This window comes from Barbus barbus (assembly GCF_936440315.1).
Source record: "Barbus barbus genome assembly, chromosome: 48".
NCBI lineage: Eukaryota > Metazoa > Chordata > Actinopteri > Cypriniformes > Cyprinidae > Barbus > Barbus barbus.
Genome location: NC_136726.1, coordinates 8,439,072 through 8,511,160, shown reverse-complemented (window position 1 = coordinate 8,511,160; position 72,089 = coordinate 8,439,072). Strand labels below are relative to the sequence as shown.

The window sequence follows — 72,089 nt, the reverse complement described above, 5'->3', positions numbered from 1 at the left end:
TTTATATCAAATTAATTTTCTTGTTACATTTTATTATCTTTAATATTTTTCCCAATTTTTTTTTTTTAGATGTTTGTATTACCTGCCATCATGGGAAATACTAAATAGATCTTCTCGTAATGGAAATTTCAACTGACAGCAGTCACTTGATGATCACCTGAGAATAAAGTAAATGTGGTCAGGTTAGCTTACATTTGTCCAGAAAGATTACAATATATTTTGATCAGTTGATTATTGGCTGCTCTCAACATTCATACAGAATAAATATGCAATATGTAAGAATCATTAAAAAAATTCTAATGATTAATCTGTCAACATTTATCTATATATAATGTGTGTACATACAAGTGTTTTTATATTAACTGTTACATTGTACTGTTATAGTAAATATTCAAATATTATCTATAATTCAAGCACTGAGTTGACTGTGTTGACTCTGCTATATAAAGACATTTTATTTCAAAATGTGAGAATTATTTAATATCTCAGTTGTGACATGTGACAGCAATGATTAAATGGGAAGCAGTTTTAGGCTTTTGATTAAATGTTCTGCTTCCCAGATTTTTCAAATGTTAAAGGTTTTCAATCTGAAATCAAATATTTTACATCAAAATACAAAATAAGTTTTCTGCTAAGAAATTTTAGGAGAAACATCTGAGACAATGTTGATATTTAAATGAAACATTACTAAGACTTTGATTCAGCCTTCACTTTTAATTTTTTTCCAAAAAGCATAATTCAGAAATTGTCTGTTTCAGGACTCACCTGTTTACCGTTTTTGCGCTTGACTTCATGCACTTGTATGAAATCCTAATGGCACGCTGTGTTTCAGGGAAATGGCAGTGAAGACTTACCGTCCTGGTGAAATCCAGTGCAGGTGAGTCACCTCGTCTTCCTCAAATAACTTCTGAGCTAAACGTCACTGTGTGGTTCAGAGTCACATAAGTGTGATGGGTGGATCCCTTTGAGCTCAGAAATGTTGTGATTGCTGTTTGTCCACATTTGTGAATGGAACGATTCTCATCATGCGTCGACAGAACATAATGACAGGAGTTAATTTCTAGGGAATAACCTGCCGTTGCATCACAAACTTCCAACAAAAAAGAGACATTGTAACTTTCTGTAATGCTGCTCAAAAATGTGAATCACCATATTTTTCCTTTTTGATTTTCTTGTTTATTTTGAGCAGATTCAAACATTTAAGGTTGGGTCATGAAGTGTTTTTGCATTGTAAACTTTAGGCTTCTTCAGATATGTATTAATAGAAACTGTGAGGGGTGGTAGTGTTATTTTAAGTGTATTAAGAGCAGGTGTGGTTCTCAGTGAGACTGCTTTGCTCTCTCTTGTGTGTAGGCCGGCTGGGTTTGGTGTCAGACTCAGGTATGCTAGATATGCTTATGGAGAAGTTCTGTGCACGTCGCAGGTATGCATGGAATCGTGGGAACTTTGCAGACTTTAATCACTTGTTTACATTCCTCGTTTAAAGGGCACATGAAGGACAAAAGGCAACATCATGTTGAGTCACTGAAAACCGTTAGAACGGGATAGTTTTGAGGTTTTGGTGCCAAAAAGGGCCAAATAACCACAACTTTAAATAATGGAAAAGAACAGAAATGCGTTTACATTGAAAAAGATACATTTTATGATCTTTTTATTTGTCATAATTCCACAAATTCCTTAAAAAAACAAATTATATTTTAAGATATATGAAAATAGAAAACTTTTCAATTGAAATTATATTTCACAATAATAATATTTAATCAATTGAGCATAAGAAGCTTTAAAAAAAAAAAAAAAAAAAAAAACTGTTACCACTCCAAACTTTTGAACAGTAATAACTTAATAAATCAGTCAATTTAATATGTAAAACAAATTATTAAGTAAAAAAAAAAAGGTAACCCCCCCCCAAAAAAAAAAAAAATTTCAGAATTACATCATCTAGAAATGTATCAAAATATTTTTCAGAATTACATAACTAAAAGTATATATATATAATGTGCAGTAACAGTTACTGCTATGATGACATTAGAACTGTACATATTAATGTCATACTGTCTTGTGATACTGGAATGATATAGTATATCACTATATATCAATATGACAATTGTAATATACAGTGTAATAGTATGACAGCACTATAACATTAGTAGTATGTACTGGTATGATCACACCATGATTTACACCTGAAAAAATGATAACCTAAGTAAACCTAAATACATTAATTTATAACAACAATCCCATATTTTATGGGTTAAATCAAGTAGCTCTTTACAGGAACGATTGCAAGTCACCACTTTAATGATGGCAACTTTACAGTGTAAGGTAAGTATTATAGTTGAATGATGTACACTGGTATGATAGCATTATGCACAGTACTGTGATAGTGTTTAATGGTTTGATGATATTACTATTGTAAGATAGTATTATAATGGGATGTACAGTCGTAATATGATAGTCTTATCTGAAAGTCTGAAGCATCTAAGACCTTTGTTTTGTTTCTCTCTTCCTCGGTCTCCATCTCTCTCACTATCTCACACCAGTGGCGGACTGGCCATCTGGAGCACCGGGAGTTTTCCCGGTGAGCCGCTGTACAATGTGGGCCGGCCCTTTGCGTAATATAAAAAAATAGATATAAAAAATGGATTGTAGTAAATGTACGTATATCCTTCCATCGGCCCAGAAATGGCCCAGGCCGCACTGCCCACTTCATACAAAAATTCTAATTAATATAGCGTGCTCCGGCTCAGTGCAGTGGCTCAAAAGCGCTCGTCAATGTCAGAATGTTTGAAACAGACAATCGAAGTGTAGAAGGTGGGATTTACTGTTTACAAACGCTGAGCTGCATGCGACTTGAATGCGAGCTGAGGTAAGATGTAAGCAGCTAAACATGACGAGACAGTATTTACCAACCGTTTAGTTAAACAGCAGACATTAATTTTCAGGAATGCAAACTCCTGGCCTTTTCAAATTTCTCAGATTTGAATGCCGTTATTCAAATCGTCACAATGTTTGCTACATAAAGCAGTTTTCAGCAGACATAGATAAGAGTTAATGTAAATCTGCTTTCTTCCATGATTTCACGTGTCTAAGAAAATGTTTAAAAATCTATAAAAATCCTTCTCAGTCTTACTTTAGAACATTGTAAATCTGAAGACTTTTGCTTTCGAGTGCTGTGCATAGAAAAGTGATTTATATTATAGGCCTAATAAAAATATAATTTGTTTATTAATTCACATGCATTAGCCTAGTTTATATACACACTGGTGGTTAAAAGTTTGAAATAATTAAGGCTTTTTATTTATTTATTTATATGAAAGAAGATTGAATTTATTTGATAAAAAATTCAGTAAAACAATAGCCTAATATTATGAAATATTACACTTAAAATAGTGGTTTTCTATTTAGGATGTTTTAAAATGTAATTTATTTCTGTGATCAAAGCTGAAATTTTCATCATCATTACTCCAATCTTCAGTGTTCCTTCAGAAATCATTCTAATGCTGCCTAATTTGCTGCTTAATTATCAGTTATTATTTGTGATTGATTATTAATAATGGTTTTATTATTGGTATAATGGTTCTCAGTTAAAGAACAACATTTATTTGAAATAAGTACTTTGTAATAAGTGTAAATAATATCTTTACTGTCACTTAAATCAATTTAATCAAAATCCCTTTTTGTATTCTATAATCTTTGATTTAATGCAACATTGTTGATTAAAAATATTCATTTATATTTTTAATCTTACCCAAGACTGAATGGGATCACATTTTCCACAAAAATATGAAGCAGCACAACAGTTTTCAACATTCATAATAATCAGAAATGTTTCTTGTTTGTCTCCCTTATCTAACACACCTGATTCCACTCATCAACTCGTTAGTAGAGACTGCAAGAACTAAATTAGGTGTGTCTGATTAGGGAGACATACAAAATGTGCAGGCCAGGGGGTCCTCTAGGACAGGTTTGGGTTCTATGGCATCACTTGAAGAACCTTTTGAAGCACCTTTATTTTTAAGAGTGTATGCCACTCATTTATGGTGTGGTGCGGACCAGCTTTGGTGGGCCGCTCTGTGCCAAAAAGTCCAGGCCACTTTTTGGCCCCAGTCCACCCCTGTCTCACACACACCTCCCCGATCAATAGTTCCTCACATCTCAATGTCACCTCTGCCATCTCATATGCTCAGTCATGACTCATGACAGCTCCTGCTGTTGTGTATATGACTGATGCGTGATTGCAGTACGCAGTAGTAATTGTGAGGGAATGAGACGCGCGTAACGCGTGAGAATATTCGCACCTCGGCGGGCAGTAAGGTGTTTTGATGGATGCGAGGTTATCCCGAAGAACATTTGCCATCTCTCGGACAGAAAACCAATAGAAAAGCGTTTTCTCTACGTAATGAATCCCCTCCTCCTCCTCCACCTCCTCCGACATAACGGAGCGATGCTGGCGTTCAGGCTTCAATCGAACCGCGTCTAATCGTAACGCGGCTTCGGCACGATGGAGACGGAGTCCCTGGCGTGATTTAAAGGGGGAAGCCCTCAGCACAAAACGATAGATACACAATGCACTCCTCCTGTAGCGAATACGATGCCTTGCTCTGGACGTTTGGACTCCTAATATCATCTCGCTGAGCGATGATGCTCGCGTTACGGCTCGCATTTGCTCATCGTCCGCTTTTTTCGCGAAAGAAGCAGCAGAACGGATGCTTGACCACTGCGAAACTGCCTTCTCGCTTCAAGCCTCTTCTGATTATCGGCAAGGGACACATTATCATAACCACGAGGGCCAGGGAGACACGATTAAAGTTTCAACGATGTAAATCGAGGTAGGTTAGCCCTTGGAGACGTGCATTTCATTACTGCTTCTTCTCGCTTTCATTCCACCAATTATTGGCTTAATAGGTGTTTGCTGATATTTTGGTAATGCATCACTAAATCACGAGCTGACTTGGTGATGCTTTAATCAGAAGACACCACTTCATCCAATAGCTCCTCTAGGCCTGGGAAATACAAGACATGTCTTCCATTTTCATATGTAGTAGCCTATATTACAGTGCGCATCTGATCTGAATTTTTTGTAATTCCTGACGAGTGAGGAAATCTGGCTGTAAGTGGGTTGGAGCTTGGAGAAGAGCGTCAAAATGACACGAAATGGTTCCATCGCCATTTCTCGCATGTATTTTGGCTTTCGTGTTGCCTGAATGTGTTCCGTTTGATTAAGTTCCCCGCTGAACTTCTGATGGTGGCATGGATGAACTTTGATTCTGTAGGTCCATTGTAGGTCTTTGGGCACGTGGTCAACACAACAAATCCAAATGAGGTTGACGTGAGACGTGCCTGATTCAAATCAGTTCAATGAACCAATAATTGTTCATTTATCGTTTTCAGTCTGGAAGACGTGGACACATCACGCACTGCAGGTTAGCCTACATGACCTGAATTTCCCTTCAGCTAGCAAGAGTAACCTATTACTACATGATATGAAGACAGCAGAGGAGGAGCTGGGATGAGCTTGGGAGTAAAATATGGTGTTTTACATATAGGATCAGTCAGAGTGCGCTAAATGTGTAGTCTCGGTGTGATTGTTATTATTCATCATTTATATAGCTTTCAAAATATAATACAAATTTGTTTTAAAAATCTTTAAGACTTAGCTAACTGCACTATAGCACGAATGGCAATATACCATGAGAACCTCTGGAAAATACATAAATTTGTTTAAAAAGTCGGTAGCACTTCATGGTGAACTTAAGCAATGTTAACAAAAGGAAACAATGTGAAGTCTTCATATTTGTTTCTTTTTGTAACATTGCTTAAGTACATTAGTTAACATGAACTAAACATGAATAATGAAATCTGAAGCATTAAATTAATGTTAATTTCAACATTTAGTTATTATATTGCTAAATGTTAATGTATAAAGTATATTTTAATATTAGATAATATTATATTATGCTGACTGTATTTTTTAAGACGTATCTAAAATATGCATTATGTGATAACATATGTGACCCTGGACCACAAAACCAGTCATGAGGGTCACATTTTTGAAATTGAGATTTATACATAATCTGAAAACTGAATACATAAGCTTTGCATTGATGTATGGTTTGTTAGGATCGGACAATACAACGATTACACAAATATTTGAAAATCTGGAATCTGAGGGTGCAAAAAAATCTAAATTTTGAGAAAATTGCCTTTAAAGGTGTCCAAATTAAGTTTTTAGCAATGCATATTACAAATCAAAAAGGTTTTATATATTTGCAGTAGGAAATTTACCAAATATCTTCATGGAACATGATCTTTACTTGATATGCTAATGATTTTTTGCATGAAAGAAAAATGGATAATTTTGCCCCATACAATGTATTGTTGGCTATTGCTACAAATATACCTGTGCTACTTATGACTGGTTTTGTGGTCCAGGGTCACATATACTTAATTTTATTTACGTCAAAAGTATTATTTAATATGATTCTACGTGATTAGAGTTACATTAGGATAAATAAACCAACTTAATTTTTAAGGGACAGATCAGGTAGTAGTGTAACTCCTTAAGATAAGAAATGCAAGTTTTTACTTTTTAATTCACATTTCAGTTATATTCAATTGACATTTATTTCTATAGGGCTTTTGGCTAAGTATTGTTTCAAAGCAGCTTTTCAGAAAGTGCATGTTTTAAAATCAAGAGTAGAAAACTGTTATCAGAGGTGACTGTCAAGGTAATGTCTATATAGCAGACTGTATAGTTATCATGCATATAATACAATCATGCAGTTAGTTAATATATTATTATTGTTACAACCCTTCTTTGATTGTTAAACGTCTAGGGACTCAGAAGGGGAACATTAGACCAGTTCAGAGCAATGTCAGAATTCAGTCTGTGTGTGTGAGTGATAGTAACCAACACCAGAGAGAGTAAATCAAGTAAACTTGTTTTATTATTAAAGACTGTAACAGGTATTTGCAAAACTATAATTTGTTTTGCAAATACCTCACGTCATCACATACCCCCCCTCACGTCATCAGGCCCAATCAACTCGTCCCGAATCATTGACAAGCAAGTCGACCAACCTGCAAAAGTGAAAGTAGAAGAAAGAAAAATAAAAAACGAGAGGGCGACAAAAAAAAGAAAACCCAGAAAAGAGAAGAATACAAAAACAGAAAAATGCTCAAAACAACAACAACTCGACGTCACATATAGAGACGTAACATTATGCATATATTATAAATTTAAGCACTTTTTATAGTGTATAGATTTCCTGTGAATTTTGCTATTTATTTTTAGATTAATGTCCATTAATAAATATTATATTATGGTTAACAGATCAGTAGCTCAAGTCTTGGCTACAAAAAGCTATTAAATATTTCCATCTTTATTTTTCACCAAAAAAAAAAAAAAATACAGATCAATAAACACACATTGACCTCTTGCATGCCCCAGTAGTTTTCACAATAGAAACTTTCCATTAAATAATCTACAATAGGCTTTTCAGCTAAATATTAACATTCAAATAATTATTGAAAAAAAATGGACAACAGCAAAAAACTACCAGGCAACATACAAAAATAACATTACATACCAAAAACAAAACAACAACGACAAAAAAAGTAAAACAGTTTCAAAACAGTTGAAAGAAGCGAAAAAAAACATTAATTATTCATTATTTTTATCATTATTATTATTATTATTACACTCTAAAACTTGCTGGGTAAAATATGGACAAACCCAGCGATTGGGCTGTTTTCAACAAACAGTTCTGGACAGTAACCCAACCGCTGGGTCAAAGCAACCCAATAGCTGGGTTTGTCCATATTTTACCCAGCGCTGGGTTGTATTTAATCCAGCATTTTTTAGAATGTATTATTATTATTATTATTATTAAAAATAATGATAATTTCAGACAGTTAACCACTACTAGTGAAAACGCATGGACTTTCGACTTTGTGAACTTCCTCTGATTAACTGTTGATAATTTAAATTAAATTTGTTATCAAATTTAATATTGACATAGTTCTAGGCATAATCATTTGTTAAGCATTAAATTGAATGATGGTTCTTAACTCTGAGAAAATCCTTTTTTTTTTTTTTTTTTTTTTTTTCCTTTTATTACTTTTTCATTTACATGAGTGGCAAACAGCAGCTTTTGCCTAAACAAAATTTTTAAAACGAACCCTCACGTCTTCCTTTCTCCTCTACCTTGTCCCACTTCCGTCTATTCAGACTTCTTGTCTCACTGACCTGTGTACGCTGTGCCTTATTTGGCTTAATATGATTTGTCTTTTGTACTAGATTCACCTCGTCCCCAGCCTGAGGTAATACCTCTTGTAAAACCGCTAGAGTTTGAGACACCAGCGTTTGTCAGGCGGTCTCAGTGAATGAAGTTTTCATCACAGCGCTTCAGTGATTGAAGCCGGTGGTAAACGAGCGCTACGGCCCATTCTATTTATTGATGCCCGTCCATACCGAGGTTGACAGCTTCATCGCACCTTGACACAAAAAAGGGCAACCGTAGGCAGTCTGAGCTTTGTGTAATGCTTACCCTGCTGAAAATCAAGCTGTTTGTACAATAATAACCTTTTTTCTCTTTTTTTTTTTTTTACTCGTGCCGAGGTTGTTATTAAATGTGAATGAAGCACTCAGCTCACACATGCATACCATATATAGGACAGTTTGAATTCTGGGAATTCAAAGGACCAGCCTTCGCTAAAAGAATATGTCTTGTCCTGTTTGAGGGACCCCTTTTAAAGGGGTCAAAGAAAGTATCAACGAATCATCTTTAGCTCTCTGTAGCTCCTTTTGTTTGTATGATCCCATACAGCAAAAATTATTTATTTTCAAAATTTACAACAAAATGCCCCAAAATATTTTCTATCAATATATTGGTTGTTTGCATGTATTTTGTAAATAAAAATATGTATATTTTAAATCATTTAAAAAAAAAAATTATTAATAATATTATAATATTATTTAATAATATTTTGAATATTTTGCTCTTTTAAAGAGAACCCTCATTTGTTCTCTATAACATGTGAACATATAACACATTTGAATCAAAATCAGCAAAAAGTGACTTTACAATGTTCCCAAAAAAATACAATATATGACAAAAATAACATTTATTAAATCATTATAAATCTAGTTTTGATCTCTAATCAGTTATTTTGTCTACAATACGGAAGAAAAGATCTGTCGCTACTTCGGTTTCATTGTGACTTTCATACCTCACAGAAGGGGCAAGATTAGCAACTTAAATATCATCTTTCGTACATATCATATGATTTTAAAAAACATAGATTATAGCGCACAATTCCTACTGGCTACTTAATGTTTTTGTTATTTTTGGAACCTGACAGTGTTTGACACTATGGGCTGTTAAAAGGATACTTAAATATATAAAAAAAAATAAAAATAAAAAATTCTATAATCATGATTTTCATCCTTTACACCCTCTAAATGGAGATTCGTTTCCTCTCCAGGTTTATACCAATACATCTGTTAAATGAAGTATGTAGCTTTGCTGAATCGTAGCTTTAACAGTTTCTTTGCTTGATTTAAGTCACAGGTCACTGGTTAAACTGTAAAGTTAAGCGAGTATTTGATTTCATAACAGATCCAATATCTCCCTTCATTGATTTTATTGCATAAACGACAATTTCAGCACTCCACACGGATAACTGTGTCACAACTGAACTAGATGTGCATGCGTTCATAAACGCATGGTGATGAATTTAAATTTTAACACACACACACACAGTAGTTGCTAATAGGTCTTTATATTAATTAGCACTTTTTATTAAAATGTGTTTAAAAAGAGTATTTTTATCTGCTTTTCTTCTCAGGTCTGGTGTGAGTGAAGTCGCCTCCGTCTAGAACAAACTAGAGCTCACGTTTGAGAGAGTTGAAAGAGGACGTCCATTCAGTGTTTGCTGCGCACCACACCATGAGCCAGCCAGAGTGAGTGTGCAAACTAATCCTATACCTGCTTTATACTGATGTGGAGTGTAGTGTGAGAACACTGATGTGTGTATCGTGCACAGGAGAGTGTGTTAAATTGTGTTTGTGTGTGTGTTTATTCTACACTAATTATGGATTAAGCAATGTATTGTTTAGACATTTCTGTGCACCTTTATTTCGTTTGAATACTTTTTGGAGTGAAGATTTGTTTGTTACATTTTGTCAACAAGCCTGGTCCTACCAAAAATAGGTCACAAATTCAGTATCAATAAATTGGTACTATATATTGTGTTTACTGCTGTATATATCATATCATAATCACAAATCATCATAATATGGCTATTTAATATGTATCATAATCATAAATATATTAATCAAAAATAGCTATTTTCAAATGTTTTTTTTTTAATTCTCTTATGCTTCCCAAGGCATTTATTTGATTAAAAATACAGTAAAAACATGTTACATCGTTTTCTATTGTAATTAATTTTAAAGTGGAATTTATTCCTCTGATGCAAAGCTGAATTTTCAGCATCATTACTCCAGTCTTCAGTGTCTCATGTTCCTTCAGAAATCACTCTAATATGCTGATTGGCTGCTCGAGAAACATTACGGTCAATGTTGAAAACAGTTGTGCTGCTTAATATTTTTGTGGATGCGTTTTTTCAGGATTCTTTGATGAATTGAAAAAAGCAGCATTTATTTGAAATGGTGAGACTTGGAAAAATTCAAGTCTGATCAATTTAATGCATCCTTGACAAATAATTATTAAAGAAGTATTGCTGAAGTATTCACAAAAAAACAGTATTGACGACCACAAACATTTTAATGGTTGTGTAAATGCATATGTATCAAGGATGTAAAGGTACAATGATTGCTGGACAATTTTCAAGCCTTTAATATGATTAAACGGGACAGGAAAAATACTTTCAAATTGGTTTCCCAAACAGACTCCTATCTGCCATTGGTCAGATAAACTGATAGCACCGCCCCCCAGATTCACACAAATGATTAGTTACCATTGCAGGGTGTTGGGCTGGTCAGGATGCAAGATGTGACTAAATTAGGACTGGGAAGTATTTAACAATAAAAAAAATGACGTGACCTACAGACAGACATTAAGACATTTTTCTTGACAAGGTCAGTCCAGCATATGAATGTTCTTAATTGACTCGTCATCTTCAGCAGCAGGAGCCACAGTGCATCTCACTCGAGATCCATGTGTTTGCTCTGCAGCAGGAGTGTGATATCGTAATTTATAGCCACACACTGTTCTGCAGTCAGGTGCTCAGCATGCCCTCAGACTCGTGTGAAGAATGCGAGATCCTATCTGCCCTTTCCACATCCTTCCATCCCACAACTGTTCCAGGATCAGCAGCACAGTTGCTGACTTGGCCTTCTTAGATGAAGTCTTCATGGCTTAACTTTTGCTTTACATTCTCTCTAGCTCAGAATGAGGCTCGCCTTGATGCGAACGAAAATAAGTCTGTTAGGTATATATCTATTCTGTATATTGCATTGTCATGTAGCTGGTGTTGGATCACTCAGTCTCTGAAATGCTAAGTTCACTGTGGACTTTGAATTATGCAGAAAAATTATGCAGTACAATATATGAACAAGGGAAATGTCATTCATATGGTATTTGTACGTAATATGCATACATATTTGTATATTCGAATAGGCACTGAAACTATAAACTAAATAATCTAAAATGTAAATTTGTACTAACAACAGAGACATATAGATGTTTATGAAACTTTTGATGTAAATGATATTGCATAGAACTTGACCGCATCTAAAATGTAAACCCTTTTACATATGCATAACTTTAGCGACGTACAAATGTTTACAAATCCTTTAATGTTCATGATGTTGATAACCGCACGATAGCATCATATCAGCAGTGCCAAAACCGTAAACCTTTCATGTGTGTACAACTTTACAGATGTAAACAATGTTAACAAATCATTTGATTTTATTTATATTTGTACATTAGTATTATATCAATGTTGTAAACGTAAACCCTTTTATGTACGTACAACTTTACAGTCATGCAATAGTCGTACAATAGCATCAGTTCGACACGTCTAAAACGTAAACCCTTTTATTTACAGCTTTTCAAACAAACAAATGTTTACAAATCCATTGACGAGGATGTTTCTGATAAAGCATTGTCAACAGTGATTAAAACAGAAACCCTTTTATTTACAACTTGACAAAAACAATTTACAAATCCTTTGACATTTATTGTGTATTATGTTCATGATATTTTTGAAAACCATTTACAAATGCATACACTTAAATGTTTAAAAATCCTTTAATGTACAATAGCAATGCATTTACAGCACCTAAAACTTAAACACTTTTGTATATAACTTTTAGAGATTCATAAAATATATTAAAATATAGATGTATAATATTTACAAATTATTTAATGTTGACGTTGACAAACAGCATAGTATTTACAGAGCCTAGAATGTAAACTCTCATGTACAATTTTAAAGAAGCACAAATTATTTCATGTTGGTGAACTTCAAATTGACACATCTAAAATGTAAACCCTTTTATGTACAGCTTTTCAAACATACACACGTTTACAAATCCTTTGAGGATTTTGTTGTTAAACATGCAATAGCATTGTGTCAACAGTGCTAAAACAGAAACCCTTTTCATGTACAACTTTACAAAAATAATTTACAAATCCTTTTATGTTTATTGTGTATTATGTTTGACATTTTTGCTAAAACCATTTACATGAATAAATTTAAATGTTTAAAAATCCTTTATACAATGGCATTGCATTGACAGCACCTAAACGTAAACTATTTTATGTCTGTACAATTTTGCAGAAACTTTTGATGTTGATATTGTTGATTAGCATATCGACAGTGTCTAAAATGTAAACACTTTTGTATAGCTTTTAAAAATCTTCAAATATTTACAAATGATTTGATGTTGATGTTATTGACAAACAGCATGGTATTTACAGAGCCTAAAATGTTAACTCAGTCATCTACAATTTTAAAGATGCACAAATGTTTGCAAATCATGTGATGTTGTTGATAATCATACATTAGTATCATATCAACACTTAAAACAGAATCTCTTTTATGTACATACAACTTTTACAAATGTTTACAAATCTTTTGTTGTAGATGAACATGAAACGGCATTGCATTTATAACTTTAGAGATGTACAAATGTTTACAAATCATTTGATGTTGTTGACAAACATATTTATAGAGCCTAAAATGTAAACACTTTGAGTTGCAAAACCAACTTTAAAGATGCACAAATGTTTACAATTCATTACATGTTGATAAACGTACAATGTCATTGTATCAACACATCTAAAACATAAACCCTTTTGTTTATTTACAACTTTACAAACATACAAATGTTTACAAATCCTTTGTGGATGTTGTTGATAAACGTGCAATAGCATTGTGTCAACAGTCCTTAAAACATAAACCCTTTTATATACCCTAACTTTACAAAAATAATTTGCAAGTCCTTTGATGTTTATTGTGTATTATGTTGATGAACTTGTTACCAAACATACTGTATCAACCTGTTGACAACCCTTTACATATGCACAAATTTAGATGTTTAAAAAAATACATTCATGTGCAAAAGCATTGCATCAACAATATCACATAAAATGTAAACCCTTTTATGTACAATTTTACAGAAACATTTGCAAAGGTTTATGTTGATAAATATACAATAACATTGTATCACAGCATTTAAAACACAAGCCCGCAGTACAAATACTTCCAAATCCTTTAAAGGTCCCATGACATGCTGTTTTTTGGATGCTTTTATATAGGCCTAAGTGGTCCCTAGTACTTTATCTGAAGTCTTGTTCCCGAAATTCAGCCTTGGTGCAGAATTTCAGCCACTACGAGCCAGTCCCACAATGAGCTTTCCTTAGGACGAGCCATTTCTGTGTCTGTAGCTTTAAATGCTAATGATGAGGAGAGAGGTGGGCTTATTTCATTTAATTTAATTATTTAATATTTAATTTAAATTATTTTATCATTTAATTAAATTAAATAAGGTTTGCCCTTTTTTTCAACCCTGTTACCGAAATTTGGGGCATATCTAAATATATTTTAACACTGATTTGTTTTCATTTTATTTTATTTTTCTAGAAACTTTATTTAATCAGTCAGTTAATTAATTAATTATAGAAAATACACATGAATGTGTAACAGGGTTGAAAATATATCCTTAATTAAGCTGTTACTCAAAAGGCTCTAGTAATTTGGGACAAAACGCTGATTTAGATGCCAATGATATTAGAATTCCAATAAATTAAAGAAAAACATATTTGGTTGATTTTTTTATTTTTATTTTTTTTCTTAGAAATAATGTTGGTAACAGGGTTGAACATGATTTGTATAAAAAGGAAAAAATAGAATGATATTATTTGTCTGTGTGTGAGATACAATTCAGATCATGTTACTACTTGGAAGTTTTTGTAACAGGGTTGAACACGAGTTGTGTCAAAATGTAAAAAACTAAATATAAAAATAGAATGATATTATTTGTCTGGGTGTGAGAAACTGTTTAGATCATGTTACTACTAGATGTAACATGGTCCCTAGTACTTTATCTGAAGTCTCGTTCCCGAAATTCAGCCTTGGTGCAGAATTTCAGCCACTACGACCCAGTCCCACAATGAGCTTTCCTTAGCACGAGCCATTTCTGTGTCTGTAGCTTTAAATGCTAATGATGAGGAGAGAGGCGGGGCAAGGTGGAGGTGGGTGTGTGGCCTGCAGCTTGCAACCACGGTACCATGTGCTAATGTTGACAGTGGATGTATGGCAATGGCTCGTAGACACGCAGTCCTTCAAGCTTTTCAGTTTGACCCAGAATCTGATCCGGATGGAGAAGCACCGGATGAAGAAGCTGCAACTCAGCGGCTACAGTAGGACATATCCGAATGGTTAGCTTAAAATATTGTGTCTGGATACGGTCAGTGTTTCCCACACATAGACTTTACCTGGGCGGGCCGCAACAATATCCACCCCCGCTGCCATCAGCTCCCGCGTCTCACACACACGAGCGCGATTTTAGCACAATATTTAGTAACTTTCAGACCCTTTAGGCGGCTTTTTTCCCATAACGGGTACATACTAACAAACCTAGCAACTTAAAAAAAAAAAAACCTTATCATTCAGTTGGAAGATGTCTCCAGTACTGCCCCGTGAGCACGAGGTCTGACTCTCCCGGTGCAGTGTCGCCTCTCTCGGCATCTGTTCTGAGCAGCTAGCGGCAGAGAAGCAACGCTTTCAGTTTGCCTTAAAGCAGCAGACTCATCAATGAATAATTTACAAAACAGCGTTTCCAAGCACTTGACGACTTTGGGGAAGTCGTGGCCTAATGGTTAGAGAGTCGGACTTGTAATCCGAAGGTTGTGGGTTCGAGTCTCCGGCCGGCAGGGATTGTAGGTGGGGGGAGTGAATGTCCAGCGCTCTCTCCACCCTCAATACCACGACTGAGGTGCCCTTGAGCAAGGCACCGAACCCCCAACTGCTCCCCGGGCGCCGCAGCATAAATGGCTGCCCACTGCTCCGGGTGTGTGTTCACGGTGTGTGTGTGTTCACTGCTGTGTGTGTGCACGTTGGATGGGTTAAATGCAGAGCACGAATTCCGAGTATGGGTCACCATACTTGGCTGAATGTCACTTCACTTCACTTCACTTCACTTACTGACTGTTTGGACTTTTAAATATTAACATAATTTGTCTGTTAATACGCGCAGTTTATTACTCGGACGCAAAACAGTGCTTCGCTCGTTTGCAAGCCATGATGTCTCTCGCTCGCCTCGCACGGTCGTAGCTCATTTTCTCATGGACGGGCAAAGCAGAGAAAGTGGAGGTAACCTTTCCCCTTATGACGACATAAGGGGAAGATTCCAGATTGGGCCATCTGAGCTTTCATTTTCTCAAAGGCGAAGCAGGATACCCAGGGCTCGGTTTACACCTATCGCCATTTCTAGCCACTGGGGGACCATAGTCAGGCTACGGGAACTCATATTAATGTTAAAAAACCTCATAAAGTGAAATTTTCATGCCATGGGACCTTTAATGTTCATAATATTGACATGTCTGTGCAAATTATTAAAAATGTATGTGTGCTTGAAACATAATTTACATACAAATACCTTTGAATACCAATGAGATAACGTTGATTGAATGGACTGTACTTCTATTCCTCACGGCCTTGTTTCTGTTCATGTCAAATTAAATATGGTGAGGGAATGTTAAACAAGAATCAGCTCTGAAGTACAACCAATACTAGCACTGGTGTCAGTTTGTATATTGTTTTATGAAGAAGTGCTCGGTGTGTGGCCCTCACAGGAAGCTCCTGTATTCTGATGGCAGTGGTTTGGGTGTCCAGGGAGCGAAGGAGAGGGAGGTTTGGGAGGTTGGTAGTGAATGCAGAGTGGATTACTTCAGCTGCCGTCTTTGTTCATCAGAGCTGCACTTGTGTACTGTGCATTCAGAGGGAGTCTGATACACGGGAGTAAGCAGCAGAGAATAACATGATACATTTGACTCAATTACACACCACAGGATAGATTGCAAGTATACTGCTAAACTCCTTATATTAAATCAAACCAAAAACCACCATGTGGATATTATTTACACATGCAGCATGTATTGCTGATCTTGTGTTGTGAGAAATAGATATACAAATACTTAAAGCAAGGAAAGTCAACAACGCCAAGATCTTAAGATGGTTATTTCACAGCTGATTGTTCAGGAGCATCAATACAGAAAACTTTTTTAGAATCTGAATGACGAAAGTCTTTTTCTTCACTGTTTTGACATATTTTCTAAGATAAAGCTGGGATAAGAGAATATTCAAACCAGTTTTTTTAATAGCAGCAACCTTTATTTTGTTTCACACCATGGAAAAAAAATTTATTTGCTACTTTCTACTGCTTGTCAACTGCTTGTTGGGATGTGGTGCTAGTGGGAGGGATATTTTAGGGATATATTATTTTATATAGCATTTGATTGGATATATATATATTTGTTGTTGTTTTTTGGGGTACACAGAGCCCTAAAAACTAACCAGTATGGACTAAAACCTGCAAAATTAAAAGTTTGACACTTACAAATTTTGATTAAAAAAAATAACTGCACAAACATTCCTCAAAAGTCCTTATTTTTTTCCGATAGATTAAAGAAATAATATTTGGCTGATATACACTACCAGTCAAAAGTTTTTGAACAGTAAGATTTTTTTGTTTTTTTTAAGGCTCTTCTGCTCACCAAGCCTGCATTTATTTGATCCAAAGTACAGCAAAACAGTAAAATTTTTAAATATATTTACACTTTGAAATTATCTTTTTCTATTTTAATATATTTTAAAATGTAATTTATTCCTGTGATTTCAAAGCTGAATTTTTAGCATCATTACACCAGTCACATAATCCTTCAGAAATCATTCTAATATTCTGATTTGCTGCTTAAAAAACATTTTATTAATATTATGTTGAAAACAGCTGAGAATAATTTTTTCAGGTTTCTTTGATGAATAGAAAGTTCAGAAGAACAGCATTTATCTGAAATGGAAATCTTTTGTAACATGATAAATGTCTTAATCATCACTTTTGATCAATTTAAAGCATCCTTGCTAAATAAAAGTATTAATTTCTATCATTTCTTTCTATAATAGTACTCAGCTGTTTTAAATATTGATGATGATAATAATAATAATAAATGTTTCTTGAACAGCAAACCAGTATATTATAATGATTTCTGAAGGATCATTTGACACTGAAGACTGGCGTAATGATGCTGAAAATTTAGCTTTGATCACAGAAATAAATTAGATTTTAAAATCTATTCAGATTTTAAATAGTAAAATTATTTCATAATATTACTGTTTTTGCTGTATTTTGGATCAAATAAATGCTTTGTGAGCAGAAGATAATTATTTAAAAAAACATAAAAAATCTTACTGTTCAAAAACATTTTTAGACTGGTAGTGTATATGATTTTTTTTATGTTGGTAAAATGTTGAACACAATTTGTCAAAATGTAAAAAATGTACTAGTATTATTTGTCTTTGTGTCATAAAGGATTCAGATTATGTTAATACTTAGATGTTTTCAATTTGTTACATTTTTGTAATGAGTGATGGTTATATGGTAACAGGGTTGCACATAGTGTAGGACACAGTTTAACATATTTTTAATTCTAAATGTTTTTGTTAATAAAAAAATACATAATTGAAGATGGATGTTTAAAAATACATATCTGATGATTTTTACTACAATTAATAATATTAGTTCTTGTGTGATACTTTTGTTTTTGCAATGAGAGCAATTGTGCAATTACAGGGTCACACATAAACTGGGGGACACCGTTTAACATAAATTTGAAGTGTTTTGGTGATTAAAATTATTATTTTAATAATCTGATACAACATTGAAAAGCCTTTGTCTACATTACAGTACATTTGTCTTACTGGAAAGACGTGAATGACTGATGCATGACTAAGAAATAACATATATTTTAAAACTTGGCCACCCTTCCAGGTGTTGTTTTGTTGAATTTATTTTTATTATTTATTTATTTATTTATTTAGTCAGTCAGATATATTAAGGGTGCATAACACTTGCTTTTTGAATCCTCATCAGTAGATATTATAAAAGTAGCATAACCATATTCAGCCTGTAAATGTATCATATCATGTAGCTGCAGTGAAGTAAATGATGTTGATCCATAGTGTCATTCTACAGTCGTGACACAGATTTTCTTCAGTATTTTCTGACCGTGTTCTGAGTGTTTTGATCATCATCTGGTCATGTTGTTATTGTTTGTACGTGTCCTTCTATTCACTACACAAGGTGTGTGTGTGTGTGTGTGTGTGTGAGTGATTGTGCACACGTGCATGCATACTTATGTGCTCATGTTTTCACACACGCATGCTTACATGCACTCTGACACACCCTGAGGACACCTTTGTGCTTGAAACAGGTCAGCTAACATTTAGCCTCCACTGTTCTGTCTAATGAGGTCTGTCTTGTTGTTTTGTGCAAAAGCTCATTTTCTCATTGTGACATTCAACATTTACAACACAGTCCTCTCTTCTTGTTCTCTTTGAAGACCATAGTACCTTCTAGTTTAACTAACACATACTGTTTATGATTTCACCATGTAATAATCTGCTTTTTGTCATATTCACATAACTCATGATCTTCAGATGCAGTAATATGCCACTTTCAGAATCAGAATCAGAATGAGCTTTATTGCCAGGTATGTTTGCACATACAAAGAATTTGTTTAGTGACAGTAGCTCCACAGTGCGACAAAATGACAGCGACAGGACAGGACACAGATAATAAAAAATAAAAATAAAATAATGTGCAAATATACAAAAATGGACAATGTGCCAAATAGCACAAACACAATATTCAAAATGGACAATTCGGTATGTACAGGTATGTTAGGTGCAAATTTGAAATGTAATAAGTATGTGTGTAAAATAAAATAAAAAGTATGATAGTGTTGTGTGTTTCATATTTATTGTTAAGTGTTCAAGTGTTCATGAGATGGATTGCCTGAGGGAAGAAACTGTTCCTGTGTCTGGTCGTTCTGGTGCTCAGAGCTCTGTAGCGTCGACCAGACGGTAACAGTTCAAAGAGGGAGTGTGCTGGATGTGAGGGATCCAGAGTGATTTTACCAACCCTTTTGCTCACTCTGGATAAGTAAAGTTCTTGAAGAGTGGGGAGGGTTGTACCAATGATTCGCTCAGCAGTCCGGACTAGGGTGACCGCCTGGCAATAGATCTGTTGCGGGACAGTAGATGTGATTTTGCGGGACAATGCGGGACACGTGTGAGACAGATACATTTACTACTGTTATGTTATTTAAATACTGATTTACATTACATCCGTTGTCTTGTGCGCCGATTTATGTTTCTGCCGATGGATGCCCATTGCCCACACTCCAGGTTGCGCTTCTGGCAACATTAAATCCAGGAGAGAGTATAAGTTTTGAGCTTGCATACGTAGCCCTAATGTCTGATCGAGAGAGAGCGCGCATCTGTTTTGTGTGAGAGTGAAGAGAATCCTGCTAACAGAGACATTTGTTGCATTCTCGCATTACAATAATGCGCTCTGGACACTTGTCATTAAAATAACGCCATAGAAACCGCCTCAAATGAACTATTAAAATGAGAAGAAAGTAGTGTCTGAAAGCTGCAACCGTTTTTTTTTTTTTTTTTTTCAATGAAATGAGAATATCGTGTTTTTCTGTGTGCGCTCCACCATTTCCGTTGGTGGTGCTCGAGCCCTTGATGAGGTCCGCACATCCTTTGTGCCGTCCACGCAGTCGTCATCTGCGGAAAACTCCCTGTCTACGACTGTGTGGGTTGGTTATTTTCTTAGCTAGAACATGACGACTGTGCAAATGGGGTTTTAAATGCCAGTCAGTTTTTAATGTATTTCTTATTTTGGTATTTCAGTTTCTGGGATGAAAAAAAAAAAACATACAGAATACATAATTGAAATGCGGGACGCACCTTACGTCTTGCAGGATGCGGGACAAAGCTCCCAATTTCGGGACTGTCCCGCAAATTGCGGGACGGGTGGTCACCCTAGTCCGGACTACCCTCTGTAGTCTTCTGAGGTCAGATTTGGTGGCTGAGCTGAACCAGACAGTTATTGAAGTGCAGAGGACGGATTTGATGATGGCAGAGTAGAACTGTTTCAGCAGCTCCTGTGGCAGGTTGAACTTCCTCAGCTGGCGAAGGAAGTACAACCTCTGCTGGGCATTTTTCACAATAGAGTCAATGTGAATGTCCCACTTCAGGTCCTGAGAGATGGTGGTGCCCAGGAATCTGAATGACTCCACTGTTGTTACAGTGCTGTTCATGATGGTGAGTGGAGGGAGAGCAGGGGGGTTTCTCCTGAAGTCCACAATCATCTCCACAGTTTTGAGTGTGTTGAGCTCCAGGTTGTTAAGACTGCACCATACAGCCAGCTCCTTGACCTCCTGTCTGTAATTAGACTCATCACCGTCCTGGATGAGGCCGATCAGTGTGGTGTCGTCTGCAAACTTCAGGAGCTTGACAGAGGAGTCTTTAGATGTGCAGTCGTTGGTGTACAGAGAGAAGAGCAGTGGGGAGAGAACGCAGCCCTGAGGAGCTCCAGTGCTGATCATACGGATGTGTATTTTACCTGCCTCACTAGCTGCTGCCTGTCTGTCAGGAAGCTGTTGATCCACTGACAGACGGAGGTGGGCACGGAAAGCTGAGTTGGTTTGGGCAGGAGGAGGTCTAGAATGATAGTTTTAAAGGCTGAGCTGAAGTCCACAAACAGGATCCTCACATAAGTCCCTTGCCTGTCCAGGTGTTGCAGGGTGAAGTGCAGTCCCATATTGACTGCATCATCCACAGACCTGTTTGCTCTGTAGGCAAACTGCAGGGGGTCCAGTAAGGGTCCAGTGATGTCCTTCAGATAAGCCAAAACCAGTTTTTCAAATGACTTCATGACCACAGATGTTAGAGCCACAGGTCTGTAGTCGTTAAGTCCTGTAATCTTGGGTTTCTTTGGGACGGGGATGATGGTGGAATGTTTGAAGCATGAGGGGACTTCACACAGCTCCAGTGATCTGTTGAAGATCTGTGTGAAGGTCTCCATAGACAGGGTACAAAATAGGACCTGATACTAAAAAAATAAAAAATAAATAAGGTTTGCCCTTTTTTTTCAACCCTGTTACCGAAATTTGGGGCATATCTAAATATATTTTAACACTGATTTGTTTTCATTTTATTTTTTTTCTAGAAAATGTAATTAATCAGTCAGTTAATTAATTAATTATAGAAAATACACATGAATGTGTAACAGGGTGGAAAATATATCCTTAATTAAGCTGTTACTCAAAAGGCTCTAATAATTTGGGACAAAACGCTGATTTAGATGCCAATGATATTAGAATTCCAATAAATTAAAGAAAAACATATTTGGTTGATTTATTTTTTTTTTTTCTTAGAAATAATGTTGGTAACAGGGTTGAACATGATTTGTATAAAAAGGAAAAAATAGAATGATATTATTTGTGTGTGAGATACAATTCAGATCATGTTACTACTTGGAAGTTTTTGTAACAGGGTTGAACACGAGTTGTCAAAATGTAAAAAACTAAATATAAAAATAGAATGATATTATTTGTCTGGGTGTGAGAAACTGTTTAGATCATGTTACTACTAGATAATGTTACATTTTTGTAATTGGGGGAAATCATGTGGTAACAGGGTTGTATACAGGAAAAAAAATTACATGTATTTTATATATTTACTTATTTATTTGTTAATAAAAATTTGCTAGTAACTGAGAATAGATACGTTAAAAAAATAGATATTTTTCCACAGTAAACTGTTGCACACAAACAATATTTCAAATTCCAATTTATTTATTTTTTTGAAGTAAAATTTGTTTAAATATATTTTTACTGCAGCGAATTGATTATCAATTAAACAGAAGTGTGTAAAAATTATAACATTGTTAAATAACCTTGATGGATACAGTTGAGAAGGTCAAGTTAGAAAAAAATCACCAATTGGTGATTGAAACAAGCTCTATATTATCTTTATATCTTTCATTCTATATTAGTTTTACATTACATAATAGTTTATCAAACACATCTAATTGTTCATATCACAACAAAAATACATGGGATTTGTGCCACTAATGCTTTAAAAACAAGTAATGGGACACCAAATCTGCCGTGTTTGTGCACTGCACCATATGCTTTAATTTCTCATAGCTTTGATGTATAGACTTTAATGGCTTTGCAGAAAAAGGGGTCATGCAAACACCGTAACTTAAAACACCAGACATCTGTTCTGATCAAAATATTCTTAAAAAAAATTGCTTTGCATCTTGGGTTTGGTCCAAGTGAATCTTTTCTGGGCCCACAATATGCTGACACACATTTTTTCACCATCATCTGGTTTATAATACACCAAAGCTGCATTCTTATTTAACCTCGAAATACCGTTCAATGTCACACAAGTCTCCACGATAAGACTGAAGTAAATCTTTCAGACATTATTATATCAAGGCCGATCTCACAGCTGGTGACAAAACGTCCTGCTGACTAGCTCAAACTAGAATGCTGGTTGCAGCATCTGGCTCTGAAGGTCTAACAGATGTTACCGGGATATCATTTGACACCCCTTTTGTACCCCATATGCCGTTTTACTACCTCGTTTCAAGGCCTATGTGTAGACTTTGTAGTAAATAACTTCTCACCTATATCACCGATAGTTTGCAGGCCACAGTCGTAATACAATCGGTTGTCTACCGTATTGTTATTGTCCTCTGCAAACCGCTAGTGAGTTCAGAGCCATAGAGATTATATCTCCTCTGTGATTTGCGGTGTGTATAGAAGCCCATCAAGGGATGTGTTATGATGACTTTAGTGCATCCCATGCTGAAACGGCATTTTATTATCTTATAAGGTCACAGAATCTCATAACTCAAATCTGTACTAAAGTAACTTGATATAAAAGAGAAACTTTAGATGGATGTCCTGGAGATATCCACTCTGTTTTTACTTCATTGTTTACTCACGCTCAAGTTATTCCAAACCTGTATGAGTTTCTTCTGTTGAGCACAAAAGAAGATATTTTGAAGAATGTTGGTAACCAAACAGTTACTGGTAGCCATTGACTTCCGTAGTATGGAACAAAAATACTATGGAAGTCAATGGGGACCAGAAACATTCTTCATAATATCGTCTTTTGTATTCATACAGGTTTGGAACAACACGAGGGTGAGTAAATGCTGAAAAAATATACATTTTTGGTGGACTATCCCTTTAATTAACCTAACCCGTGATTGACAGTGGATTTTTCCGCATGCCTGCATGGTCTCCTCTTGCGGATTCACTGAGGTTCATGTTCAGCCAAGCTCCGCACTTTTCAAGGGAAGGTGCATTCACTTTGCCGTCTGTGCATTTCTATGGTTGAGCGCAGCGTGAGGTGCAAGCTATTTAGATACTGCAGAAGATTACCGCATCTCTGTGAAGCGCCTGTCTAGAGACCAGCAGTTCCACTTAAAACATCGACAATATGCTCCATGTGTTCAGAACAGAAACGTTATCCTTTTTTAAAGTTTCTTAACATAAAACATTTGTATTATTTGAATACCTGAGGGTTTCTGGAATACCCGACACAATGTCTTTGAAAGTCTGAAAAAAGGGAAAAAAATGCTATGGATGAATTGTGCAAATGGTTTATTTGTAATTTATATGTATTTTTATTATATTAAATTATTAAATGTAAATACAAAAAATTACGCAATATGCAAATATAGAAAAAACAAAAAAATGTCCCCTCGAGCTGAGCAGTTCTTTCATTTGACAGACACTGTTGAGGTATTTATGTAAATATACATTTTTTGGTAACCAGCCTTTATTTACGATGTATCGAAGCTATAAAGCTGGAAAACGTAGCAACCCATAAAATTGGTAGGTGGGGGTTAATGTTCGTCCCTGCGGGCTACTTTCTTATTTATTTCTATTGATTCTCTCCAGCTGATTTATGACTGTGTGCTGTAAACTCACTGGGGGCAAAGTGAGACGCCAGCTAGTTTACATCGTTCAGTAAAAATAATTATAGAGGAAATAGCACAACACCTGAATTAAAAATGTGTATTTATGTGTGTGTGTGTGTGCCATGCATATTTCTAGCACATATTAGTACTTACAAAGCACGTTAATGCCTTATTCTACATGAACATATTTTAATAATCCTACCCCATACCTAAACTTGACAACTACCTTAACCCTTAATAAGCAGCAAAGTTTATTGATGCAATAAGTAATATAGTTCATAGTGAGAATTGGACCTTAAAATAAAGTGTAATCTAGATTACACATTACACATTTTAAGTAATCTAATCAGACTACTTTTTGATTTCCTTTACATTAAATAATTTATCACATAGTTTTGAATGTTTATTTTGCACCAAACTGATAGAAAAAAATGTGTTCCATGCTTTGTTATAAACAACATGAAGTAAATGAAACATTACATAATGTCAGGTTTCATGGATTGATGAGAAGTTAATTACTTCAAAAAAATAATTTTGACGTGTAAAATAAAAAATTATTAATAACTTTATATTTGGAATGTGATTATGTAATCCAGATGAATGAAAATACAGTAATAACAGTAATAACAGAATTAGAAGCTTAAAAAATTATTTAAATAGATTTTAAAGTGTCATTTATTCCTTTATATTATAATGGAAAACTGTTCTTTTAAATGGTAATGATATTTCACAATATTACTGTTTTTACTGTCATTTTAATCTAATAAATGCAGCCGTTTAAAAAAAAAAAAAAAAAATCTTACCGTAATTATTCCCAAATGATTGTTTGTTTTTGTATATGTGTAATAGACTATATTACATTTTTAAATGCTCCTGATGATGATTACATGATTACATATTTTTCACAGAGTAACTTATTGATTTTAGCTGAATCTTTTTTCTTCTATTTTATAACTTCTAATTCATGTCGCATAAATATATATAGAGAGAGGGCGATTGGCTATATAATGTAATTTTTTGCATAACGTGAAATACTTTGTTATATTTGCATTTCATATTTGACAACACTGGATAAGCACATCTGCTAAATAAATAAAATAGTAATGAATAAATACAATGTATGTCATCATAAAGCGATTTTGTTTCATTTCTAATCAGGCACTCCGAGCTGTGCTTTGTTGTGATTTTACAGATAACCGGGGAACTAGCGCCTCTCGGGCTCCTGTAACCCCCTCTAATCACATCAAAACTTGGTCTCATGTCCGTGTCCTCTAGTGCTTGTCCTGCGGTGTAACGAACAGAAACTCATGTGGGCAACGTGCCACTAGCGAACACTCATCAGTACCTGACACCGCTACGGCTTTGCAGTGGTTATTTGGAAATGTGATTTTGATGCCCTGAACAGTTTGTGCGTGTCAGGACTGATTAGAGTCCTGTTAGCAATTGGTGGGAAGCAGTGCCAAATGTGCAGATAGCATCAGGGAGGACGGGACGCCACATGCTGAGGCCGTCCTTTACCAGCTAGCCGGCATGAAGGGTGTGAAAAGAGATTTTGGGCAGAAGTGCGACCGAAGCGCTGCTGTCATGGAGCATTTTGGTGTCTGTAAAGTTATAATTGATGATGTACAGTACACTACTGTCATTTATTTCAAACTTCAGTTAAAATAAGAAATAAAATATAAAGAAAGTTAAGTTTTGTTTTTGCATTGTGACATTAAATTTAAGGCAATTGACCATATTTCCTCCCATTACCATAGTTTGTTCAGATGTTTTAATTTTAATTAATTCATTCACTGTGGTGCAGCGTTATTTTACTGTTATTTTTGTACTATTATAGTTATATACTACACTGTAGAAAATTATTTTTCAAAGTTTATTGGAGTATGTTTTAAAAGAAAGTAAGTAGTTTATTTATTTATTTATTTATTTACTAATTATTTTGAAATATACTTGTAATTTCAAAGTGAAAAATATTTCAAAGTATCCTATGATTCTTTTTTTTCTGTGTATTTTAGTACAGTAGTATTTATGAATGTTTAGCGTTTGTTTTTGTATTTTTTTTTTTTATTTAAATTATAATTTTATTTTAATGTTTAGTCATTTTATATGCTTTGTCACTTTTGTTATTTATGTTTACTTTTTTTTTTCATTTTTAAGCATGGCAAAATTTCTAATTTTTTCTTCCAGTATTTGTTTTTTTATTTCAAATAAAAAAATTTTTTAACAGTTTTAGTTAACAATAATAAGCCTACAATGGTCATTTCTATTACAGAATTACAGTGAAAAATAAGTAAAGCAATAAATGAAATACTTATAAACTACTGATAATTACTACCTAATACAAAATACTAATACTATTTTGTAAATACAAAATTTTGCTAAATAATTATATACACATTTAAAAAATAAAATTACAAAAATTCCAATAAATTTAATTGGTTTTTTTTTTGGTTTTTTTTATTATAGTATAGTAATTTGTCATGAAAATTAACTGTTACAATGCAAAATTGTTATGGCCCCCAAAAATAATTTTTCTTTATATATTCTTAGATATTTAAAAAAATATATTATTTCTTTATTTTCATTTTGGGTTCAATATAACTTGTCTTACTTAGACAGATTTCTTCAGATTCACCCAATTATTCATCATTCATTCATGTTTGATGCATTGTTTGCTCAAAACACAATGCACACAGATAAAAGAAGAGGATTTTCTGAAGAAATTACAGTACGTTTGGGTCCACAGACAATAACATTTTAAAGATTGCGATGGGCCAATATCCAACAAAATAAAATCAATATCTCACAATGTCAGTCCACACATACATACGGTACAGTATAGTCTCTCTATTGACCCTGTATTCACAGTGGCAATGCTTCGTTTTTCTTTTTTCTCCGTCTCTGTACTATTACAAGCTTCCTTTTTTGTTCCCCCCCTCTTTTTTTCTGTGCACTGGCATAATTTATCTCCCCTCATCCGGCACGCCTGGGACAGAAGCCAAAACCCAGGTTTCTGCCCCCTCTGCCTCCGTTCCGTCCTTTCTTCTGCCCTTGATTAAGCCGTCTTCAGGGTCGCGAGTATTTATTTCACTTATGAGCGTACATTATGAGTACAATTATCATATTGCTGCTTATTTTGGGAGTACGACTGCCCTTTTGGGAGTTGTCTGACTGCCCAGATGGCTAGTTTTCATGTCCTCCACGTTATTCACTGCAATTAAAGGAAAATTGTCATTATTTACTCTATTTGGGTGAGCTATTTCAGTAAGTTGCCACAAAATCAAGAGCAAACGGTGAATAGCAAGTATATATTCATCGCCTTGTTTGCGCTGAGATTGAGAACAGCAATCCCAGACTGCAAACGTGAGAAGAATTAGCGCACTGTATCCAATAAATCAAAGACAAAACCGGGCATGACATCCAACTGTGGGACTTTGTTGTTTTGCCACAATATTGTGCTTTGAAATTCTCCCGATGCCTCATTATTGTGGGACGCGATGCATGATGGTGCGACCGTGATGAATATTCTGGGTTTAGGAATCAATCTAGACACGTGGGACGCCGGCCTCAACTTAATCTTCTTTCATGCATTTCTTATGTAGCCATTGAGGTTTCGGATGCATTTCCATATTCCACGTCTGCGGCCGTGCCCTTTTTGAGATTCCTCAATCTGCTTCCCGTCTGTCTCGCAGTCACATCAGTCAGTAATCGGCGGGAATGCATCTCAATAATGGGATTCTGGGTCTCTGCATCTGTGAATCAGTTCGCTCTCCTGTTGCTAGTCGTTCATTGTGTTCGTGTCTCATGAATCATGCATTGTTGGAATAAAACACGCTCCTCATCCCTGACCTCTGCTGCGTTCTTAACCGTGGCTTGATTTTTTTTTTTTTTTTTTTTTTTTCATCTTCTTTGTACCATATATACAGTTCCCCTTGTGTATTGCTTTTGTATGCTTTGTCTTTCCTCCTTCGGACATGGTGGTTTTCCATATGCTAACTTCAGGACTCTTATTTATCAACTTATTTTCTGTTTTCTTGCTGCACACTTCTGATATTTAGCCTGCCATTGTTTGCTGTTTGAAGTCAACATGAAGCGCAACTCATTTTGCTTCCATATTGTGACATATTTCCAAATGATGAAATCAGTGTTGGTGAAAGTTACTAATTGCATTTGCATTACTAATTGAAATTAATAAGCCTCAGGCTAAAGGAAGTGCCTCTGCCTCTGCACTTACTCCCAATTTCTCTCAACAGCGGTACAGAAAAGATGTCAGCAAATAAATGGGAAAACAATGTAACTTCTGTTACTTATTTGAAAAAGTAAGTTAAAAAGTAATGTTACCTTACTACTTACTTGAAAAAAAGTAATCTGATTACGTAACTTGCGTTACTTGTAATGCGTTACCCCCAACACTGGATAAAATAATATTATTAATAATTTAAAAAAGAAAAGTAGGTTTTTTTAAACATTATTTGCCACAAAAACAATTTGATAACAGCATTAAAACACGTACTTCTAGTTATGTGCAAGTAAATAGTACATTACAAAGAATCATGTGCAATGTATTGCATGGACTTCTATGCACGGCCCTAAATGAATCAGTGACTCATTTTAGCGAACTGTTCTTTTCAGATGTACATTAACCATCCTAATGAACTGTTTTATGAAAACTTTCCAGTGCAAACAATTGCGCTTAACTGAATATTTCAAAATTCCTTACATGACTTTTTACACAGTGCCTCAAATAAATCAGTGAGTCATTTTAGTGAATCGGTTCACACGGACTGTTAGTATGAATGTCAGCTTCTTGCATTACATGAACAATCCAAATGAACTCATTCACTCAAATGAATCAACTTCCCAGTGCACTGATTTGAAATGGTTTAGTTGAATCAAGGTGGTTCCTGGAGGTGGTTAGAGGGTGGCCGATGAAAAGCATTTTGGTAAAAGATTATGATTACGTGTTAAAGTTCAGTGTCAGATTTCATTTCATGTTGACTTCCCATCTGTGATAACAGGTTTCATTTACTCTGTGGTTCAGTACGTAATGTCATTGTGGTAATCCAGGTCATGTTTAAGGTAATCTTATTTAAGACAGTTCATGTAAGAAGACAATAGAGTAGTGTGTCCTGTGTGTCCCCAGGCCCCCTCAGCAAGCGGTAGCGCCGGATCTGGAGGTGATCTCCCAGCAGGTGGAGGATGAAGGCCAGTGTATGGCTCCAGTGCAGCTGGTCAGCTTCGCCTACAGGGACCTTCCTCTAGCTGCCCTGGACCTCTCGTTGGCCGGATCCCAGCTACTTTCCAATCTGGATGAAGAGGACAACCAAGAGGGGTAAGAAGCTACTAGTGATACCGCACAGAAACAAGTACACACACGTTTACGCGGTTGCGTAATTGGGGAATTCCCATTGATTTCAGTGCTATGAAACTAACCCAAATCCAAAAATAGAACTTCTTAGAAGTGAAGATAGACATTTAGACTCTTTGTGAACAGTTTTTTTCCTTTTGAACACATACACAAAAAATTAAAATGTAAAAAAAAAGACTTTTCAGATTTTATACTTCAAAATTCCATGTTATGTTAATTGCTGTTTATTTGTATTTTTTTCAGCTACTTGCTAGTTTCTCACCAATGTTTTTCGGTGCGCCCTTAAAGAAGAAAAAAAAAAAAAAATATATATATATATATAATTAAAATATTTATATATAAATATAAAGGCCCGGTTTCACAGACAGGGTTTAGACTAAGCCAGGATTAGGCCATAGTTCAATTAGGACATTTAAGTAATTTTTATAAACATGCTTAGAAAAAAAACATTACTGGGGTGCATCTTGAGACAAAACAAAGGCACTGATATATTTGATGATCAGTCAGTGCAAGTTTATTTCAGTTGAAACAGCTCAGACTTATATTTTAGTCTAGGAGCCTTTTCTGTGAAACCGGGGGAAAAACATTCATTTCATTTTATTTTATTTATGTATTTATTTAGTCATTTAGCAGACGCTTTTATCCAAAGTGACTTACAATTTTAATTTAAATATGTCCCCAGTGAAAATTGTCTCCAGCGATTCATTTTTTTTTTTTATTTCTTTTTTTTATTTTTTTTTTAAGTAATAAAAAATAATAAAAATATATATTTAACTTATATATATATATATATATATATATATATATATATATATATATATATATACACACACACACACATATATACAGGTCCTTTTCAAAAAATTAGCATATTGTGATAAAGTTCATTATTTTCTGTAATGTACTGATAAACATTAGACTTTCATATATTTTAGATTCATTACAACACAACTGAAGTAGTTCAAGCCTTTTATTCTTTTAATATTGATGATTTTGGCATACAGCTCATGAAAACCCAAAATTCCTATCTCAAAAAATTAGCATATTTCATCCGACCAATAACAGAAAAGTGTTTTTAATACAAAAAAAGTCAACCTTCAAATAATTATGTTCAGTTATGCACTCAATACTTGGTCGGGAATCCTTTTGCAGAAATGACTGCTTCAATGCGGCGTGGCATGGAGGCAATCAGCCTGTGGCACTGCTGAGGTGTTATGGAGGCCCAGGATGCTTCGATAGCGGCCTTAAGCTCATCCAGAGTGTTGGGTCTTGCGTCTCTCAACTTTCTCTTCACTATATCCCACAGATTCTCTATGGGGTTCAGGTCAGGAGAGTTGGCAGGCCAATTGAGCACAGTAATACCATGGTCAGTAAACCATTTACCAGTGGTTTTGGCACTGTGAGCAGGTGCCAGGTCGTGCTGAAAAATGAAATCTTCATCTCCATAAAGCTTTTCAGCAGATGGAAGCATGAAGTGCTCCAAAATCTCCTGATAGCTAGCTGCATTGACCCTGCCCTTGATAAAACACAGTGGACCAACACCAGCATCACTGACTGTGGGTACTTGACACTGGACTTCAGGCATTTGGGCATTTCCCTCTCCCCAGTCTTCCTCCAGACTCTGGCACCTTGATTTCCGAATGACATGCAAAATTTGCTTTCATCCGAAAAAAGTACTTTGGACCACTGAGCAACAGTCCAGTGCTGCTTCTCTGTAGCCCAGGTCAGGCGCTTCTGCCGCTGTTTCTGGTTCAAAAGTGGCTTGACCTGGGGAATGCGGCACCTGTAGCCCATTTCCTGCACACGCCTGTACACGGTGGCTCTGGATGTTTCTACTCCAGACTCAGTCCACTGCTTCCGCAGGTCCCCCAAGGTCTGGAATCGGTCCTTCTCCACAATCTTCCTCAGGGTCCGGTCACCTCTTCTCGTTGTGCTGCGTTTTCTGCCACACTTTTTCCTTCCCACAGACTTCCCACTGAGGTGCCTTGATACAGCACTCTGGGAACAGCCTATTCGTTCAGAAATGTCTTTCTGTGTCTTACCCTCTTGCTTGAGGGTGTCAATGATGGCCTTCTGGACAGCAGTCAGGTCGGCAGTCTTACCCATGATTGCGGTTTTGAGTAATGAACCAGGCTGGGAGTTTTTAAAAGCCTCAGGAATCTTTTGCAGGTGTTTAGAGTTAATTAGTTGATTCAGATGATTAGGTTAATAGCTCGTTTAGAGAACCTTTTCATGATATGCTAATTTTTTGAGATAGGAATTTTGGGTTTTCATGAGCTGTATGCCAAAATCATCAATATTAAAACAATTAAAGGCTTGAACTACTTCAGTTGTGTTGTAATGAATCTAAAATATATGAAAGTCTAATGTTTATCAGTACATTACAGAAAATAATGAACTTTATCACAATATGCTAATTTTTTGAAAAGGACCTGTATGTATATATATACACGCTCAAAAGTTTGGGATCAAAGATTTTTTTATGTTTTTTAAAGACGTTTTTTCTGCTCATCAAGGCTGTATTTATTAGATCAAAAATACAGAAAAAAACAGTAATATTATGAAATCGTATTGCAATTTCTAATATTGATTTCCTATTTTAATATACTTTAAAATAGAATTTATTTCTGTGACAAAAAAAATGAATTTTCAGCATTGTTACTTCAGTGTCACAAAATTTTGATCACAGAAATAAATTATATTTTAAAGTATATTTAAATAGAACACTGTTATTTTAAATTGCAATAATATTTCACAAAATAAGTTTTTTTTCTGTATTTTTGATCAATATATATATATTTTTTTTTTTTTTTTTTTTTTAAGGAATTTCCCCAAATGTAGTTTTTTTTTTTTTTTTTTTTCAATTATTAAAACTATTATAAATATTAACCTGTCACTAACTATTTTTAATAAATTCATAACTATTTTTTCTAAGTATTTACACACACAAGAACTAATCGTTTGAAAAACATGGTAATATTAAATGTAGAGGCATAATTTGGCATTTTAGTGAATCATGTACTGAAAATGAGTAATTTCCGATAGATCAAATTAGCAACCCTTTCTTAGTTCTGCGCTACTCTATCGTAACTTTTTGCCAGTCTCTCTTTGTTAGCACTCTTTTCACATTGACACTTTCAGTTATCATCGGATAAAGGATTCCGTCGAAACGTACGCCAGGCTGGGAAAGAAATATTCAGATATCCAAAAAATCAGGAAGAACTGCATACTCTTACTTAGATCAACGATACTGACTTTTAACAGGAATTTCTGGAATTCATTTAATGCTTGCTTGGCAGGGGTGAGGTAAAAAATAAGCCCCAGCATGTCTTATAAACAATACTAGCTGTATCTAAAATAGCCGAGATCGCAATCATCTGACAAAGTAGTAGGCTACTTTAACCTTAAGTTATCCTCTGGGGTCAATATGACCCCAAGCGACTTTTCTTTAGTTAAAAATAATGGTTCCCTTTATCTCAGTGGAATAAAATCTTGTGACTTTTTCTAAATTATCTATCCATACACACACAAAAAAACTGGGCTTGATTTGGTTGTTCTAAAGGTATGTAAAAAAAAAAGTCACACTCATGACCTTTGGGGTCAATATGACCCCACATTGAAATGAATGGGAAAATCAAAAAAAAAATGTTTTTTATTTTTCATTTGTCAAAAAAATCTATAAATCCAGAATAAACCTGAAAATTTCCATACCACAATGAAGTCCTGGTACTAGAGCACAAATGTAATGTGGAACGAACATGATCACTTGCACACACACATGCTCACGCACACAAACACACACACAGGTGTGACTCCAATTGAAAGCATTTTTTTTAGAAATTGACAAATAAAATCAATAATTCCAGCATAAATCTGAAAATTTCCACACAGAAATGAAGGCCTGGTACTAGAGCAAAAATGCAATGTAGAAAAGACATGCTCACTCAACACACACACACACACACACACACACACAGACAGGTATGACTGCCACAGCCAAATAAAATCAGCCACAAATGCAGAACAAAGATAAAAGGGGTGAGACCTAATGCACACACACATGCGCACGCGCACACACACACACACACACACACACACACACACACACATACGCACACACGCACACACACACACACACACACACACACACACACACACACACACACACACACACACACAGACAGACAGACAGAGAGAGCAAGGGAGAGATGAAAGGCAACTGACCTGTTCAACTTTGAGAAAGTTTACTCTGAGATCTAAGAGCTGCAACTTTATTTTGAAAACAAAGAAATAGTTCCCACACCAAAGGTATAAAAGAGGGTCTTTGGTGTCACACAGTTCATTCTGTGTCAGTATGGCAAAGCGTTACACTCTCCTGGAGACTTTAGATTGCCTGCTTGATTCAAGTGAAACTGAATCATGCCTGGAAGACACTGAGGGCGATGACTCTGAGCCATTTGAGACATTTGGTTCATTAAAATAAATAATATTCAACTACAATCTGATTCTAAGTCTTGTCCTTTAGGTGTTTCTTATGTGGCAATTTCTGTGGTATTTTGTAAAAACAGACATTTCAAATCGCTTCAAAAACGACCAAAATTCTACTATTTGAAAGAATATTTATTTTTAATGTCTTTAATAATGTTTATACATGTATAAATTCACAAAATCTATCACAAAAGTTATAATATGAGCAGTTGGCTACATCCAGTAAAATGAATGGATCTCTATTGCCCTCTTCTGGGTATCTATGGACAATACAATTTCTTTCTTAAATTTTAATTCCTAAAGGTTTGTCTTTGACCAACAGATGGCAGAATTGTACAGCTAACACCTAGATCAATATCCAGAAACAACTTATATTTAATTTAGATCATTGTTTAAGTATTTTTTTCATAAAAAAATAATATTTTACATGCAAGCTAATGGTATAGTTGAGGAATTGTGTGGTAAATAGGTACAAAAGTACTTTGTATATCCAAAAACACAGCATTACTGTACAGATGAGAAGTAAACAAAAAAAATAATATATTATATGTATTATTAAAAATGTACATTTTTTTCACAATCATTCTTTAAATTTTGGGGTCATATATACCCCAAATGCAGTGAGTGTGAACAGGAAACTAAGGTTATAAGAAGGTTAAAGGAATTTGTTTATAATATGTTGGCATGCTGAAATGACTCGTAATGCACAAATATATAGTTTGTAGTTAAAAATAAACCATAAAAGCACAGAAATATTTATGGCTTGATATTTTATTTTTATGTTTAAGATTTCAAATGGAAATTCAAACCGAAATTATATCTTGAGAGACAAAAATAATATAATCTATGAGTGTTACTGCACAATTACACTATCCTGAGACAGACAGAAATCCCTAAATTGGTTTGACTGAATAAGTTTTAGCTTTCAAAGCCGTTGCGCTTTTCAATAAATGGATGCATTTCTGTCATTCGTAGCATTTTTTTTATTTTTGACTAGCATGCCTTTGTGATCCATATCGTCCTGTTGCATCATTTTTTAGATCAACATTTTTTCCTGCTTGTCTCACAGAGTCAGACTTTTGATTATCGGCACAAAGTCTGGACTGCTTTGCCGCTTGAACAACATTTAAAGTGACCAGTCACAGTTCAGCCATTATTTTGGACATAATAAGTGCAAAGACCAGTGTCGTAAGGTGTCAGTTTAATTTTCAAATCTCTCCTACTGCATCTCCTATTTGTTTTCATATGCCGGATGTTTACCGCAGGAGGTTGGATTCGCGACTAATTCTCACCATATTTTTAAATGCCAGTTTTCAGTGGGTGTATTTGTGTTCCTCGGTGGGTAGTGTGCAAATGTGGCTTTAAAAATCATCTGGCAGCCGCACTGCATGCTGGGAGTGTGGAGCACCCAGACCTCTATGGTGCTGACTGGGTTTTTGGCAGTCGACGCTGCTGTCCCGTCTGGGTAGCGTGACTCACCGTGGACGGCCACTGTGCGATGCTCTGCTACATGCAGAGAAAGTTGACAAACACCATAAGCTTAATTATGGCCGGCGTCACACTGTCCACAAGCCACGCCTGTGTGTGTGTGTGTGTGAGTGTGAGACAGATGGTCCGCACAAACTCTCGAGTGTGTGATTGCGTGAGTGTGTTTCTGAGATGTCAGCACAGAGCGTTCTGTCTCTCATGATTCGCTTTGTCAGGTGACACACTTGGGTGTGACACATAACTGTCCTTTGCTTTGATAGTGACACTGTAAAAACATGAGTTTTTTTAATACGTCTTTTTGTTTGTTTTCATAAACATTTTATTGCATGTAAAATTGTGACCGATTGTGTCTGATGTCACTATAAATCTATAAATGGCATCCTGTCTCAGTGATTGTGTATCATATTGTACAGCAGTTTCGCACTTTCACGTTTAAGCATGGAAATAAATTTTCCCAATCCAAATGAAGGCTGCCCCCGACGAAAGATTTGATATTATATATTAATTTAATTTAATTATGGGGGGTGGGGAACTAAAATCATAATGAGCTTTTAAAATAAAACCTATATAATATATAGCCTATGCACCAGCAAAAGTGTTATTTTAAGTGTATTTGTATTATTTTATATGTATTACTTTAAATTTAAATTTGGTATCTATAACATTTTTAAGCGATAAACCATATTACTCACAAGTACGATTTTCTTTTGGTTTGTTGCTCTATCACATTGTTCTAAAATGAAATGTTATGATTGTCTGTGATTAAATCACATCGCACAAGCAGTTTTGCATTTTCAAGCATAGTATACATTTTTCACAATCCAAATATGTAAACTACTCAGCAAGTTTTGTTTACATTTTTGTTTTATTTTACATGTGGCGTCTAGAGCAATTTTAGGTGATAAAAGCTATATCTTACAAGTAAAATTTTCTTTTGGTTTATGTTGTCCCATTACTATAATCCACAATGAAATATGTTCAGATTGTCTGTGATTAAATCACATTGCACAACATTTTTGCGTTTTCTCAAAGTTTATTTTCAACATATTTTTTTTCATATTTGGAAGTTTTTGCAATCCAAACATGTAAACTACATTCCAAGTTTTGTTATTTCATTTGTTATATTTTAAGTGCGCCATCTAGAGCAATTTTAAGCGATAAAAACTATATCTTACAAGTACAATTGTCTTTTGGTTTATTATCGCATTTGTCCAAAATGAGATGTTATGATTGTCTGTGATTAAATCCCATTGCACGGCAGTTTCACGTTTTCAAGTTTATGTATAGCATAAAGTTTTCACAATCCGAATATGTAAAAATTATTTGTTTATTTTACATGTGATATGTAGAACAATTTTAATTGATAAAAACTATAACTTACAAGTAAAATTTTCTTTTGTCTTATTCTGTCCCATTGCATTAATCCACAATAAAATAGCTTCTAATTATCATTGATTTAATCACATCGCACAGTGTTTTCGTGTTTTTTCAACCAAATATGTAAACTTCATTCTAAGTTTTGTTCATTTTTTTTCATTTATTCTATTTTAAGTATGCTATCTACAAATTTTCATAATTTAAATATGTAACCTACAGACAAATTTTTGTCATTTTGTTTAATCTTAGTTGGTTTCTTAACATTTTTTAAAAATATGTACTGTGACTTAACTTAGCAGTCATATTACACTGTTTTGAAAATGTCATAAAAAAACTTTGCACTTTCTGGGGTTTCTGTCAGGTATATTTTCTGTTAGGACATGCTTTCTGTCAAGGATACTTTTCATCAGATTTGCTGAGTTATATTATCTACAAAACATTTTCTGGCATACAGATTTCCATAGAAAGCTCAATCAAGTTTAAGGACACTTTCCTGGTTACGGTTATTCCAGGACACTCCGTTTGTGAGAGTTTCACCCCACCAGCATGTCAACAGCTCCCGTAACTGTCAGTAAAGAAAGCGAGAGCACAGTCACGTCACAGGTCGTGTTTCTGGTGTGACTCACATCTGAAGCATGTACTTATTGATAGACAGGATATATTTGCATGGTTTGATGTCAGTTTAAGCCTTATTTGACTAAGCAAATCATAGAGACATGCCACAATGACAGCTCATTTATTATCCCGAAACTTTAGTGAATGCAAAACAATATTAGTATTTAAATAAGCATGGCTTACATTACTGCTTTTTGAAAGAAATGATCATTATTTCTTTATTTCTAGTTTTCTATTTAGAGAAAGAAACATTTAATGATTTTTCTTGTTGTTATTAAATTTAATGTAGGCATGGTCCTTGATATGTAATATTTTATTGAATTATTATTGTATTTGAAGGTAAGATAAGACATTTAATGCAGATATGTGCATCTTTTCATAGTTTAAGCACCAGCATTTTTACTCTAATTGCTTATTGAGAAAGGTATAAAATGGCTTGTATTTTATGGGAAGACTTTAAAAAAGGTGGTAACACCACAAACTTGGCTGTTTATTCTCCTATGCTCACCAAGGCTGCATTTATTTGATCACAAATACAGTAATATTGCAAAATATTATTACAATTTACAATAACTGTTTTCTGTTTGAATGTTATTTATTCTACATGATTCCTTTATAATCAAGACAGACTCTTTGATCGTAACAAACACCACAGCAGATGTGAAAGCGCTCATGTAGTCTAGCACACTCACTGGTGGGCTGCACGTGGGCCGATGGTTGTAGTTGTGAACTTCAGGGGGCATTTGCAGAGCTGGCAGTCTCAGTGCAGGGGCAAGACATCCAATGTGTGGGCTATTATTAGCATGTGCTGGCACTAGGGCTTCCTGACCGGAACAGAGGGGTGGTGTGCATGTGGACTGCCCAAAATATTCATGCTTTCTTCTATGATTTTCATACTTGACTGAGGAAAAAATGGATGATAATAAAAAATGTTTGGCATATAATTATGATTTCTTATTTTAATGCACTTGGTCTTGGGTTTTTATCGCAAAGAATAGGAAATTGTCTGCTATTAAGTGCTAAATAGTTTATAATAATAATAATAATAATAATACAATTTTGTAATGTGTTGGTAGGCTGCCCATATTGTTTTATATATTTTATGAACTGGATTTGTACATTTTGATTTTGCCTACCAACACATTACAAAATTGTATTTTGTTTATAAACTATTTAGCCTTTTTTTATTAATTAATTAATTTATTTATTTCTGAAAATGATTTCTATTGCTCCCTGAAGTATTGAGGGGTTTGTTTTTGCTACAGTAATGCAAAAAAAAAAAAAAAAAAAAAAAAAAAACATTTGTTGAATTCTTTACTTTTTTGTTTGACTTTTTATTGATCCACAAATGAAATCTGGTCAATTAACCAAAAACCTTTTTATGAATTAATGTTTGTTATCTTATATTTTGCCCCTTGACATTTTTTATTAATTCATTATATATTTTCTTTGGAATAATGTAATATTATTTAATAAATGAATGTATATTCTTTTAGATTTTGCCCCTTGACTATTTATGTAAGGAATAATTGACGACGGGCCGTTGAATTATTAGAAAAATAATGCACACCCGAGGTGGTGATGCGGCCACGACGCGAAGCGGAGTCAATTATTCCGCTTATACTACGGTTGCCACACCTCAAGACATCGATCAGATGATATATTTCAAGGGATTCGTCCGGTTTTTCTACTTAAATCGCTATTGTGAGTAGGATTATTTCTTCCGCATCTCATCCAACGACTCTTTTGCTAGTTCCAAAACGTCATTTTAAAGCTGGCAATGGAGGCTTGAGCCGTTGATAGCAGACTAATGCAGTTAATAATGAAGTTATTAGAATGAAAGCGAGAGAGACAGAGACACAGAAAGAGAAACAGAGAGAGAGAGAGAGAGAGAGAGAGAGAGAGAGAGCTTGTATGAATTAGGCTACCTCTGTGTGTCCCTCAACAGTGTTCTGAAGCACCGTCTCTAAACTGTAAGTCTGCTTTAAGATGCAGCGCTGTTATTACCTCGCTAGTGAGAAATGTCTGTCATGCTGTTGTTTTTGTTAGTCCTATGTGCTGTATAGGTAACGTTAGCACTACTGTATGCTAATTTCCGTTATTACAGTTAACTATGCGAAGTGATATGGAACTGTAATGCGGTCAAGAAAGCTGCCTGGAACTACGTTCGCCGTGCGTTTCCCTGAAAATAATTGCACACCTCAGAACGTTCGTCAGCCAATCAGATTCAAGCATTCAACGGCCCCGTAGTATAATTTAAAATTAATGCATTATATATGTTTTATCTGTAAAATGTCATTTATTATTATTATTATTTAATATAATCTAATTTTTTAAGATGTTAAGTTACAATTTAAAGACTGAAATAATATTCAGATAGATTTGTGCTCAAAATTAGCACTGAAGTGTGACATCCACATAACTTTTGAGATTAATGGTGTGCTGTTCAAATAAAGAGTCTCTCAGAGATTCAGCAGATATTTTATGCTTAGCTTTGTTGTTGTTTTTGGATTTTATCTTCTCTTTCCTGAAGTGCTGAGGTTTGTCTGCTGGCTGTGACAATTGTTTTTAGCTTTTGCTTGCTTGCTCTTTGTCTGACATTGTCAGTGGAGCATGCTCTTTCCTGCTGATCTGAGACCGGCCGCTCTCTTTACTATTACATTTAAGAGCAGCGAATGTAAAAGATGCGTGTCTTAGATCAGCATACAACTTTTGACATTCGCAGCGATCACTGGAAATCAGTCTGTCCTATTTGCTTTTGACCCAGAACCTGCAAATAAAAGCAGACAATTCTCAAAAGACGGCTCAGAAAGAATTATTATTCATTTGAGGCTTCTTTATTGGGCATTTTATCATTATTTGGGGTAGTTTGCCAACCTTGAAGATTGAGGGACCTTGGAGTTTGGAGCTGTACAAGAAGTTGAGGATTTATTTGCTATTGCTCATACTTCGGGACAGGAATTAGAACACCCCTAACCATAAATATTAAACTTTCAATGCCTAACTTGTCCCTTGACATTTGTATTATGGGTATGAATTATACAAATGCATAATTTATACCTTATACCAAAACACTCTAAAACACATTAGCAATCACAAAGTAACCGTGGCGTATTTTTCATTCACTCACTTTGTTCTCGTAAAAATATATTTGTATATTACTATATATTTATTCATTAAATACTTTGTGGCATATGATGGCAAAAAAATAAGTTATGATGAGTTATCTAAGGCTATTACCTTCCAGCTCATGGTTTATCTCATTTTTGAGGCATAAAGGCACATTTCTAAGAAATTAAGTCACAATTGTGATATTGTGTAAGTCAAATCATGAGATACAGTTACATTTTAACATCTAAAGCCACAATTACAAGAAATATAGTCATAATTGTGATATTTAAAGTCAGAATCCTGGGATGTAGTCATATTCTGAGATATGAAATTACAACTATAAAAAATAAAGCCACATTTGTGAGATTAAGTCATATTCTGATGTATAAAGTCACAGTTACAAGAAATGAAGCAGCAATTGTTCGATTTAAAGTCATTATTGTTTGATTCAAAGTCACATTCTTACATAAAAAGATACAAATAAAAGGAATTATTAATTTTTTGTGAGATTTATTTTTCACATTCTGAGATAAAAAGCCACAAATACAAGAAATGAAGTCATATTCATGAGATTTAGTCAGAATCATGAAATAATAAAGGGATAGTTCACCCAAAAATGAAAAATTACCCCATGATTTACTCACCCTCAAGCCATCTTAGGTGTAAATGTCTTTTTCTTTCAGACAAATACAATCTGAGATATATTTTAAAATGTCCTGGCTCTTCCAAGCTTTATAATGGCAGTGAATGGGGGCTGAGAATTTGAAGCCCAAAAATGAGTAAATCATGAGGTAATTTTCATCATTGGGTAAACTATCCCTTTAAGTCATTTTTTGAGATATAAAGCAACAACTATAAGAAATGAAGTCACAATTTTGAGATAAAATGACCGTTATAAGAAATTGCAGTTGTGAGATTGAAAGTCAGAATCATGAGAAATAGACATATTCTGAGATATAACATCAGAATTACAAGAAATGTCTCAATTGTGAGAAGAGTTCGTAAGAAATAAGTCACAATTCTTAGATATAGTTACAATTATGAAAAATGGTCACAATTCAGAAAAATGAAGTCACAGTAAGCATTTAAATTTTTTTCCCATCTGATGCTGAAACAGGCTTCCATGCCTTTTTTTTTTTTTTTTCCAGTTTATCATTTTCTTTCCATTTCTGCAGTTGCGAATGTGAATCAGCTGTGCTGTATGATAAAACCATATAACCGTACCATTATCAGAACCCAAAGAGCAGGTTAAAAAGCCTTGGCTACACTTAATAGATTGTGATTATTGCTCTTGGAAATATATTATGCATGCTGTGTGATTATTGTTATTTCATTTATTTATTTATTTATTGTGAAGGCTGTAAGTTTCCTTTTTAAAAATTATGCCTATCAAGGAACATAATGGCTTAGATCAAGCCACTGCAGGCAGACTCGGATCTATTTTTCACCGGCTCATGCCAATAATGATTTCTAGAATCAACAGTAATGGCTTTCTATGGGTTGGATTACTAATGAGATGGGGTTTTTGAGAGTGACATGCAATTGAGATATCTGTCAAAACACTGATCGGTTCTGGTGAAGTTTGTGGCTTCGTTCTTTGTTTTTGTTTGCCCTTTATTTGTTCTCTAAAAGCCAAGACCCTCGCTGAAGTTTACTGAGGCCGGTAACGTGATGCCGTTAATGCTACCGCAAGTGAGGGTGATATATGTGGAGGCTTGAGGGCGCTTGTGGTACAGCTTTGTGCTCCTTGATTGCTTTTTCTAAAAGTGATTTCCTCAGAGACCAACTTGATGCCTTCTCAACCTCTTGGTGCCGGAGACTCGCTGGCCGAGTTCAGCTTCTAGTGAAGCCGTGGTGTACGTGTCCATGTGAACATGTGCTTGGCCGCTCCATCTGCTGCCTTCCTTGTGTTTTTAGTCAGTGCTTTGTAAGTCATGGGTAATTATTCTGTATGAGTTTATATACGGATTCTGTCCAGATTTAAAATCAGATTTACTTTTGCAGAGCATTTATAGAAGAGGTACTGCTGATGTATAAATGTTATAATTTAAAGCAAATATAAAACATAATATAAAATGCATGTGACGTTTACAGTATTGATTTAAAAAAAAATCCTCTTAAAATGAACAATAAAACATGTTGCCTTTTTATACCATTTAAAAAGTTGTACAATCATACGGTATATTACGTCAGTCAATTTATGCTGCTTTGTTATACATAATTTGGCTAAATTCTAAGGCTGCATTACATGTATCCTTCACAAAGGCAGTTCCAGAATGCATTGCAACACTTTCTGTGAAAATGTTCACTTGAAATAGTGAAAGAAATTGAGGGAAATAATAATTATAAATTTTATATATATTGGAAGGCACCAATATCAGCAAGCCAATAATTAATTTAATTTTTATTTTAAAGCTGTTAACTAATGAATATATTAAAATATTGTTTAAATTATTCGTAAATGATTCTGTAGTGTTTTAGTTGTATAGCTGATGACTAATAAATATCTTAATTTAATTTTGTAAAATATTTTTTTTAATTTATAGTCAGCATCCAATAAATATTTTTTAAATATATTAAAAAAATCATTTGAAAATATTTATTTTAAGATGGATATTCCAAAAAAAGGATATTTATTTTGAGATTTGATAAAGATGACATTTAACAGTGTTATTAAATTAAATTTGTTATACAAATTGGGAAAATGAGCACAAGTAAATGTTCATTATTGACAGACAATTAAAAATATATGTTGTGTATGTTGTGCGTCCCTGCTTCTTTTTTATTTAATACCAAAAAGTATTGATAAAAGTAGTACCCTCTAATAAAACTGCACTAATTCACCCAATATTTTTGCTTTTTGGGGGGGGGGCTTTTTTATTAGATAGGACAGTTGATAGCAGACAGGAAAGTATTGGGTGGAGAGAAGGGAGCGGGATCGGGAAAGGACCTAGAGACAGGAATCGAACTCGGGTCGCCGTGAGCACAGTTGTGCTATGTCGGCGCACTAACCAGTAGGCTATCAGCTATTTTGCATTTTTTTTGTACTTTTTAGAATATCATGTAATGTTGCATGTGCTTATGATCACGGTTGCCAGGTTTTCACAACAAAACCCACCCAATTGCGATGCAAAACTAGCCCAATGGCGGTTCGAGGGGGGTCCTCTTGGGAATCGCATTCCGGGGGGTAAAATACATGTTTTTGGCGAGGTTCCCCTGGTAAAATTCGCATTGCAGGGTCTAAATATCAGGTTATTGGGGCTGTGTCAACCCGCGGACATGAAAAACAACCCACGACAACAGTGTTATAGTAGTCTGACTTGGCAACACTGCGTATGACCAACTTTTGGAATCGACTTTGACACTGTCTTGCATGTGACGAAAAGCATGACTGTTACCTGTGAAGAACATTTAAAACCAGTCATTTTTAAGTTCTGTTTTGGTTAGGACAGCAATGCCAGTGTGTAGACGGCAAGGCACCTCTAGAGTTTAGAATAAAGCCTCAAAGTTTTCTTCCCTGTTCATTTTTCTCCTGGAGCAAGCGAGAGAATCAGTTTTTTTCGAGAGGCATGTATGACAGCACATTTCTCCAGTTCACGATCGATCCGTTTCATGGTGTAATTCAGCCCTCTCCGGTCGCTGTTTGCTGTGGTTCAATCTGTCTCTCCTGCGACTCACGTAGTGCTGATACTGATGTCTCTATAAACCTGTCCACTCCAGCACACGCATTTCCTCCCTGCTTCTTCCACTGTATGGTGTATGCGCGCGGGGTTAGCTAAAGTGCAAATTAGCATTTCACATTCAAGAATATATGTGTCTACATTATCGTGTGGTACTAAATATTTGAAAGTCATTTGTGTTAAATCTCCAGTCAAGCATGTCGAGATGATAGTCAAAAACAAATGTCAGAAAATGAAAGTATTTTGGAACAAATATCAGACTGTCAGATTTTAGCAAAACTGCTTCACTCTTCATTAACATTTGAGAATGGTCCTCCACCACCCATCAAATCAAAGTCATGTTATGCAACCAAAATGCAGATAAAAATAAAACAGGAAAAAAAATGATATCATAGCAAGGTCAATAAGTCTCTTAAAGGGATAGTTCACCGAAAAATAAAAATGCTGTCATCGTTTACTCACTCTCAGGTTGTTCCAAACCTGTATGAGTTTCTTTTTTCTGTTAAACACAAAAGAAGATATTTTGAAGAATATGGGTAACCAGACAGTTGATGGTCCCCACTGACTTCCAAAAAAATATCTATGGAAGTCAAAGGGGACCATCAACTTTTTTCTTTTTCTTTTTCTTTTCTTTTTTTTTTTTTTTTTTTTAAATAAGATATTTTATAAATTATATTATTTTGTGTGTAACAGAAGAAATAAACTTGTACAGCGTTGAAAAAACTTGAGGGTGAGTGAATGATGACTGGATTTTCATTGTTGGGTCAACTATCCCTTTTATGTATCAGATAAGCAAGGCCTTGATAATGGCCAAAACGTCATTTTAACCAATGAAGCTTTGATCTCTTTGAGTGCTGCACCTTTTCTGACATGGCTTTTTGATTTTTGGTTGCACCTCCTCTTTCGTTGGTAGAGCATCTCTTTTCAGTAATCCATGTATCAGATAAGTTGTCATTTTTTTATGACAAGTCTAGTTCAAGTTGTTTTATATTTTATTAAAGTTCTATTTTGACCACTGTAGTAGGGTTAGGTTATTTTTTTGTTACTATCATAATATTTGACTGAGAGGGTACAACAATACAATTCTGCTTAGGGCACCCATTTGGCCAACAGCAGCCCAGGAGCTACCTCTTGATATTTCAGCCCAAACCGGGACAGGGAAAGGATTACATGTCAGGACTCAAACTCGAGTCACCCAGAGTCCAAAAAAAATACGTTTTGCTTTAGCATCAGTTTTGGTCACAATGAAGTGCATCCACACTGCGGATATGTATTGCCAATTGTTGTGTGCATGTTAACCTGTGTGCATGAAATAGAGACTGACAGCATCAAAATGTGTTATCGAGGAAGCGCTAATTAAATGTTACTGTTTCAGTCAATGATTTTGGTCCTCCAAAACTATTTCGACCAAAACTGAAAATATTTTTTTGCTGTTATATTTCCTGTTGCCAAAATTTCAGTGCATCACTAGTCTTTTTCTTTATGGTATGTCAGTGACTTGCCTACACATGCCCGAATGTTTAGCCCTCACCTCTAGTTTGACAGACTGTGGTCTGAGCCAACGAGGGCATGTCCCGTTCTCATATGACCCAGGATCAGGCTCCACTGTGACCTCGGCAGGATTCGGTGGAGGGAAGGTGAAAGAGATCCAATCACCCTCTATAGCTCCACTCTGGAACTGGAGACAGCCAGTGTCCTTCTTACACAGCGGCTTTTTGTGCTGAAGTTTGGGTTGACCTTTCCTACCTCAGACTCGTTCATCCATTACTCTAATACAGGTCACGGGTTGGGGTTTGAGTTTGACTAGCTGCTGCTCGCTCAGCATAAAATAACAACCTCCAGCCATCGGCATGTTTCACCACGGCTCCTGGTCCCCGCGGTCTTGCACTTTGTTTATACTGCCCTTCCAGACTAATGCAGCTACAGCCAGAACTGCAATACCATACTTTATTTAAATGCACAATGATACAAATGTTCATCTATTCAGATGGAAAGCATAAGGAGACTGACCACTTTTAGAAATAGAAGGTCAATTCAAGCATTTTGGGATAAGGCCTCTGTATCTAAATATGCCTACTTCCCTACAATATAGTAGGTAGAAAACAGTGCATGAAAAGAGTAGACTGTCTGAATTCATAGTATTCATAATAAAACAGTAGACGAAAAGTATCTGTATGACCCGCTGAGATTCTGAAGTACTGTACAGAACATACTTTTTTTACACTTTTTTTGAGTCACGAGGTTCATAACTCATCAAATGTACTAACTACTCAGTGTGCGATTTCAAATGCACCTAATATTCCATCCATACTGTACTTCTCCCCCTTACTCCTAGTATGAGTAGTGTGGTAGCATGCTATTTCAAATGCACCCCCATTTTAAAGTGCCACCTCCTAATTAGCTTTAACCTCCCTGCACCCGTTGATAAATCAGTCAGTGTGCTGTTTTACTGCTCAATTCTGGAAGCAGAAAGACCTTCATATGTACATTCTTCTAGTCCTCATTATTTATTACCCGTAAATCCCAAATAATCACTCTCCTTCTGCCACTAGGCTTGTTGGATTGTTGAATTAGATTTTGGAGAGACATCCATCTAAGCTCCAGAAAGATATACACTTACACTGAAGGAGGGACCCAGGCCATATCTAGAGGTCAGAATATTATAAAGAAATGGGGTGCACTTTTTTGACTAGAAAACATCTACCTGGCAACTTAGAACAGCAGGTCCCTTCCTGGGGTCCACACTTCCCTTACAGGGGCACCAGTGTCAAACATGGATGCAAACAACCTTTTCATAGGTAGTTTCTAGTAGCGGTTGCACAGACTAGTTGATAAGTCAACTTGAATGCTCTGCCATTACGCTTTAAGCTTGATATCAACTAGTCACTTGTCATATAGAGGGCGCAACAGGATCAGAAATCTGTAAAGTCCACATTTACGCTTTGTTTCCAAACAGTTAAAATGACAAATAAATGCATATACCGAAAGCGCTCCACAAGATCTGTGATTATACCATCTGGATGCTCAAAATTTAAAATGCCATTCTAATCTAATGCGCTGCTGCATTGTAACGCAAACACATAGGCTACACACAGTAGGCCGTACATCACCCACAAGGTGTTCAAATCTCAGTTCAAAGGTTCAGGCTTATTTGTTCATTAATGTTGTCATCAGTGACTAGTCAACATCGGCTCGATTTTCATCACATAAGTGTCGACTTCATTCAACCCCTAGTTTCTAGAAATGCTCCAAACAATTGGTCGCTGATCAAGACCAGCTGAAAATAATGTCTTTGATTCAATGTCTTCTCTAAACATTCACATTTTTACAATGCAGTAGATGCGAGCATGCTCACAACAAATGTGAGAAGTGTGGCATATCAGCCTCAGTCTCCACTGGGCTATAGTACTAGAGGACTCAGGTTTTTTTATATGCAAGGAGGGGGGCTTCAAGGACAAAAAGTTAAGAATCACTGACCTCGAACACTCTAGCAGCTACATAGCAATGCCTTTGCAATCATCCAGAATCATAGAAGAGCCCTAGCAACCAACGATTTGCTTGTGATATACCCTAAAAATGCCTACTAAATGGCTATATATAAATGTAAACAACCTAGCAAACAGCTAGTCATGTCCTAAAAACCACAATAGCAAGAAAACACCCTAGCAAATATCAACCACTTAGTGACCACCAAGAACACCTTAGAAATTGCCTAGCAATACCCTGGCAACCACCCAAAGCACCTTAGCATCACCTAGTAACGCCTTGCCAACTATCCAGCACTCCATAGCAGCCACTTAGCAACACCTTGGCAACCATCCAGCAATGCCATCCAGAACTTCTGAGCAGCCACCTAGCAACACCTTGCAAACTATCCAGACCTCCCGAGCAGCCACCTAGCAACACCTTGGCAACCATCCAAAACACCTTAGCTGCCACTTAGCAACACCTTATCAACCATCCAGCAATACCATCCAGAACTCCCGAGCAGCCACCTAGCAATACCTTGGTGACCACCTTGCCTCTGTAAAATAACTAAATATAAATGTAAACAACCAAACAATTTAGTTATGCCCAGAATATCATAGTAACACCCAAACACACACCAACTCCTTAGTGATTGCTCAGAACACCTTGCATCTCCTTAGCATCGCCTAGGGCTGTAGTACTCGAGTCCAGTCCCGGTGTAGTGCCGAATTCTGACCCCCGCCAGATTATTACCCCCCTAGTATTGGTAGGTTTAGGGTTAGGTGTGGGGGAGGGGTTAGGATTAGGGGTGGGGTTAGGATTAGGCAATCAGGTAGCGATTTCAACGAGGGGGGTAATAATTTGGCAGGGAGTCGAAAATAGGCACAACACCGGTCCGGTTTTTCTGTCGTCTAGGACTTGTCTTGGACTCGTTGGTATTTGGACTCGGACTTGTCTCAGACTTGGTCATTGGACTCGCCAAATATTCTAGTTGGTCTCGACCGAGTCCAGCTATATATGCTTTTTTTTTTCTCTTTCAAAACAAAATCATTAATCTGGCTCGCTTGTTCGGAAAATGGGTAATGTAATTGGTTTAATTTACAATTCATCTAGAACGGGCATTGCCATTGGTCGCCTGGTAAATGCACGGCTGCTATGCCTGGCTCCGAGTGTGCGCGCTGCGCAGAGACATAATTAATTTTTATTTTGGCCACAGACACAATGTCGGCGTGACTCCAAAAGTTCGTTGGAGTTTTCCCTCTCTTCCACCTGACTTTCCTTCACTTTTATATAGCTTATAAATGCCCATGTGCATTTTACTTTCACTTTCAATAACGCAATTCTGCGTCAATTGCTTATCTATAACTTACAACGACAAAATTTCTGCAATAAACATGGGACTTTTATTAACAAAACGAATACACCATATGCTATAAGCCTAATAAAATAACAAACTCACAAATGTTTAAAAGTAAAAAAAAAAAAAAAAAAAAAACGCTGTGGAACCAAATGAATAATAACAGAACGAATAAGAGCAAAATTAATAAAGCCTGGAGGATCAAACACCTTGATGTAAAATAAAATAAATAAATTACACAAAATTTAAATAAAGTAAGAATAAGCAAACACTGGGGGGGATTTTTTTTTTTTTTTTTTTTTTTTTAGATTTTATGTATTAATTTTATTGAATTTAATGTTTTGCCACAAATTTATTTTTTATAAATAGAGGAATCGCGATTTTGAATAGAAATATTAGCAAACGCTAGAATTAGACACTTTGACAATAACAGTTAAGAGAGAAGAACGATCTACATCACCCTGCAGAATTCAGCTCCACCCCTTATCAAACACACCTGAAACAGCTAATCTAAGCATACTAAAAACTTTCAGGCAGGTGTTTTGAGGCAAGTTGGAGCTAAACTCTGCAGGACACCGGCCCTCCAGGACTGAGTTTGGACACCCTGCTTTAGAACAAGTAACACGTTCAAGAATGGGAACATGTTGATTTATTTTTTAGACTTATGTTGCTTGTTCTTTGTAATATTTTCTATTGGCAGCCCAGAATGTGATTGTTACACTATAATAAAAATGCTGAAAATGTGACGTTGCACTTCAGTTTATGTGACTTTAGTGAAATTGCTAAACCTAAAGTAAATAAAATTGCCTAATTTGATCCTACAGTGTAGGATAATGCAAAATGATTATCTTAGAATAGAAGATATGTTGTCTCTCGTGACACATAAATTATCAATAGTTAAGTATGTGGTTTTGAAGAAGATGCTTTTATTTTCTTTCTCTGTTTTGACTGTCTCATTTGGACTTGGACTCGAACCTCTTGGACTTGGACTCGAACCTCTTGGACTTGGACTCGAACCTCTTTGGACTCGGTCTTGACTCGGACTCGATAGTCCTGGTCTTGAACTTGTCTTGGACTCGATAAAGGTGGACTTGACTACAGCCCTAGCATCGCCTTGGCAACCATCCAGAACACTCTAGCAACCAGTCATTTTCTTGTGAGATTCCTCTTTTGTAAATCACATCTACTAGAAAATCTTAGAAACTGCCTAGTTTTTGCAGCCACTCTGAATATCCTAACAATTCCCTAACAACCTCCCAGTATACCTTAGCAACACCCTAGCAACCACTTTTAACAATTTAGCAACTGCATAGAAACTTCTGAAGAGGTTTGCAACAAGTGATGATGAGTTTGACTAACTTTATATGAGAAAATGTACAAATCTTTAATCAACAACATTGTTATTGTACTTAATTACAGTATACTTGCATGTAGTATGTGTAAAATAGTCAATGTAATGTATGTTTGTGCAAAGGGTCAACCTGCACAATATGTAATGTCAACATGAAATGAAATTCGAATCAAACTATAATGAAATGCAGTATGTGCTGATCAGAGCTCAGTGTTGATGAGCCATCGTTGGACTTTGAGTTTGCAATTTTAGGAGGGCGTAAAGTTACGGATTGCTAAAGCGGTATTATTAGACACCAGTGCTCAGCCAAGCACACAGATTCCATGTCTGATCTGCCCTTCCAGCTCGAACCGCACAAGGGCGAAGCCCAAAGCGTGCATATATAGTCCATCTGATCAAATGAAGGCGCGGCCATGCTGTTAAGCAATCATCTTTTTGGCTGTGTCTGATAAGTGGAGTCTGTACTCTCCAGATGGTGTGTGTGTATATGCGTGTGTGTACGTGTGTTTGTGTGGGTCTATGGATGCTACTCAGAGAGCCACAGGATGAGGTCAGTCTGGCCATACTGATCGGTCTTTCCCATGCTGCCAAGATCAGAATCCGCTCCCAAGAGAAGGAGCCCGGGACGCACAGCACGGGCTTGGAGCTCAGTCTGGAAAATAGTGCGCAAATGCTCGAGTTCCAACACTTCATCAAGAAAAAAGAGATAAAAGAGAGCATACTTGGTGCCAGCATGGTGCCAGAATAGTGTGGAATTGTAATGGATTCCTGGATTCCGGTTTTGGCTCTGTAACAGTGAAAACCTTGGCAAAGTTTGGAATGGAATGCTAACATACTTTTACTGTATACTGCCTACTGTTTATTTATTTATTGTTTATTTATTTTTTTGCCTTTATTTTGATAGGACAGTAAGTTGGCAGAAAGATAGGGGGGTTTCGGGTCCATGAGCCAGGACTAGGGTGACCACCCGTCCCGCTTAGCGTTGTACCACACAGCATTTTCACCCCTTGTCCCACACGTGGCATATTGAGAAAATGTCCCACATTTTCATCAGTCTGTTGGTTTTTAATTGTCATATTAAGAAAAAGTGCATGCATTCTTTTGCCTTTTTAAGAAAGCTTTTTATTTATTCCTTTTGCGGCTTAGTTTCCGTGCAAAGGATGTGCGGACCTCATTAAGGGATGTAGCACCACCAACAGAAGAGGTCGATGGAAAAACACGATATTCTCCACTCATTTTAACCAATAAAAAAATTGATGCAGCTTTTCAGACACGACTTTCTTCTTATTTTAATAGTTTGTTTGAAGCGGTTTCTGTGGCATTATTTTAATGACAAATGTCCAGAGTGCATTATTGTAATGCAAGGGCACATCAAAATGCGTGAGCACAAATCTCTTTGCAGGTGGATTTTCTTCACTCTCACACAAAATGGACATGCTTTCTCTCGCTTACATGTGCGAGTTCTGAAACATAAATCGGTGCATATTACAACAGATGTAAATCAGTATTTACATAACATAACCGTAGCAAATGTATCTGTCTCGTGTCCCGCAAAATCACATCTACTGTCCTGCAGCAGATCTATTGCCAGGCGTTCACCTAGGCAGGACTCGAACTTGGGGCGTCCGAAGTGCAGCTGTGCTACATGTCGGTGCGCTAGCACAAGGCCATCGCTGCCAGTGCTTACTTTTTTTTTTTTTTTTTTTTTTTTTTTTTTTTTTTTTTTAATAGTATGTGAAATTGTATGCGAGTAGTATGCAACAAGAAATGCTCTACCTGCTGGTAGATGCCGTTGGTTCCAAAAATGTGTCCTTTGATGGCCATTTTTTGCAGGCTACATATAAATCGCAAGTATTTCATTACAATACAGTAAAACAACTCCCTTTAAGGTGAATGGGATAGTATTCATGCTTTGTTGTATATTGAACTTCAGGAAAATGTAGTAACCTGCATACCGTGCCCAGTATCCATAATGCATACTGTACCCCTAGTTGGGGGTAGTATGGTGTTATGCTATTCCAAACATTCCTAGTTTCTTATAGAATGGATAGAGCACATTGATGTTGTTTTTAATGATAAATTGATGAGTCCACGTCCAAGGTCATGCCTCCAGATCTGAGATCGGCCCATGGCAGTGGAATAGCAGTAGATGATATTCGAGTCAGGAAGGGAGAGTGAGAGGAGCACAGAAAAAGCAGGAAGGAATAAGACCCCTCAACTGTGTAATTCAATTAATCTGGTTTTAGAGGAGTGAGGAAAAGAGAGAGGGAGACAGAGATAGTGAGAAAATGTGATTAATCAAAGTGAGTCACACTCACAAGAGCGTCCACTGAAAGGTTTACTGCCTAACAAAATTTGAAATACACAATTAAACTGAAGCCTATAAGCAATTGCAACTAATGAAGTGAATTTTTGGCAGCTCCTTTACATAAAATGAAAGTGAGTAGGACCTGGGGCTAATGAGCTCCAAAAATGAAGGCACCATTAAAGTAGTCCATATGAAGTCATACAGTAGCTATATGTAAAGAACAAACTGACAGACTTTTTCATGATAATACTAAATAAATCTCATTTAATAAGTATAGGGTTATTGTAATTATTATTAGCATAATTTAAGAACAGTAGATGTTATCTTGTATGTAGATGTAAACTTGTATGTAGAAGTTAACTTGATTGTGGGATCAGACATAGACTTGTACATACAAGTAAAAATAGAAGTAAACTTGTAAGTACAAGTGTACTTTTAGTTTTACATACAAGTAGGAATAGATGTAAACTTGTAAGTAAAACTGACAAGTAAACTTTTATGTACAAACAGAAGCAAACTTGTATGTACAAAAGTTTACCTTTTTATATACAAGTTTGCCTTTGTTTGTACATAAGTTTGTCTTTACTTGTACAAGTAAAAGTAAACTTGTATGTAAAGGCAAAAGTATGCTTGTATGTGAAAATAAAATTGTATGTACAAGCATAAATAGAAGTGAACTTGTATGTAAAAGTAAACTTGACAAGTAAACTTTCAGGTACAAACGGAAGCAAATTTGTATGTACATTAATTTACTTTTATAAACAAGTTTGCTTCTATTTGTTCATAAAAGTTTACTTTTACAAGTAAATTTATACTTACAAGTAGAAATAGAAGTAAACTCGATTCTTAAAGTAACTTGACAAACGTTTGTGTACAAATAAAAGGAAACTTGAATGTACATGTTTACCTTTACATACAAGTTTACCTTTGTACATAAGTTTATTTTTACTTTTACAAATAAAAGGAAACTTGTATGTAAAAGCAAAAGTATACTTGTATGTATAAGCAAACTTGTATGTACAAGTAGAAATAGAAGTGACGTAAACCTCTATTTCTTCTGTGTTGTTGGCCATATGTGTGAAAGTACACTTCAGTTTTCTTGTGTTTGTGGTTTTGTAATTCAGAAATGGTTCATTTTTCTCTCTTTTTCTATTTCTGTCACTGTATTTTAACTGCAGGTCTAACTGGCTGAAGCCGTGCTGCGGGAGGAGAGCAGCGCTGTGGCAGGTGTGTTTGCTGAGTGCCGGCTTCAACTGTTTCCTGGTGGCCTGTGTCGTTTTGGTGGTGCTCTTACTGACTGTGGAGCTGCTCATTGATACTAAGCTCTTACAATGTGAGTATTAGAAGGGGTTTGGATTCCTTTAGAAGCCAATCTGGGTTTAGAATGAGGATTTACTTTCTAGTTTTTAGTACACATGCTCTGACATATCAGACAGTTCTACTTACTGCATGAAAGATTCAGATTTGGACTACACTGTGTGTTTTTGATTCACTATGAAGAAATATCTTAAAAGAGTCATTCATACAGAAATCAGACTACACTGCTCGAACTGCATGTCATTTGTTAGGGATTTGGATTACTGTATGTTGATGATTCCATAAAAAAGAACCAGCTCATAGGAGTCATTCTGCTTTTTGATTCACTGGAAACAAATGGCCCATTGAAGACATTTGTTTTGAACTCAGACTACATTGTTACATTGTATGTTTCTGATTCCCTAAAGAAAAACGTCTCTTAAGAACCATTTGTTTGGGATTCAGACTATATTGGTTAAGCTGTGCATTTTTTATTCACTAGGAAGAAATAATTCATAAGAGTTATTAGTTCAGGAATCTAACGTATAGCTTATTAGAGTCATTCGTTCCAGAATCACATTGCACTGGTCAAGCTTTATGTTGTTTGTTTGGGATTCACTTTACTGTAGTCACACATAATTGATTCACTTAAAAGAACCGACTCACAAGAGTCATTTGTTTAGAAATCAGACTCATCTGGTTGTGCTGTACTGTATGTTTTTGATTGACTAAAGAGAAGTAGTTTGTTGGAGTCAGTTGTTTAGGATCTAGACTAGACTGGTCACATTTCACATTTGATTCACTAAAGAGAAACAGCTCACAAGAGTCATTTGTTTGGGAATCAGACTACACTGGTCAAGCTGTATGTTTCTGATTCACTTGGCAGAAACAGCTCATTTCTTTCCAGAGTCATTCATTTGGGTTTTTGACTGCATTGGTTGAGCCATATGTCATTTGTTTGGGACTTGGACAACCATAGTAGCATGGCTTTGATTCGTTATAAAGAACCTGCTCATTGGTCTTTTGTTCTGGAATCAGACTGGAATCAGAAAATCATTCCGTTTCGGGATATTTTCAAAAAATATTTATTTTAATCAGTTGGGTTTTAAATACGAACTGGTTCTCATTTCCCAACCTAAGAAATTCAGACTACCTTGGTTATGCTGTATGTTTTTGATTCCCTAAAACTAAAAGATTCAAAAGAGTCATTTGTTTGGGATTTAGTCTACTCTGATTAAACTGAATGTTTTGATTCACTACAAGAAAGTAGCTCATAAAATAATTTGTTCAGGAATCAGGCAACACTGTTTGAGCTGTATGCCATTTGTTTGCAATTCAAACCATAGTAGTATGTTGTTGATTCACTGAAAAGAACGAATTCACAAGTGATTCTTTCTGAAATTAGAGTCTTTTGATTTCAGACTTCATTTTAAAAAGCAATACATCTGCAATTGTTGATCTAATCTCGGTGGAGATTATTCTCAATAAACATAATGTGTGACATTTGCTTAGTTGCTGACTGGACATTTTCATTTCTCATAAGAGCCTATTATAAATCTGACCGGAGTTCCCCATTCATACTACAGTGGAAAATCACGGCTCAGTGTGCAGATGAGTGCGCACTAAAGAGAGAAATGTGAGAGATGACAGGAGCATAAGTCAGCCTATATCGCTCTGTCTTCTCTGGACTTTACAAAGTCCTGATAGACAGATGGAGGGGGGGGGAGACGGATGGTCGCAGTGGAGGAGTGCAGGACAGCAACAGGCCGGCGAGATTAATGGAAGGAGGGATTGAGGAAGATGAATGGACTGATGGACAGATCAGTGAACAGAGCAAACTAAGACATATGGGCCAGGAGATTGGCGGCATGTGGAGAGAGTGAGCGAGAGAGGGTGTGATAACTGAATGCAGTAGATCTCTTGCACCGTAATAGAGCAGATAAATAGACAGATGCAGGACGCGGATGGGTGGAATATCATATCATAAATGCCTAAAGCTTTCAGTTCAGGCAGCTGCCATAATGAGATTGAGCAGCCACTGTCCTAGGCTTGCGACACACTTAGGAAATTTGGCTTCCCGCTTGAAAAGGCCCTGTAAAAAGGAGTTTCATATGGGAATAGCTCTGAGGAAGAAATGCTTTTTGTATATTTTGTATATTTCAAGGATTTTATGTTATGCTTAATCAAATAGCTTACTATTATGTAAGTTTTTTTTTAATGTGTTATCTACAGTAAATATACATCAATAATTTGTGAAATGTTCTGTTTTGGTGAATTTGTTTTAGTATGTCTGATTTGTAAACAGTTTAAAAGAGTTTAATGATTTATTCTAGCTGATTTGCAAAGTGCTTGGAAATTGTAATAAAATCAAAAATGTAGTAACAGCCAAAATGAAATTAAAGTTTAGCCTTTTCACTTTTTGAATATGTTCCTGGTCTTATTGTGGATGATTTTGCCAGTTATTCTCATTTTAAAAATGGCATGTATGTGAATTAATTTTTGCCCTACAAATTGAATTTTGAACAGTTTGAACTTTTTACAAAATTTTACAAAAATGAATGGTAACATGGCACACAGAGACTTCTAAAACAGTAGTGAAATGAAGTAAGTTGTTTTAGATTTTTTTTTTTTATTAACCATCCAAATGAACCGATTCACTAAAATTAATTAAACTTCTCAACACTAAATACAGTATGATTCAAAAGTTTGGATACAAGTCTCTTATGCTCACCAAGTCTGAATTTATTTGATTTAAAAATAAAATAAAATAATAATAATAGTGAAATATTAGTAGAATTCATTTTTTTATTTTTATATTTCAGTATATTTTAAAATATAATTTATTCCTGTGATGCAAAGCTGAATTTTCAAGCATCATTATTCCAGTCTTCAGTGTCACATGATCCTTCAGAAATCATTCTAATATCCTGATTTATTTGGAATAAAAAAAGTTTGTCTTTACCTTCTCAACTTTTCATCGATTTAAAGGGTTGGTTCACCCAAAAATGAAAATTGCCCCATGATTTACTCACCCTCAAGCCATCCTAGGTGTATATGACTTTTTTTCTTTCAGACGAATCCAATCGAAGTTATATTTAAAAATGTCCTGGCTCTTCAAAGCTTTATAATGGCAGTGAGTGGATGTTATTTTCCAACAGTCCAAAAGAAGTCCATCTATCCATAATAAAAACTGCCTCATGTGGCTCCGGGGGATGAATAAAGGCCTCCTGTAGCAAATTGATGCATTTAAAAAATATCCATATTTAAAACGCCATAATCAGTCATTTCTATCGACTGGTTTTCCTTTGCTAAAGTAAGGAAACTTTGCTTCCTTTGCTCCTGTAAACAAACGTTGGTTCTCGTGGGACTAGCATATTCTCACTGCTTCCTACGTCATCCGCTCGTGAACGCGTGTACAACAGTTAGCAGAAGCTAGAGATTATGGTTTATAGCATTTTAAATATGGATATTTTTCTTACAATAACGCATCGATTTGCTACAGGATACCTTTAATGCATCATTGTGAAACAAAAGTATTAATTTCTTTCATATCTTTACCCCAGACCTTTGAGTATTTTGAGAATCTATAGCCGATTACATTTGACTGTATTATAATCAGGTTTTTTTTACATGAAGTAAAAGCAAAATCTCTTTGAATTGTGTCCACAGTTAATAATGCATTCCAGTTCGCCTGTATCATCCACTGGATCAGCCTGGTCATCCTGTCCGTGTTCTTCACTGAGGTGAGTGTAAATCTGTGAAGGATCTCACTGAAGTATCCTGCTTTTCTTTTTTGCTCAAATAGATTTCTCATTAAACATTTCTCATAATGCTTCAAAAACAGTTATCTGAGATGTACTTTTTGGAGAAACATCTATTGTTAATATTCAAATGAAAGATAACGAAGCTATAAAAGAGCAACGTGTCAGCATTAAAAGTGTGTGTTTAAAGGTCACAGGCCACAGGTCTGAGACAATCATGATTTACACAGAGCCACCAGGCTTACTAGAAATAGCCTCTTTTAACTATCAATATAGTAAGTTTCAAATTAATGGTGCCACAACGGGACGTTTGGAAGTATTTGATTTAAGGTCTCGTCTGAATGTTTATGCTGTAGGGGCGTCTTAATTGAACCCAAGAAAAAGCAGTTTTACATAGTGCTGTTACTGTACTTTCAAAGTGTGTGTGTGTGTGTGTGTGTGTGTCCTGACACGTGCTGACTTCTATTGATTCCCATTTCTTCAGATCCAGTTGCATTTCTCTCTGGCTCTTTTAAAGTAGGCTTGCTTGCATTTATTTCCTTCAACTTGCGTTTTGCTCGTCGATAAAGGCTCAAGAGACGAGAAGGTTTCAGCTTCACGTGTTTTAGAGAGCAAAGTAGGGATAGAAAGCCATAAAAAGACTAGCGTGTGCCACCTGAGTCAGCAGTCACTAAAACAGCGCCTCCTTCGAGTGTTTCGATGAGATTTCGGCCGCTTGCGAGTTTATGAATACATATTGCAGGTCACTGATAAATTATGAGCTGCGTTCTGAGACGAGATGAAAGAAAAAAAAAATGATTTGGCTTGGAAATGGGTTTTGCGGAGGTTATTTCGCCACCAAATGGAGGTGAATTCTGTTGCCGCCACATCTCGATATCACTTAGATTTTGAATTACCCTACGTACACATTTTTCCCGCAAGCTCATTATTTACGTTTGCTGTTCGTGGGTCGCTGGAAAAGTAATGTTTGCCTTTTTTTGCCCAAGGCTTCTCTCTTGCCTTTCACTAAACGTGCTCTTTTGTTTTCTTGTGGTTGATTTCCCAGAATGCAATGTGCTGAAGCATCAGAAATCTGATCAGTGATTTTCATTAATCTGCTTATTTTCTCTTTCTTTCGGTTGGTCTTTCCACTTATATGCTCTCTCTTCCATGTCTCTCTTCCTCTCCCAGACTGTCTTTAGGATTGTGGTGCTCGGGATTTGGGATTATATAGAGAACAAAGTTGAGGTAAGCTCCCTGGGGTCCCATTAGTACGGGGGGAAACAGAGTGAAGAGGCGAGACCTTGAAACTTAATGAAGGATGAGTCTCGCTGGCGCAGTGACACACTCTCAATGTCACATTGTTGCCTGAGCGGGCCAGGATCCATTGCTGACTGCACTGTGATTGGCTGTTTAGTTTTATTGACCACGCCCACTCAATAAATAATAAATATTGCATTTTTGTCATATCTGCCTGATATGAATGTTTTTAAAGAGCATTTACTGATTATTTTAAGGTGCACATATGGAAAAACTGATGTTTTGTAGAACAGAAACCGTTGTTGGAAACCGAAACTGTGCTGCTTAATGGGGGGGGGGGGGGCATGTGATGTTTGGGGGGGGGGGGGTTATGTGATGTTTGATGAATAAAAAGTTAAAAAACAGTGTTTATTCAAGATAGAAATTTTGTGTTGTGTTCAAAAGTTTGGTATCAGTAAATTTTTTCTTAGTTTTTTTTTTAAAGAAATGAATACTTTTATTCAGTAAGGATTTGTTAAATGGATAAAAAATTATAGTAAAGACTTATATTGTTAGAAAAGATTTCTATATTAAATAATAAATAAATATATATATATATATATATATATATATATATATATATATATATATATATATAATTTTTTCTGAAACTTGGAACATAATTCAGGTCTGAAGGGGTTAAAATAATAAATGTTTATAAATTAAAATAAATAGTGTATGGATGTACAATATAGAAAATATCTATTCGTGTCCACCAAATAAATAAATAAAAGGTAATAGGTAATGCAGCTTTTTATTTCACAATTTGGACTTAGTTTTTCTGAGGAAAATGGGAGATATAAACACAGAACTGAAATTCTGTGGGGGTGGGTTTCAGAATTCTGGGAAACAGAATAAAAAATAACGGTAATTGTGACTTTTTATCTAACAATTCTAACTTTTCTCAAAGTTGCAAGTTTATAACTCCCAATTGCAATCTCGCAATTCTGACGTTTATATCTTGCAGTTCTGAGGACTGAGACATAAACTCAAAATTGCAACAGAAAAGTCAGAATTGTGAGAATTCAGACTTGTGAAATATAAACTCAATTGCAAGAAAAAAGTTGAAAAAGTGGTAATTACTTTTGCATGGATTGCTTTTTTTCATGGTGTAAACTCCTTCATAATTTTTTAAATAATACATACATACAAATGTATTAAATAAATGATAGTATGGTATGTTATTAAGTTGAGTTTCTACATTAGAGCATTCCCAGGTAAGCAACAGCCCATAGTATTAAATGTTACACGCTGAAAGTCATATGATCATGTGTTGTTGTTGTTTTTTTAATTAGGTATTTGACGGTGCGGTGATTGTACTCTCTCTGGCCCCAATGGTGGCCTCCACGGTGGCTAACGGCCCCAGCAGCCCCTGGGACGCCATCAGCCTCATCATCACCCTCCGCATCTGGAGAGTCAAGAGAATCATTGACGGTAACACACCATTCACACACTCTCCCACACATACTTTTTTATTTTTTTCTAATTGTAAATATATTTGACCTTTAAAACACTTAAAGACAGTGTTAATGTAAAAGCATTAGCTAATTCAGCTGATTAATTTTACTAGCTGTTGTCCTGCCCGGCCCAATGAGTGTGAGTTATGATAGAGGTCTCACACGCGCTGCTGCTGCCAGCGTTGGTCTTATTAAAATTCAGATTGATTCAGAGTCTTTTGTCTGCGCTGAGAGGAGCATAATGTCCATAATGTCTCAGCACAGGTTCTGTTTATGCAAGTGTATTCGTGGTCGATGGCTGGGCCAGGTCACCCTCATTCTCACTAAACATCATTGAGCTGTTGAGCACTGCGCCGTCAGACACACTTACACGAACACTGCCGATGACAACAAACAACTGTACCAGTGCTGAGAGCCAATAGTGCATCACAGAAACAGCTCTGAGTTTGATATAAGGTCATAATAAATCAAATACATCAATACAAGCAGTGTTGTTAGTGATTAATAAAACTATTAAAAATAGTTCTCGGTATAAAAAATAGTTCTCAGATAGATAGATGATAGATAGATACATACATAATACTAAAATTACACTGGATAGAAGAATCTAAAGCACTGATGCAATATCATGATATACCAAGAACAGTTTCTTTAGACTAAGCTGAAAAAATATCACACATAAATAATCATGAATATGGCATCAGTATGCAGCACAGCCAATCATAAAAGAGGTCATTTACATGTAGAAATTTTAAAGGTACAGTAGTAAACTATTTTAAGTTTGAGCTATTTAGTGAAATATAATTGCAATTAATAGTTTTATGCTATGTATTATCATTTAGAAAATTTACTTTAAAATGATAATAATTTAAATATAAATTTTAAATCTATTTTGTCTGCTTAATATGAATCTAAAGTGCTTGCATGCCATCTTCTGTGCCTTTTCTATTAAAATCTACATTTATATTGCTTGTGTTTTTGTCTATTCTGCATGTCTGTTTGCATATATATCTTATCTTTCCCCTCTCCTTCGTGGTTTATTATGTGCAAGCTGTGAGAATTGCGTATGTTTTCATGTGTGTGTTCATACGCCTCAAGATTTGAATTTGAGAGAGACCGAGAGTGCACAGTCAACAAAAAAAACAAAACCGGCTGAATACGGTCATTACACTTCACACAGTGTTTGATACAATAGTAGAATGCTGAAGTTATATAATCTGAACCCTGAGAAATGAAGGTAAAACGAAAGCTGATATTTGACACAGACATGCTGACCAATTAACATTCATGAGCTCAAGTCTCAAGGTGAGCCTGATCCAGCTCTACGCCACCCTGTGGTTGTACCATGATGTACACACAGCGGGATGGAAAAGCACCATGCCTTGCTGAACTTTTGAAAAGACACCAGCGCATGGCTTGATTTACTGAGGGTTAGTTGCTGAGATATGCTTTATTTTATTTTATTTTATTTTTAATTGTATATATGATTTTATAGTATAGTATAGCAATTTTGTTTTATTATTAATTTTTCAATTAACTAAGGAATTTTAGTAATTCAATTAAAGGGAAAGTTCACCCAAAAATGAAAATTCTGTCATTAATTACTCGCCCTCATGTCGTTCCAAACCCATAAGACCTTCATTTATCTTCTGAACGCATTTCTGATGAATTCTGAGAGCTCTCTGACCCTCCATAAAGCTCTCAGATTTCATCAAAAATATCTTAATTTGTGTTTCGAAGATGAACGAAGGTCTTACAGGTTTAGAACGACATGAGGGTGAGCAATTAATGATTACTGATCATTAATTTTTGGGTGAACTGCTATTTTATAGCTCAGAGACTTAAAGGAACAGACTTCTGAGCATTAAAATTGACCTCAGTTTTAGAGAGACTGTGCATATTAAATCCCACTCATTTTTATTTAAATAAATTTAAATATTTCGAAAACTATTTATTTAAAATAGTATATCATAATCCTGAAACTGAATGTACGGAGAATGTTGTGGTACTGAGTAACACATTGCAACACAGCAAAGCATGCTGGGAGTTCTGTCGGCAGATGGTACCAGTGTGAGAAGAGTCTAATTGATATGGAGAGTGAGTGGATGATAAGAGGGGTCATGTGGCTATGGCTTTATTAAGAGCCAACAGCAGAGAGCAGAGCAGCTGATAGAAAACCTCTAGCCCTCTCAGCACAATCCCAGCCCAGTCTGAGAAATCAACCTCACACGACCCTCATGTCAGTTCATGGAATAGGAGGCAAAAATTGGCTCTGGAGGTGATGTTAGCATTTGGCGGCATTGAATGTTTGCAGAAAACAATTAGCAGTTTATCAAAGCTGCCCATTGTGTGTTAAACCTGTTCACATTTGATCAGCTGTTTTACAGTATTTTTATTTAAATGAATTCTATTTAAATAATTGTGGTCTTTTCAAATAAATGTAGTCTGTTCAAATAATTGGATATTATTATTTGAATATATTCTATTAATTTATTTATACATAAATAATAAAATGAAATAAATCAATAAAATATTCTATATTATTTATTTTTAGGTAGAATTCAACAAATAATTCAACATAAGACTGAAAAAAAATCCTATTTCCTATCTCTTCATCAAAAATGTGTCACGGTTTCTACAAAAATATGAAGCAGCACTGTTTTCAACGGTTTTCAACACATAATAATAATAATAATAATAATAATAAGTTTCTTGAGCAGCATATTAGAATGATTTCTGACTGATCACGTGACACTGAAGACTGGAGTAATGATCACAGGAATAAATTACATTTTAAAATATATTCAAATAGAAAACGCTTATTTTAAGTTCTAATAATATTTCACTGTAATATTACTGTTTTTACTTCATATCAAATAAATGCTGCTTTGGTGAGCATCAGAGATTTCTTTCAAAAACAAAAACTTGCCAACCCCAAACTTTGCTCAAATAGGATGTGAGTATCTGAGAGGATCAACCAAACAAAACAAACTGTACTTTACTTTGCTGTTTTGTTTCTCTTCTGTAGCGTACGTGCTGCAGGTGAAGGTGGAGATGGAGCTGGAGATCCAGCAGTACGAGAAGACCAAAGCTGTGAGGGAGGAACAGCTGGAGAGACTCACACAGATCTGTCAGGAGCAGGCCGTGAGTGATGAACTAACCCTTGACTCCTCTCTGACATTTACAGCACCAAAATAAAACAAAAAGTGCATATCTTGTGCCAGTGACACTCACCTTGACAGTAGCTTTGTAATAACTCACGAGAGTGAGTCGTGCTTTAAAGGAACAGTTTGCCCAAAAATACAAATGTATTCACCCTCAGGTCATCCAAGATGTAGATGAGTTCATTTCTTTATCTGAACAGATTTGGAGAAATGTAGGATGCAATATTGTTGATTATGGACTCATATTTTGATGGACTTGCTGTGGTTCGGATTAGAACTGTTTTAATGAAAAAAGTTTGCTTTTTACAAACATGCAGCTTTTCTCTTGACAAGATGTTGTCTTGAAATGATGGACAGGAGTGGTGTGGGTTACTTGTGGATTACTGTGATGTTTTTATCAGCTGTTTGGACGCTCATTCTGACGGCACCCATTCACTGCAAAACAAATGATGTAATTTTTCTAAATCTGTTCAAATGAAGAAACAAATTTATTTACATCTTGGATCACCTGAGGGTAAATGTTCAGCCAATTTTCATTTTTGGGTGAATTATTTTGTTAATAGTCTTTATTATTTTGTCCCGTCCCCAAATATTTTTCCATAATTCCATAATCATGTTGTACTGTGTATTTCTCCAGCAGAGGGCAGCACTCTGACACACAATCAAACTTCACTTCAATTCATCTGCTCAGTAACACAGCTCCTATAAATTTATTTGTTTTTCTTTATTGATCAGATTTTATCAGTTATTAACATTTTATTACAATTTTACCACTTTATAGTCACCTGAAAAAGTGATTTTAAACAATCTTTTTTTTTTTTTTTGTCTGTTCTTAATTATATGCTACTCATATCCTCAGACTCTGCTGTATGTGAATTGTGTCTCAACAGCACAATTCATCCTGGATATCCCCCCGTATTTTTAACCGCACCAAGCTCATGCTTCATTTCTGATTGGGTCTGATGCAAGCTCGTGTTTCAAGCTGCAATCCAACCCAGCGTATTACATAAAGCATTCACGTGACCCGTCCAGACTGTCCTGGGCCCACCAGACAGATAACACAGACAGGGATCAATGCACGCCACTGAAATACACAATTGACTCAAGATGTGTTTCTGTTGTTCTTCTCCTTGGGGAAGAAGACAGATAAGACTGTGATAGAAATGTTTTGAAATGCCTGTTGGGAACTGATCTGAGACCTGTCGATATCAGCGCAGTGGCCCTGAGAACAGTAGAGCTCATTGATCATGTCGAGTGTGAGGACATTGATTCAAAGCATATTATTTAGTTACTATGTTGCAAGGAGATCCATTTCAGTGTGTTTATGATATAAATTATAGATAATGATTTGTTATACTGCCAGTAATAAATATGTTTGATAAATTAAATGGCTATAACTTTAATCAAAATTATATTTAAAAAAAATCAAATTAATTTGGAGTTTTTACTCGAATTTAAACAAAACATTAGAAATAAAAGATTCTACACTATTTGTAGATCACTAACCAAATAATCTTATTTTTGCCTTTGAATAATAGGTTAGATCTTGTTTACGTTGAAATCAAGCTGATTTGAGTCATTTTATTATTTTTTAATATGAATAAAATCTATTAAGACTTTCAATTTAGTGGAGTTTCTTGACTAAACATATTTTACTTTTACATTATATGTACCAGCTTATAATGACAGCAAATTAAATTACAAAGAATTATTTAAAAAATTTAAATATTTAGAAATGTACTGTTTATTTATTAAGATATTATATATATTTTATATATATATATTATTTTTTAATGTGTTATGCATTGGCAAAGTTGTTGACAATTTTTAAAGCTGACAAAAGGGAGAGCTCCCACTTTAACAGCATTGGAACTGCTGCAGATGAATCAGTGCAGTCAGTATATCAGTCTCTGTCTGTCTTCTTGTCTGTGGCAGTTTGAGATCAGGCAGCTGAGGGCTCACCTGGCGCAGCAGGATTTGGATCTGGCCGCTGAGCGCGAGGCCGCCATGCAGATCCACCATGTGTGGGGCAAACAGAGCAGCAGCTTCCAGGAAATAGACGGCCTGGGACCTGCTGGATCTGACAATACCAGAGAGCCCAGACCTCCTCTAGGTACCCAGACCTGTCCTATCTGCCTTTTTAATGAGAGTTAAAACCAGCCCAGAGTCACAAGGGAAATGTAGCACATTTATCCACACACCTCTAAATGTGATGTTAAAATGATACTGAATATGAAAATGGTGATAAATGCAATACATGAAGATTATTTCTACTAGTTTTTATAAATTGTCTGTCTGTCTGTGTGTGTCTCTGTATGTCTGTCTACACTATTCAGAAGGTTCAAATGAATACTTACATTCAGCAAGGCTTCAGCTTAAATTGACCAAATGTGACCTTAAAGATGTTTACACTTTTACAAAGCATTTCAGTTCTTTCGAACATTTTTATTCATCAAAAATCATGAAAACAGAGTGGATTCCACAAAAAATATTAAGCAGCACAACTGTTTTCAACATTTATTATACAAATAAATGTTTCTTGAGCTGAAAATCATTCTATTAGAAAGATTTCTGAAGGATCATGTGACATTGAAGACTGGAGTAATGATGCAGAAAATTAAGCTTTGACATTAGAAAAAAATGACATTGTAAAATATATTCAAATAGAAAACATATATATATGTGAAGAGTTCAGATGCAAAAGCCTCTTAAGTGGCGTTTGAAATTTTCTTCTAAAATGAGCATTTTTTGAGGCTCCTATATTTATGTTCAACATATTCATTGCCATTAAAGTGAAATTACTGAACCTAATTATTATAAATATATATATATTAAATAGAACCAGTCCCACACAGTCACATATTGTAAATTGTGAAAAAGTATTACATTATTTTAATTTTTAACTTATTTAATAAATATATAGTTATAATATAACTGTTTTTACTGTATTTCTGGACAAGTAAATGTATCCTTGGTGAGCAAAAGAGACTTTATTAAAAAAATATTTTTAAATCTTACCAACCTCAAACTCCTGAACCTGACTATACACACACACACACACACACACACAATATTCAATTCATTGGCTACAGTTCAGTGATTCAGAGGTACCTGCTTCTCCTCCGAGCCTTAAATCAGCCCAGCCTCTGAACACAGACAACAACATCCCTTCAGTATTTACTGTGACAGTACAAGCAGGACAGATCGTATGATATCCCATTATAACAGACCACTATAATGTTCCCCACATCATGTCAAGCCACATTGGGATCTGTTTGGCAGGAGTACAGCTGTTACACACACACACAGGCTGCTCTGTGCATTGGGTCTTGTTCCTCCTGAAAGAGTATTCAGATACGGCACAAACATCTGTTCCTTTAACCTGAAAAACCCCACAATGGTCCTCATGCAAGCCACACTTCATCCCCCGGAGGATTGTGGGAAATGTGGGCACCGGGAGTCAGCCCGTGGCTTTTTCCTCTAAACGACACATGGACAGAAATGCTGTCAAAGCACAGGCCGACCCCTGGAGACAGAAGAGTGGAGGAGAGGAGACAGAGTGACGGTTGCCCGAGGGCTCGTATCTTTGCGGCCATATTTTATATTTGGTGCCTCAAAGACACATAACACAGGAATTAGATGCGTTTAAGCACCGAAGACAAAGATGCAGAAAATATAAGAGCTGCTGAGTGATCTCATTCTTTATAGAGCTGCTTTTTGAAGTTGAGGCTGCTACTTGTCAGAGTTCAGCAAGAGTGAGGTCTCTTTTATCTCCGCTGTGGTTCGTTTGAGAATTTACTGCGCCGAGTGACCACAAAGAGATATTGCGTGACACGATCATATGTTGAATCATCACTCTCAAAGTCTGCTTAGTTTCAGAAACCGGATTCCTGAAAGACTGGATGGAAACGCCAAAAAAGAAAAAGTTCATAAAATGATTAAGTTTTGCCAGTGTAAAATTCAAAGCCAGCAGAACAGAGTTGAACACGGTTTCGTTTCGAAAATAAATTTAACTTTTCGTGACATTTTAGAACAAGAAAAAATGCCAATGAAGTTAGAAAAATAAACTCAACTGAAGATATTTTCTATGAAAACATTTTGCATCCCACTTAAATTTATTTTGTTTTAAGGATGTTTGGCTTTTTACCAGAAAACTTGGCATAAATGTTTTTTTTTCTCAATGCAAAACACTTCAGAGCTCACATATGTATTCTAGTTTACTTTGTGTGGCGTATTACATGTCAAAACTTCACCTTAAACAATACCAACTTTGGTATTTTACCAAAAGCAATGCTTACAAATTTTCGAAAAATGTACTTTCTTATTCACTCTCTTTCCCTGGGAGGAGTAAAAATGTGTGTGTGCTCGTCTTCATCCTCATGTGTTATTTATATTCGGCTGTGATTGTCTTCCTGGTGTTTTAGTCGGCTGCCCATCTCCTCCCAAGCCTCAGTTTGATGAATATTTAAAACAGTAAAAATGAATTTAAAAAGGCGCTGTGAGTTGGGTCTTGTCTCCAGAGATGTGCGGATGGCACTTAGAGTGCAGTCGACTCCTCGCTCTACCCAGCCAGTGACCTCCGCTGCATCTACAGCCACAGCCACGTCAGACAGCCTGTTTTTGGGTCAGGAGGCCAAGCAGCAGATAAGGGTGGCCAAAATCAGAGCGTTAATGCATTGCTTACACTGTAGCACGCTTCACTACATACGGAGTCATAAACGTTTTCCCATTGTAAAGCAGTGAAATGAGAAAAATGATCAGAAAACCTTTTACATTTCAAATGTATTTATTTTTAAAAGGGAAAAAATTGTTTTTTGGTTTTGGGTCGTTAAATCGCAGTGTTGTGATTGACATTCGCTTGTTTTGTTTTTTTCAGAGAGTGTCGTTCAGGATGATATGAATAACTACATCAGTCAGTATTACAGTGAGCCAAGTAGCGGTAAGTAAAAAAAGTTTTTTTTTTGCTTATTTATTTAGATTGATCTATGCTTGCATATTTATTGCCGACCGTATCCTTTAGATACATTGCAAACAATTGCTTGCATGCATTGGATACATACATCCAAAATATTAGTTGACTGATACTGATTGACTGATTAGTTTTTCATTGGCTGATGCCAATATTTAGATAGCAAGGTGGATCATGGGTCATAAAATTTTGATATTAACAGTATATGTAATATAATATAGTGAAGTATACAAGTATATAATAAAAAAATTAAAAAAATAGGCAAATAAGATGTCAAACGATTAATCGCATCCAAAATAAGTTTTTGTTTACATAATATATGTGTGTGTGTGTGTACTGTGTATATTTATTGTCTGTATACATAAACGCACATACAGTATATTTAGAAAATGTTTACATGTATTTTGTCTATTTATATTCATATAATTCGTACTATATATAAATATATTTAATATATAAACAACATTTTTAAATTGTTTCATATATTATGTAAACAAACTTATTTTGGATGCGATTAATCGCAATTAATCGTTTGACAGCACTCAAAAATATATGAAATGATGACATTAAACACTTGTACAATATTTACATGAAACCGGTGTTATTTTAGTATGATTAAGGTACTATTATAATTTATTAATATTTATAATAATCAGTTAATATATTATATAATAATCTGTTTTTATTTTAATATTTCTGGGGGGGGGTTCTGTTTCAGAGTTTTAGCAATTTTGTTGTGTTCATAATTTTTTGTTGTTTTTTATATATATATATTATATATATATAATTTTTATTTTTAATTTTTTTACTTTCAGTTATCAAGTTAAACTAAATTAATATAAGAAATGTTGACTTGGCAACTAGCTGAAATATATATTTTATGTAATATTTTATTTTTAAGTTTATTTTTTGCTTTAAATTTTGTTTGTTTTAGTTATCTATAATAACCCTGCTTGAAATTCCATAATATCAATCGACAAGGCAGTCTGAAGATTACACCCCATTGTTCAATCAAGTACGGTAATCACGTGATCTCAAAATACCAAAAGGTCTGTCTAATGTATCAGTTGACCACTGGTACTGATGCTTAAATATTTAGGATGGCACTCATTCACTAAGTTACACTATCTGTTGTACACACAGACATCGGGGTGCCCGACCCTGGTGCACGTGTCATAACCACAGCAGCCATCGATGTCCACCTTCCTACCAACCCCAACCAGCTGCCGCCTTCCCTCGTCAGTGCTGATGGCCCAGGCAGTGGCCAGGAGCGCACGGGCAGCTCTGTAAGTGAAGCTTCCAGCACGACCATGTCCCGGTCCAGCTGCAGCTTCACAGCCCGGCAGCACAGCATCAGCAGCCACACGCTTGGCTCCACAACTGACTGCAGCTCTACCGTACGGGAGGCCTCCACCTCAGACTACAGCGACCAACGCTGCTGCCCTCCTCCATACTGCAGCCCTTTGACCCTCGGCACACAACCGGGTGTCCACGACCCCAGAGCGGTGGTCAAAGAGCTGCTCTCTTCCCTGTCTGAGGACTCCTGTCTGGTGCAGAAAGGCAGGGTGGACCCGGTCAACCTTAAATTGCCCAGTCCGGCAGGGTCAGTGAAGGCCAGTCCGGAACTGGAGCACAGGGTGAACATATACAACAAGAGAAACCGGGAAAGTCTGGGAGTATTCCAGACCAAGCCACTAATTCACCTGCAGGGGACCGAGCCATCTCTGGAGGAGAAGTACAGGCTTATGGAGCCGGCCGATACTCCACTGAGCCATATACCGGACACATAGAGCATGAAGTTTGGGACGGTGACCACCAACACCAGCTGAAGCAGCCTCTCTCTTGGCCTCTCTCTCTATATCGCTTACTCACTGGCTGTGTCAGAACCATGAAAAATGATGCCTTCGCTGACAGTATCCCAAGGTAGGAAGACAGCAAGGCATACCCGAGTCTAATGTTTGTGGAACATCCTCTACTGAAAGAGTGTGACTAGCCACGTAGTTTCAGAGGCAGTGTAAATGGCTTCTGGTAAGCCACCTTCCTGCAGAGTTCAGGTCCAAATCTGCTCCAACACAGCTTCCCGTAGTTTTCAAGTAATCCAGAACAGCTTGGTTGGTTGGTTCAGGTGTGCTTGATCAGGGTTGGAGCTAAATTCTATGTGAAGGTAACTTTCCAAGAACAGGGTTAGCTACCCCTGCTTCTTTTTGCAAGATTAATATTGTCTCGTCACAAATGGTACAAAAATAAAGGCTGGAATACACTACGTCTTTTAAAATCTGAACAGTAAGTGTCATACACTTGTCAACTTTATAAATGGTTACAGAAAAAAACAAAGGATCACACACTACCAGACTTTCATAGAACTCATGCAATGCCTTATTGATAGAAAACCGTATTTGTTTTAAAATCGGCTCAAACTAATAAACTAGTCTGAAGCTTACAAAAATCCATGCCTGTTAAGAAAAGCAATTTTCTGTGAAATTGGTCAACTCCAAAAGACCAAAATCTGCAGACTGTTCTGACTGTTGGTAACTAGCATCCAACACCCCCCCCCCCCCCCCCCCCCAAAACTATATACTGTATATAAAATTTTTTAGGCAATGTCAGTCCTGGAGAGCCACAATACTGCAGAGTTCAGCTCCAACCCTAATCAAACACACCTGAAGACGCTAATCAAGGTCTAGGGGTTACTAGAAAGCTACAAGCAGGTGTTTTTATCAAGGTTGGAGCAAAACACTGCAGGGATGCAGGTCTCCAGGACTGACGTTGGCCACCCCTGTTCTAGATCATAAAGTTGTATTCCAGCCTTAAATTTCTCTGCAGACTCTGCAGGAATGTGGTTCTAAACGAGCTGGATTGGACAACCCATTAACCATCTCAGTCCATGTCCACACGTACACGGTTTTTCCTTATTCCATTTTTTTTTTTAAATCTCCGTCCACATGAAAACGCAAACGCATGCTATGAAGCACTGTCAAGAGCATGCCAAACCACCAGGTGGCG

The 72,089-nt window shown here is 35.8% G+C and overlaps 2 protein-coding genes across 3 annotated transcripts in view; one reads left to right on the top strand and one right to left on the bottom strand.

Moving 5' to 3' along the window:
* nrg4 (neuregulin 4) overlaps positions 1-914 on the bottom strand; it is a 3,227-nt gene extending 2,313 nt beyond the window's left edge. The window contains exons 1-2 of one of the 2 annotated variants that reach the window (XM_079412417.1): positions 855-914; positions 83-157 (exon numbers count right to left, since the gene is read on the bottom strand). In XM_079412417.1, the coding sequence (XP_079268543.1) occupies positions 83-92 (10 nt within the window). In that variant the 5' untranslated portion in view covers positions 93-157; positions 855-914. Of the gene's footprint in view, positions 1-82; positions 158-765 lie in introns of both variants that reach the window. The other variant, XM_079412416.1, reaches the window with a different exon arrangement.
* Positions 915-26,080: 25,166 nt separating this feature from the next.
* tmem266 (transmembrane protein 266) lies at positions 26,081-70,876 on the top strand (the record flags this gene model as incomplete). Its single annotated transcript, XM_079411859.1, has 10 exons — positions 26,081-26,173; positions 29,674-29,882; positions 54,340-54,494; positions 58,127-58,200; positions 59,389-59,445; positions 60,792-60,930; positions 63,982-64,097; positions 66,053-66,230; positions 68,994-69,056; positions 70,230-70,876. The coding sequence occupies 10 exons, from the start codon at positions 26,081-26,083 to the stop codon at positions 70,874-70,876; spliced, it is 1,731 nt and encodes a 576-aa protein (XP_079267985.1).
* Between the last annotated feature and the right edge of the window lie 1,213 nt (positions 70,877-72,089).